This window comes from Camellia sinensis, chromosome 9, assembly GCF_055761805.1.
Source record: "Camellia sinensis isolate YWXY chromosome 9, ASM5576180v1, whole genome shotgun sequence".
Lineage (NCBI taxonomy): Eukaryota > Viridiplantae > Streptophyta > Magnoliopsida > Ericales > Theaceae > Camellia > Camellia sinensis.
Genome location: NC_138969.1, coordinates 110,644,375 through 110,716,463, shown reverse-complemented (window position 1 = coordinate 110,716,463; position 72,089 = coordinate 110,644,375). Strand labels below are relative to the sequence as shown.

General features: G+C 39.9%; 2 protein-coding genes across 2 annotated transcripts; one reads left to right on the top strand and one right to left on the bottom strand.

The window, feature by feature from the left end:
• The first annotated feature begins 19,098 nt into the window (after positions 1–19,098).
• Positions 19,099–57,985, top strand: LOC114277034 (protein SRG1). The gene is made up of 4 exons (XM_028218851.2): positions 19,099–19,674; positions 54,916–55,163; positions 55,923–56,247; positions 57,479–57,985. Exons 1-4 carry the CDS (start codon positions 19,381–19,383, stop codon positions 57,746–57,748), a joined length of 1,137 nt encoding a protein of 378 aa, XP_028074652.2. The 5' UTR covers positions 19,099–19,380; the 3' UTR covers positions 57,749–57,985.
• LOC145798718 (uncharacterized) lies at positions 45,881–48,481 on the bottom strand. Its single transcript, XM_082887447.1, has 2 exons — positions 46,439–48,481; positions 45,881–46,351 (listed from the first exon to the last, which is right to left on the bottom strand). Exons 1-2 carry the CDS (start codon positions 46,916–46,918, stop codon positions 46,130–46,132), a joined length of 702 nt encoding a protein of 233 aa, XP_082743573.1. The 5' UTR covers positions 46,919–48,481; the 3' UTR covers positions 45,881–46,129.
• Positions 57,986–72,089: the final 14,104 nt, after the last annotated feature.

Below are 72,089 nucleotides of genomic sequence, written 5' to 3'. Positions count from 1 at the left end.
AAAACCAGACACAACACGGTCGAGTCGAGAGATCCTGAGGCAAGACGCGCAACCGAGACCTCCGAGAACTCAAGACGAACAAAACAAGGGTAATCACCAAGTGTTCCAATGGTGACGTCCAAGTCTTGAGGACGGTCAAAAATGGGGTGTCTACAGTTGGCCCTCTTTGACAGAACTCGAAAGTCATAACAATGACGGGAGTGAATGTCAAAGCCCAGAGACGACCCATTTTTGACAAGGCCGAAGACTCAGACAAACATGCAAGACAAACAAGATATGCGCCCGAAGGCGGGGGCAAGATGCAAGACAATGCACAGAGCCGGACATAACTTATGATCATGCAAAGAAAGCTGTAATGAAGAACACATGCGACAGTTTTAAGCTAGCATACACCAATGCAACTACATTACAAATGCAGAAAGGATGTAAGAGAATTATGCAATTCTCGATACGTCTCACTCGGAGGATACAATACCTGTGCGGCTCGTCTGGTTGCACCAGCTTCAAACGAACCGTACATACAATATCGTGCCTGCAAAGAAAGCAAACTTAACAGGTACAATGTTATTAGCAACATGCATGACAATGCAAAAATGAATGCAAAATGATATGCAATATATACAAAACTATGTATGAACAATGCAAATGAAAATGCAATGCAATTGAATCATGATCCAATCATGAGCGGTTCGAAACCACACCTATGTCAAATAGATTGATGGAGGTAACAAGTCCGTCTACCATAGAACGGTCAACAAAACTATGAGTAATGTAGACGGACACAAGAACAAGTATTAGGGGGAATGACAAAGGTGGGGAAACGACCTGCTGGGGAAAGGACAACGATCCTAATGCTGGATGCAACAATTACACTACAATGTAATATATAATGAAAATGCTGGGGAAATGGCAATGGATATGGCACGTGGGCCAAACTAAATCTTGCCTAGGCAAAGCATGTACACATACAAGCCACGTCTAACATAGAACGGTCCACTGAACTATGCTTCGACACGAGAAGTATGGGCACATACCGAACCAAGCTCAACATGGAAAGGCGCAAGCCATAAATGGAAGGTGATGCAATGAATGCATGCAAATTACAATGCAATGTGCACTGGGATGGAAAAGATACGATGGATAAGGCACGCAGGCCAAACCAAATCTTGCCTAGGAAGGGCATGTACACGTACAAGCTGCATCTAACATAGAACGGTCATACAGAACTATGAGTGTATAGACGTGAAAAGTGTGGGCACATACCAGACCAAGCTCAACATGGGAAGGCTCAAGCCCTAGATGGAGGTGATGCAATGAATGCATGCAAGCTACAATGCAACATTTACAAATATGCAATGGAATGGAATATTTATAATGGAAATGCATGACATATGCACTATATTACGGTGAAATGCATGACATATGCACTATATACAATGATGCACGACATATGCACTATCTACAATGATGCATGACATATGCATTATTTACAATGTAATGCATGACATATGTAGTATTTACAATGATGCATGACATATGCACTATTTACAATGATGCATGACATATGCACTATCTACAATGATGCATGACATATGCATGTTTTTTTTTTGTTTTGTTTTTATTTTTGAAATGCAAATGCATGATGATGCAAGATTTCGAAGTGCGCGACAGCGCGCGGCTTTTGAGATGCACGTGAACTTGAATATGCGACAACGCGAGTCGCTTGAAATACATGTATAATGCAACTTATCAAAAGTCGTTCGAGCACGACAAACACCGAAGGACTTGCACCTTTAGAGGATTTAGGGTCTCCTAGACCGTCATATGTACAGGACGGTGTGATGCGCAAAATAGCACGATTGAATGCATGCAAAATGCAATGAGATACGCAAAATAGCGCGATTGAATGCATGCAAAATGCAATAAGATACGCAAAGCAGCGCGATGCGTTAGACAACACGAGTGCACAAGACAGTGCGATGCGCAAGATAGCGCGATGGAATGCATGCAAAATGCAATGAGATGCGCGAAACAACGCGATGCGTTAGACAACGCGAGTGCACAAGACAGTGCGATGCGCAAGATAGCGCGATGGAATGCATGCAAAATGCAATGAGATGCGCAAAACAGCGCGATGCGTTAGACAACGCGAGTGTACAAGATAGTGCGATACGCAAGATAGCGCGATGCGTTTAGACAACGCGAGTGCACAAGACAGTGCGATGCGTAAGATAGCGCGATGAAATGCATGTAAAATGCAATGAGATGCGCAAAACAGCGCGATGCGTTAGACAACGCGAGTGCACAAGACAGTGCAATTGATTTGAAATGCACAAGACAGTGCGATTGATTTGAAATGCACAAGACAGTGCGATTGACATGTGATGCACATGGGGCAACTTTTGAGTTTTGTAAAAGCCAAAAGGATACGGAAAAGATACACCTTGCACGAATTCGAGTGCCACGCACAGAAGACACGATCCAAGGTCAAAACGGAGGTCATTTGAGCATCGGAGATGCACGTTTCTTGCACTGTTTTGAGCACTAAAGACCCTGGACCCCACACATAACTCAAACAAGGGTGTAGGAGGCTCCAAAACCACTGTAGGAGACCACCGGATGTCCACCGGCCATCATAATGCATCACCGGCTATCCATCGGCCATCACACAATTTCCATCGGCAAACTATTTTGCCGACCGGCAAAGAGTGTGGCCGACCAGCAAAAAGTCCCTGTATCGGGGGCAATTTTGGCATTTCGCTACGGGCCTTTTAAAATAGGGCTTCTAGCCCTATTTTCTTTACTTCTCCTTGCTCGAAATCTCTCCCCCTCTCTCTCTAGATCATTTTCCTCCTTATTTCCTCGTTTTCCTTGGTTTTTGGCTCCATTTCGTCGTTCAATTCGCGTTCACCCTTGCGTTTCGAACGTTTTGAACTGATTGAAATTTCATTTCGGTGTTGTTTTTTCGATTTCCGCCACTCAGGGCTTGTTTCCCTTGAGTTTTTCTCGATATCTGTGCCTTTTCCGCACTTCGACTTTTCTGGCCTTTTCCAGCCCTCTCGGGGTTGACTTTTTGTAGACTCTTCACATTCTCGCCCGGTTTTTCGTCTTCCGGCCATTTTCACATTCTCTTCGAGATGGCGGACGATCTTCCACGGGGCAGGACCCCTCCAGAGCTCGAGATGGATCCCGAGGCCGACCCCTTGCCACTTCATATTCGGCCGTTCGATTCGGAGACCTACAGGCCTGCGGTTCATGTGATGCTCCCCGATGGACTACGCCAGTTCAGGGGCTTTGAGAGGGGCGTGGCACCCGAGCTATTACTACGTGAGCCTACCTCTCATCTGTCTTTCGGCGCTTTCGAGGTAACATTCTTTCCTCTGCTTTACTTTCCGCAATGTAGAATATAAAACTACTGTGGCTAGTCATATTCTGTAACTGCTTAATTCTGATACACTGATGCACTGTACACTGTAGTTGATTGCAAACAAACTTACAACCGGTATCTATTTGAAACTTACACGTGCACACACACTGCACTGACCCTGAATCACCCAAACACACGGCGCACACTGTATTTCACTGCATACACACTGGTAGCCGGTATCTGCTTGAGCCTGAAAACATGCACACATGCTGTATTTGCCCTGAACCACTCAAACACGCTGACACATCACACGTTGTAGTTCACTGTAAATACACCGGCACCTGATGTCTGTTCGAATTTGAAAACATGCACACATGCTGTATACCTGTATGCTTCTTAAAACTGCGTTTTGAATATTGCCTCGCAATTGTTGTTTTTGATTACAGGGGGATTCCCATACCATCCACGGGTATGGGAATGTTGTTGCTTGGGATTGGTATATAGAGCTGCCAAATGCGGTTCGTCATATCGTCGACGAGGCTGGTTTCGGCATCTTCTGCAGGGGGCTCTCCCGGCTTACGACTTGCAGGCCCTTGCTTGCTGCTCTAGTGGAGAGGTGGTGGGATACCACCAACTCCTTCCACTTCTCTGTTGCGGGGGACATGACGATGACTCCCTATGATTTCTCGATGCTCACCGGCATCGGGGTAGGGGGTGATCCGATCCCCTTCGATACCGATATGGATGAGTGGGACGCCGCCCAGCTGTACCTGCTCGGCACTCAGCCACCCCTTACCCGGGCAGGGTTTGTCAGGTACTCGTGGTTCGAGAGCCACTTCCGGATTTAGCCAGCCTTGGCGGAGGAGGCGCAGATGACCCCGGAGGAGGTGGATCAGTACGCACGGGGTTTCATCATGTTTCTGCTCGGGACGACCCTTTTCGCCGACCGGGCGAACACCGTGCCTCTATGTCTGTTGAGCGCACTGGTGGATGTCAGGCGGATCCACCGTTATGATTGGGGTGGCGCCGGCTTGGCCACTTTGTATGGTTACATGAGCTCTTCTTCCCGCCTCAACGAACAGCTTCTAGGCGGCTACTGGCGAGCTTGGGAGATACATCTTCTTCTCCTTTTACATTTCTGCTTCACGTTTTCTGTATTCTGTACACTGCACACACCATGGTCTGCCTCTCACTAACTATATACTGCACACGCGGCACACATATACTCTGCTTTACTTTGACTGTATACTGCACACACTGTATACTCTGTACAATACACTGCACAACATGCGGCTTTGCTATTTCTGCTTTATTCTGTATTTTGCTTTATCTGATAGTCATAATTATATCTGTTCTGCAGTTGTGGGTGTATGCCTACTTTCCCAAGCTTGCCCCAGTACTTGATGTGGAGACCCCACTCGGCGTCCCCTTTTCTCATCGCTTTGATGTGCGATGCGTGCGGAGACCACGGGAGTCTTTTATTTTCTTCCGCTGCTACTTCGACACCATCACCGCCGCGGAGGTATGTTCAACTTTGGAATTTTCTTAGACTTCACTTAGCACTATATGTTTGATAACAGATAGATAACAAACTGCATATTTACCCGCAGATCACCTGGCAGCCTTGGGCTCCGTTGCAAGCCGTGGTGAGGGATCACTACGAGGGCGCAGAGGAGACTGCCCGTTACCGGATTCTGTTGGAGGGCCTGGTCTGTCGGGCTTGGTACCTAGGCGAGCGTTTCTTGCGTCAGACCCTGGGTTTACCGGAGTAGATAGTTCCGGGTCTGCCTCCTACACATATGAGGCATACAGAGGGGTTCTCCTTTGAACACATGAGGGACTACACCGTCAGCTGGGGTGCAGAGCGTCACAGAGGTGAGGGCGACTACGCAGAGTACGTCCGGACCTACATTATGTGACCCTTGAGCGGTGGTCGCCGAGTTGAGAGAGGGGGACCTGCAGCGCCAGTAGCTGGAGCAAGAGCTGGGACAGGGACGTCGAGGACGGTTCGTGTCCGTGGCAGGAGCGGAGCTCGGAGGGGTCAGGTGGTTAGCTGGCCAGCGCTACCTGCGACGATGACATGCCGAGGGCAGGGTGGGGCGACGTACCAGATTCCCTTTGCTCCTCCTCCGGCTGACCATGAGTTGGACGGGTTCTATGACTTACCTCCGGTATGTACTACTTCATCTTGCATCTTGCAGTGTCATTTTATTTCAGTTTATTTTGATATTCCGCAGAATACTGATGCCTTTGATACTTTTGCAGGCGTCCTCCGAGTACACCCGGTAGTCCCTGGAGTTGAATGCCTCCATGATGGGGATGCTACAGTGGACCTTCGACCTCCTGGCCCTCTATAGTATTCCGGCATGTCCTCCTGACGACGGTCTCAAACCATTCATAAACTGATTCGCGTAATCTAATGCACGACACAACACCTGACACACTGATCTCACAGCATCTGATACACTGCATACACTGCATTTATACACTGCATTCTGCACTTGATAAACTGCTCACGGCGTTCACACACTATACTCATACACTGCATTCTGCACTGATAAACTGCTCACGACATTCACACACTGTACTCATACACTGCATTCTGCACTGATACACTGCTCACAGTATTCTGATGTATTTCCCTTTTGTGCTTTTCAGCCTCCCTTCCAGATTCCTCCGGTGGGTGGCGCTCCGACTGGGCCCTCTATTCCTGCTCGAAGAGGGCGTGGAGACGCTGTACGTCCCCGTACCAGGGCGGGGCGTGTTCATGTCGGGAGTAGCTCTCGAGCCCCGACCCTTGATGATGACGATGATGATGATGATGAGTCCGAGGCAGAGGCAGAGGCCGGGTCATCTGAGGAGGCTGGAGACGACTCAGACTCAGGCTCAAATGGCGATGCTGATGACGATGCCCCTGGACCTTCGTCCAAGAAGAGGGCGAGGACAGATCCCCGGGCCCGAGACTACTGATGATGATCCAGATTGCTGCTTTTCTTCTTTTTTGTACTTTTTTTTTTCTTTTTCTTCATTCTTTTTGCTGGTAGTTAGATTACCTTGTACTGCCGCAGGCAGATTTTTGTTTTCAAAGCTATGTACTTGAAAAAGATAATGAAATGAACAAACTTTTTGTTTAAAAATTGTTACATTTACATATATCATGTATTGCATCGCATCACATCATGTTACACCTCAATGTGAATGGAATTGACCTGTTGTCTGAAAAATCGAGCATTTGTACTGTAATGATCAGATAACCAAACGGCCTCATAGCAAAACAGCCCAAGCAACACACTGCTCAAACTGAACGCACAGCCCATACTCTATTGGGGATTAGTTTGCATACAGCCCCTAACACCACACTCGGTTCATTCTGCACACATCAAATCCTGAACAAACGGCCCAATCTGACAAGACGGAACACAAAGATGGAACCAGTTGAAGTTGAAGCATGCTCAGATGCCCCAATTTTTTTTTCTTCTTTTGCTTCGCACAGATGTAGAGAATCGCACAGCACTCTGAGCATAAACGATTTTCGAAATTAAAAAAAGGATTTTTAACCAGGGTATCGAGCCTACAACTGAACACAGCATACTATGACTCAACAAAAGGTACACGACCTAAACACATCGAGTAACACTTGAAAAAGACTCAAAAAAAAAGTTTAGGTAAACAAAACAAAAGACACGACACACAGAGGTGTTACAAAGACAAGAGACCTCTCAGTTCGCGAGGAGCCAGTTTCTCCGGGTAGTGTTTCCCACCCTTTCTTATTTGTGATCCTCACATCCCTCTGGCACTAAAGCTCGGTTTTTTTTTTTTTTTTTTTTTCACAAAATCCCTTTTGCTCGCTTTTTCTCTCAACTTACACCTCTCTATTCTTTATTCTCTCATTTTTTTATCCCTCCTCGGGGTGTTTAATGAATGAATAGGAAGTTGCGGGTTCATGCCCAACGCCGTTAGCTCACAGCTATTTCTTCTGGTGGCGTTTGGTCGATGCCCCAGGTAAGGGAACGGAGTACCTTGATCCCTTCTGATTCGTGCTTCGCACTTGGTTCGATACCTCGTTGCTCGGATGTTGAGAGAGCTTTCAGCCCTTTAATGACAGCTTGAGTTGTGCCCTTCTTGGCAAGCATGCTGGCGATGGGAGAAAGACAGGAAGCTTGACTCAACCATGCCCATAGTTCATCATTTTGACCATTTTTTGTTTTGGTTTTCTACTAAAACAATTTTGACCAATATGAGAGTTAGATTAACACACTTGTTCGATTTTTGATTTGAAAACCATGCAAGTCAGGCTATGAGCACTGAAAATTTTCCTTTTTGGGTCCAAGAAAATGGTCCAGTTTTGGAAAATGAAATAATTTTCGAGAAAATGGTCAACCTCAGTAAAAATTCTCAAAAACTATTTTTGTAAACGGCCACCGCCCAACGAGCGCGGAATTCATTCTCGAGATGCACAACCTCAGATCAGAGGCAATGGAAAATTGTCCCTTGTTTGGAGGACGTTGCACGGCAACGGAAAGTTGCCCCTGGTTTGAACGGCGACTCATGGCAACGGAAAGTTGCCCCTTGTCTGGATGATGCTGCAGCATATTGTAAACAGGCCTCACTAGTGATGATCACGACCGAACTTTCTCGGATACAGAGAAGACGAAGACGGTCAAAACCAATATATGGACACAGTCACTTTGAAGGTGTTGAGGGTTGGACTTCAGGACGAAGTTGCCTAGGTATCCGATTGTCACAACCGAACTATCGGATTCGGGGAGGGCAAGAATAATCAAAACCATTACATGGACTGAGGCGCTATGAAAGCGTTGGGGGATGGACTTCAGAATGAAGTTGCCTACGTATCCCAAACATGGGAATCAAGCCTTACGTAGTTCCGGTTAAGGTACACTCGGATATTTTAACCTTCACTTTTTAGGCTCTAACTTTTGCCAAGGCGCCCGATGCGGGTTTTCGACCTTGTGAGCTTTTCTGTATATATATATTCTTTGTATTTTTCTTGTATATATTTTTTTCCTTTTTTTATTTATTTTTTCTTCTTTTTTTGTATTTTCTTTTTTTGTATTTTTCTCTTGCTCTAACTTTTGCCTGGGTCGCCCTTCCGGGTTTTCGGCCCAGTGAGCCTCTCAAGGGCAAAAGTGTAACAAGTCCATGCCAAATGGTTTTGAGATCCCAAAATCATCTGAATCCAGGAGAGTGGCTGTTGCATTGATTTGTAGAAAGGTTCATCACGGTTGCTTCACACGCTTCTTCCGGTGAGATCTGATCTTCTTGATCTGATTTTGGTGCCTCTTGTTCGAGGGCTGCTTCTAATTTGGCCACACAGACCTCACAGGGCGGTTGACCGTTGAACTTTCTGAACGGGTTCAAGGTTCGAAAACGAACGGGTTGAATCTTGAGGCTGAGAGCGATCCTAGGCTGCACAATCTCAAGAGCGATTCCACACAGGTCTTCACAGGGCCGCGCAAAACATTTGTTTTTTAAAGTTTTTAAGAAAGCGACAAATCGCTCGCGCCGAAGATAGCGTGGAACCAATCTGGATCAAGCCAGGGTCCTTATCAGTACTCACGCTAACAAGCATGGTTTCATTCATTAAGGGCTTAGCATGACTCTCTTTCTCTCAATTGATCAAATTTTTGCAAAACCGGAGGAATTCCTTCCTCTTCGTTTTTATCACAATGTTTCGAAAAAAGTTTTGAAGAACTTAGGTCAATGCAATGATTTTCAGGGCACAAGAGAACAGGTGGAATGCACGGCCATTCGATTCAAAACCTTTGGCACAACTAGCTCAAAATTAGCAATAAGCATGGAAACATGATAGCCGCAGCTGCTCCATTCAAATTCCCTGATTGTAACTGGCTCCACAATAGAGACAGACTCAAAACAAAAGGGTATTTACAAAACCAAAACGGTGTTCAAGGCAACAACCCTAGAATCACCTGACATCCTATACAACAGGACTGACTCGGTACCACAAGACAGACCCAAAAACAAAAAGACTGACTCAAAGCAAAGAGGCAGACTCAAAAACAAAACAGAGAACTGACTCAAAACCCAAGCCAGAAGCTACAAAACTGCATTTACAAATGCTCAAAAAGTGCGTGCCAGACGCCACATCTGAAATACACCGAGCGCCGCCCGCAGGTGGTCCAACCCCTGATCACATACTCGCAGTATCCTCAAAGTCCAACAGCTCGGTGGTAACAGACTTCGCTGAGGTAGGTGGAAGAATGACCTCATTATCGATCAGATCCTGCACTTCATGGCAAAGGCGGAAACAGTTGTCGGTGGCGTGACCGGTCTGTTGGTGGTACGCACAGTACAAAGCAGCATCATGTGTGAGAGGGAGATTCTTTGGGAGAGGCCGAGGTTCAAGGGGTTTGAGGTGCCACCTTTCGGCAAGAATCTGAAGTGCCTTAGACAGAGGCATGTAGAGAGCACGAAAGATCCTGCGCCCTCGGGGCAGGTACTTTGAAGTTTGAGTATTCTTACTAGACGCACTAGCAAAAGGGTCGGTAGGCACTGCTTGGTTTTCTGATCTTTCCCAGGTGCAAGGTTGGGAATATGAGGAACTGTTCTGGCATGACGGGGCCTATCCCGATTTTCTGACTGACTTGAACTACCCTCAGGTGGAGTGGGGAAAGCATCCTCCACAGTTTTTGCCACAACTGCGGATATCTGTTGCTTGTTCATCCCCCCGTCTTTCAAAGCCTCGACTGCCCGCAGCAGTTGTTCAATGGGATCGGCATCTGCCTTCATTTTGTTCTTGCCTTTGGCCTCAGCCTGATCGGGGGTTTGGGATACTACATCAGAGCGAAGCCCGGTTGTTGCTGACACGTTGTTGCTGTAGCTGGAGGCAACCTCTGGTTGGCTGAGCTCTATCACAATCCGCCCCAGTAACGGGGGCTCCTATGGTATGAAATTTCCGGCATACGGTGCCGCTGGTGGCGAAGCCGACATTCCGTAGGCGAGATCGGCCACGGATCTCTGGAGGTCGCCTATCATTCCCATCAATTCAAATGTGGTGGGCTCATGAGCCTGATACAACTAGGGGGTCCAGATTGGGTGCGCGACAGGCGACCTGGGTGGATGCGATTCATCGACATTGGTTTCATCCCGCAGGGTGATCCCTTGATCTAGCGTAGCTGTCATAACCACAATCTCTTCTGAATTCTACATCATCATAAGTCCTGCCTCAGCAAGGGGGAACACTAGCTATTCTGTATCAATTCTCTGGATACTCTGAACTGAAAGGAAAAACAAATAGCATTTCAGCCCAAACAGATCAATCACAAGTGTAGCCGAACAACTGCACTCTACTATTGATCACTGTTCCCCAGAATTACTGTTCCCAAAACTGAACTTGATATCCGCAGATAACTGATTTCTCAACAACACTGATACTGGCGCCCTTGGGCCTGATACTCAAACTTGCAAACTGATATGTACGTTCCTGTAGAGATGCACTCTAAAAGCACATAGCAAATAAAGAGAGCCAAAACACCCCTAAGTTGGGGTAGGGTTTCCCTGTCCTATTTTTGTCAGGAGCTAGGGTTTCACTATGCACGCAGCAGTTTTCAAACAACCTAACATCGGGTAAGCAACCTGTCCTAATTTGGAATGGTCACTATGGATTTCGATATGCACTAGGTCGAATGGTCAAAAAGGGTGCCCCGGTCAGCCTTATGGCATGCTTTGACAAGACAAGCCTCCGGCAAACCGTTTAGGAATGGCAGATGGCAAACACGATGTCCTAGGCGCACCAATGCACATGCAATGCAAAGAGACACATAAATGAAATCAAAACAGGATATCATGAGTTCGAGTCAAGCTCTCTAAAATCCCCAGCAGAGTCGTCCGAAACTGTAGACGCGCCCGCGTGAGGCCTTCGTGCTACAGTTCGGACACGATTTGTGTCACGATTCTTAATCTGAACCAAAGAGTCCAAATCCAGCAAATCGTTTTGAGAAAACAGATTTTTAGAAAAAAAGTGCCAAACATGGACTGCTTTGCCAGATACAGAGTCGCCACTTAAATATTTTTTAAGGGGGAATTTAGGAAACCCTCACTCAGTGCCAAAGGCCACGTGTCCGTCATCACCAAAGTTGCCTTGGCTCGGGAGCTAGGGTACGATTGGGAAGGTCAACTATGAGCACCCCCTCTCGCCCGATCCGAAGATCGGCCTCTACTAACCATGATATCCAATTTTGAAAGCGTTATGTGTTCTTATTCCGGTTATTAGCCTAGAATTACTATGTTATGCGCACAGTAAACAAGTATAGACTAGATCGCCTAATTTGGAAATAAGCATTGCATATCCGTTTGTTTTGAAAAAAATGTTTTGGAATTTGTTACTCGCAAGTAGGCTAAAACACAGATTTCAATGAGCTATTCCAACTCAGACAATCCAACCTTCACCCACAGGCATTCAAGCAGTTATATCACATAAGCAGCTAGCCACATGGTAAGCATGCTGTCATGTCAATATTCACACTCATGCGAGATGCTAAAGCATAAATACTTACATCGTACTCCGTGCCAAAACAAAGAACTCGTTAGCAATCAATGCATGATCCAAGTCCATGTTTAAATGCCTAATGCAACACATACGGAATGTCACTAGAGTAGGCTCGGCTAGTCTATGAATGACATGTGAAAATGCACAGGTAGCATGTATTCAAGTTAGATTTGAAATACTAATGTTATTAGCATGATGCGCCGAGCCCGGTGCATGCAATACTGATGAATGATGCACGCATGCATAGCATAAGGTATGCTAAATTAAACATGTCCTAATACTAACCATCAAAAGCAGGTAAGTAAAAGGGAGAAAGAAGTGGGGATTGGAAAACATGCACACACTCACCCACACTTATTACAGATCCGTCCTCGCTCGGAGGGACCAAAAGAATAATACAATTCGAATAATGAATTAACTATCCTAGCTAATTAATTATTACAAACCAACTAAATTAATTAAACAAATTAATTAATTTAAGAAAGCAAGAAAAAGGGCCTCGGGAAGAGGGCTCAATGCACGCGTGCTCGGGTCTTGCTCGGAAGTCCACTGCCATGCGTAGGCTGCCTCTGTTTTCCCTGCTCTGCCCTCTGAAAACTGCCAAAGTCTCAGAATTGCTTCCTTGGACATTGGGAGACACCACCGGCTGAGGAGAATGGCCACCGGCAGTAAGATGTGATCATCGGCTGTTGATGAAGCTATCGGCCACGGATTTATGGTCGGTCGGCACTGAACACTGCCGGTCGGCCAAGAATGTCTGCAGAACCTGCAATTGACAGCAGCAGAGGGCAAGGCACAGCATGGCAATGCATTTCAAGCAATGTATGCACCGACCATATCCCTTATCATGTTTATGACTCCAAGGGACATGGTCCTTGGTTCTCGGACCATCAAGCGCGCATTTCAATGCGTGATAGCCCAAGAGACCAAGTTGTGCATTTTTCATTTCAAATGTAGTGCAATGCACATAGTCAAACCAAGGGGCTTCTACCTCTATCATGACTCACTTCAAGAGGTGAGGCAATGCATGCACAATGCAATGCAACCTAGGCATGCGAGCTAAGGATGCAACATGGCAATGCAATGTGTACATGCAAGTATGCGAGCAACCATGCGAGGTGAGCATGCAAACAAGCACAGAGATGGACTTAAACATGATTAGGCAATTCTCAAACAAGCCTAAATTAGTGGCCAAAGTGCTCAAACGTGGAGGCCAACACACGCACACACATGCACATGTTAAAGGGCTAATACTTAAGCACAAAAGGGCAACTCTCAAGCACACTTGAAAGAGGCATAACATGGACAATTAGCATGTAAATTAAGCTTTGAAAATCATGCAAGAACATGATGCCAAACCAACCCAAACAATGCAATCAAGGTATGCAAGCAAAGTCCAAGATTCAAAGCAAGCTAAAGGGGTATTGAACCACACTTAACAAGACCAAACATGGCATGAATTCAATGACCCAAAACAGAGTTTTAGCACATAAAACAAAGCCCAAAAGATTACTTAGATGGCATATAAATGACTTGAATTCAAAAGCATGCACAATGACCAAAACATGGAGCATGCAACACAAGCCTTTGACACATCAAAGGAACCATGAAATGCAAGCATACAAGCATACTAAGTGGACTGAAATGACATGGAAAATGGTCCCAACCCACTAAATCAAAGCAAGTAATGCATGCTATACACTCACACCCTTAAGGCCAACAAGCCAAAAATGCAAAGGGGCTATACAATGCATGCCAAAGTCGATTCAAACAACTAAGGACAGACCTTAATCATGGCAAAATAAACATGAAAGTTTCACAAAGCCAAGCCTAAAACATGCTAGAACAATGGTTTACAACCTAAGGCATGTTAAGGTAACAAAATGGCATTACAAGGCATGTATGCCAAGCAAGCATGGTGTACGAAAACCAACTTAAAACAATACTATTTCATGGAAAAATAAGCATAAATAACAGCTAAGGCATGGTCAACAAGAGCCTAAGCTAGGTGCTCCCTCAAGAGGCAAAAATGGTCCTTTTCAAGGACAACAAGGAGAGGGGGTGGCCCTCTCCTTCTTGGGACCTCAAGGCACCATCCTTACCACTGAAATTCCTCAAGATTTTAGTGGTGAGGAGGCCCAAACACCAAAGTCCCAAAGCTCACACAAAATAGCATAAAACAAGGGCCAAACAAGGCTTAAGAGGGGTCAAACAACCCCAAAGCTTAAAACACTCTTAACAAACTATTTAGAGGCCTTAAAAAAAGAACTTTTATGTATTATATGCAAAGCCAAAAAACAGTTGCAAGATAGGTAAAAGTAGTGTGCAAAAATGGGGTAAAAAGGGACTAGTTTCTTACCGTTGAAGTCCTCCTTCACAAATGATGATCTTGTTGCCTCTTTGAGCTCAAATCCAGTCAAGAACACCAAGAACAACCCTCTGGTCCCTCAACAACCAAGAGAAGGTGTAACACTATGTGTTTGTGTGCAATAGTATGGACAAACACACACTAGACACACACAAGAGAGAGATATAGAGATAGAAAATATGTATCAACCCTAACCTTAATCCAGAGCTCCCTCTGAAATTTTTTGTAACCCTCATGCCAAGAGAGAAGCCCTCTTCTTATAGGCAACTCCCTCTTGTAAGGCTTTCAAAACAAGCCATCTAAGAGGGAAATCCCTCCATACACGTGTATGGAGGGGAACAGAGTGGGTGCCAACTATCACAGCTGGCACAAAATATCTACTAAAAGTGGATGAACAGTGATCGGCCATTCAAAATTGCCATTTTGGCAAAATAAATGGCCGACCGGCAACAAAGAGTGTCGATAGGCAATATACATTGCTGATGGCATAAAATCACTGGCCGATGGCCTCAAGCCATGGCTGGTGATGTATGGGGATGCCTCACAAGGCATTCCCTGCCCCTCCAAGGCAAAACACAAGTGTTTGGTGCAAAACCAGACACAACATGGTCGAGTCGAGAGATCCTGAGGCAAGGCACGCAACCGAGACCTCCGGGAACTCAGGACGAACACAAACAAGGGTAATCACCAAGTGTTCCAATGGTGACGTCCAAGTCTTGAGGACGGTAAAAAATGGGGTGTCTACAGATATAATATATTATTGTTAGTTATGCTCTAATATTGCCTAATTGAAATATTTTGATAGAGGTAACTGTTGTTAACAATCGGTAGAAAATTGTATTGTTGTAGAAATAATTCAATCGATGGTAAATCGAAACTCAATTGTAATTGACTAATGAAATAGAGACTAAGGTGATGATAGATATGCTTAAATTATGAAATTGTGTAATTGAATGAAAATGAATGGAAGTAAATTGCGATGCACTTGTTAGGTAGAATGTAATTATGCTACATAAAGGTAACACATTCCTTCTGACTAGCAACCGATAAAATAGACTGTGCTATATGGAGGTAACGCTTTCCTTCTGGCCAGCTAGCAACCGGTAAAACGGGTTATGCTACATAGAGGTAACGTGTTCCTTCTAGCTAGCAACTAGTCAAGCGGGGTTGTTATGTGGGGTTTGGTAAGACCATAAGATGTATATGTACTTTAGATTCATCGTTGGTGTATGTGTATGCTTAAAAACCCTTATTGATGAATGCATGTGTTGAGAATTATATTGGGCCATTTATGACATTAGAACTAATCAAGAGTTATGCGTGTTGTAGTACATTGTAAGTTGACTATAATATATATAATGTATATATATTAATGTATATATATTAATGTAGTACATTGTTGTGGTACATTGTAAGTTGACTATAAAAACTCTTTGAGGAAATTGTGTCTTTTAATATATAAACGGAAGTTGACATATTATATATGATCATATACATATATAGAGTATATTAATTGGGATTATAGAAATTTCTTACTAGACTATATGTCCATCCCACATACCAACAATGAACCACGACCATGAATTGGTGTGGAAGTTGAATACGAGATAGAGAAGCCTTTTTGTTTGTGGCCACGTGGCCTTTAATTATAGGCGGAATGCCATATATGTATAAAGGGTTATACCATTTTCTTTTATTGATGTAACTCTAAGAGCACTTAAAGCATTATTGTATTCAATGACTATCATGTATTAAATGATCATCGTATGTAGGGGTGTGCGTGGTGCGGTTCAGATGGTTTAAGAGTAAAACTATAAATCGAATGGTGAATTAGCGGATTGGTAGATTAGTAAATTACAGTTTGAGTGATTTTGAGCGGATTGGCAGATTGAAGAATATTTTAGTCAATTATCAAGCCTTTACATAATATATAAAACTAATTTACGTAATATTTTTCATATATATATAACACAAACTAATTTTATATAATATTATATATATAAATATAACAACTAATTTGTAATAAATTTCACATATTAAATTTCTTTCACGCTCATTTTTACTTTGATATTTCATTATTGATTAAAAAATATATATGTATTAATTATAGTGGAGCGAAACAGTTTCGAAGGAGGATTGTAAATTTTGAAGTTTAAACCGCGATAAGTAGAAGAAGCAGTGTAGATTAATGCGAATTGGTGCGATTTTAGTGAATTTGACAATATTTTACACCGCCCTAATAGTATATATGTGTTTATTTGAGAGAGAGACTCCATTTTATTATGTATATCATTCTCTTAACATCATTATTCAAATTTATTTATCTTGAGTCGAATCTTATATTTTGAGGGTATTGCACGCTTCGTCACTAACATCAAACTCTGCGCTTCAACACCCCTGCTCCACCCCTGCTCCGCTAACGTCATTACACTGCACAGCATGACGTCAGCCTAAGATTTAATGAAATAGTAGAAACCTCTCCTAAGGTTTTTGAAATGACAGAAACCTCCATTGAGGTTTACTTTTCAATTACATTGAAACCCCTAAAGTTTAATGAAATTGCAAAAACTTCCCCTAAAGTTTCGAAAATGACAAAAAGCTCCCTTGAGATCTAAGAGGTTATTATAGATTCACTCTTTTGTTACTTTATTGTAATAAAAAGAAAAAAAGAAAAAAAAAATAGAATATGCTGAAATCATTAAATAATTTAATTATGTTTTTGGAAAAAACTATCTTATAACTAAAGAAAAAAAAAAAGGATAGAATTTCATATTTTTTTAGTCATAACTATAAATAAAAAAATCATAATCAAACACCACATAAGACATAACTAAAGATTTGAAGAGTCATAACTAAAGAAGAAAATTGATCGTAATTAAAAAAAAAATTACATAACTAAACTGCATATGATACACCACTTTCAAAGGGTGTTTATATTAAAATTTTCCAATATTTTTAGTTACCCTTTAAAACTGTGTCCAATTACACATAAATGAATACAATTTTTATTTTCTCTTTATTAAGCCTACAATTATTGATCATGTGTGCCTCTTTTATCAAAAACTGCTTAGTATTGTAGAAAAAATAATACTAAATGTTGACATTATTAAAAATTTAATTACATTTCTAATTTTATTATTTAAAATTGTGTCTAATTACCTACTTTTTTAAGCCTACTTTTTTCTTTTTGTTATGTTTATAGTTACCGTTGATTATGTACACTTCTTCTATCCAAAACCCCAATAGAAATTATATATATTTATTTATTTATTTCATTGTAATTGGACACAATTTTAAAGAGTAAAATTAAAAATATAATTAAATTATTAAATGATGTCAATTTTTTTTTGTTATTCATTTTACCATAAAGTAATAAAGATGGAATATGTAATAAAAATTGAGCCTAGGGGGTTTCTGCCATTACAAAAAACGTGAAAGGAAGTTTCTATAATTTTATTAAACTTCAAGGAGATAGTGTATTAAAAACTAAACTTTAAGGGAGTTTTTGTTGTTTTATCAATTTCATTAAATCTCGGAGGTCAGTGTAATTAAAAATTCAACCAGGAGATTTAAGCCATTTTAGAAATTTCAGAAAATATTTCCGATATATCACTAAATTTTTAGAAAGACTAACATAATTTATCTTATAAAGGGAAATTTATTAGAAATTTTTTTTAAGTGTTTGTATCTCAATGAATTTATAAGATATTTTTGTATTTTAATAAGTCTTAAGAAAAATTATTTATAAGTCCTATTAGGGAGACTTATACTACATATGATCCTACTAAAAAACTTATGTTCCCATAAGTCCTGTGAAAAATTTGTTGACACATTACCCACAATATTAGTTGTTAATATCATAAATAATAGTAAAATTATATATAGGAAATTGAATGTTGCCATAGATCATATCTACATAAACGTAACGTAACGTGACACCTACATAAACGTAACGTGACATCTATGGCAACATTCAATTTCCTATATAGAAAATTGAATGTTACCATAGATCATATTTATATGAAACGTAACGTGACACCAATATAAACCAGCAATATTTTTACATTCAATTTAAAAAAAATAAAAACTCATTAAGTTTGCGAAACGTAATGTGTCACGTTACGTTACGTTTATGTAGGTGTCACGTTACGTTACGTTTATATGAGTGTCGCGTAACGTTACGTTTATGTAGGTGTCACGTTACGTTACGTTTATATAAGTGTCACGTCACGTTACGTTTATATAAGTGTCACGTCACGTTACGTTTACGTAGGATTTTGTGAAATGCATTCCTAATACACAGAACTTAGCTTACCATAAGTGTTTAAAAAAGGACTTATAAATAAGTCTCCTAAGTCTTATTATTTGAACATTTGATCTACAAAATCATAATTTTCATATTTAAGGTATTTTATGAATATTTCTACCATAATAAATATTTTTTGAGTGGTTAGCAATTTGATGATGTGAACATTCATATTTTATAATGTGAATATTCACATTGATAGTGTGAACGTTCACATTGACAATATAAATATTCATGGTGTGAACATTCACATTACGGAACATTCGCATTGTAAATGCGAATATTATTAGAGGTGTTTTGATAACTATGTCACTTATATAATTTATTAGAATATAAGAAAATTATATGAATTAAATGAAACATAAGTAAGAAAAAAAAAATTATGAGAAAGTGTCCCTATTTTAAATTATTTTGAGACTGTTCAATGCTTATTTATCCAAAATTTTATGATTGAAAAATTTAAAAAGAGATGAAAAATTAAAAAAGAGATTAAAATAAATAAATAAATAAAATATAAATAAAATACTTTTATAGTTCAATTAATTTTACACACATTTTCTTTTTTTTTTCTTGTCCTTTCATCCAACACGTTTTCTTTTTTTTCTTGTCCTTTCATTCAAATCTTTTCATTCAAATCTCTTCACAAATCCACAAGTTTGCTTTTCTGTTCTAAGACGCAACTATTACATTTCCGGAGGCAGCTATTGCCTAAGGATTGCTTTTCCTTCAAATCACATCACATGGACAAGGAATCAGAGATGTAATAGAAGATTGAATCAGAGATTAATAAAAAGTTTGGAACTTTGAAGAACATGGACAAGGAATCAGTAGGAGAAGAAGAAGTGGTCAACTTTGGGAAATCTCTGATAGTACCCAGTGTTCAAGAACTTGCCAAAGTTGCCATCAACAAAATCCCACCCAGGTATGTGCGCGACGACCAGAAACAGGACCCTCCGGTCATAACATCGTCCGAACAGGTGTTTGTTCCACCGGTGGTGCCGGTGATTGATCTTCAAAGCTTGGTTTCATCATCAGAAGGGGATCACATGGATTCTCATGAATTGGAGAGGCTGCACTCTGCTTGCAAAGACTGGGGTTTCTTCCAGGTCTTTTTTTCCCATTTCCCCACATATTCATTCCCCCAAACACCACCTTACCTCTATTTTCCTCTGTTTCTCTTTATTACATATTAAAAAAAAAAAAAATTATTTAGTTTTTTTTTTTTTTTGAGAAATTGTGTGTACCAGATGCTTATGCTATTTATAAGTTTAATCATCTAATAACTAAAAAATAAAAAAAATTAGGATATAATAAAAAATGATGAGGTATAATTAAACAATGGAAAATTTACCCATAAGTCCTAGTTTCTGAAAAGTTGAACCATTTAGTCCCAAAAGTTTTTTTATGCTTCATTTAGTCCCATTTACACATCAATCTAATGTTTGAAACATTAATCTGATGTTCGAAATCTAATGTTCGAAACATTAATCTGATGTTCGAAATTTAATGCTCAAAACATTAATTTGATGTTTGAAACATTGTAATGGAACCTTTCAGTCTATAAGAAAACTTTTAGGACTAAACAGTGTATAAGTTCTTAATTTGGGATTTATTGGTGCATCTCCCTTAAACAATTATTGAATTATAATAAAAATAATGTTATAATTAATAACATAAATAGTCATAACCAAAAACACAAAAATTGTAACAAATGTGCATATGGTAAAATTTCCCTTTGTATCGATACAAAATTTTCTCGCATATATATAAGAACTAAAATTGTTAATTTTTTACATGTTCTATGAACGAAAGTTATTTTGAAATATTATGTGATAATTTTAATTTGAAAATATTGTATTAGTGAATAATTTCGCTTATAATTTATTTTTCACAATAATTATTATAATATTGTATTTTCTTAACTATTTCATATGATTTGTATAATGGATATAAATCGTAGTTATTGAGATATATTTTAGACATTTTCAATGGATAGCGTTACTAATTTATTCAAACTGTTTTTATTATGTTAGCTGATTGAATATATAATTTGATTAACTTTAGCTTTTAAAATAAAAAAATTCTTAAGAGGCAATTGTAACAGGTACAATTGGCAATATTCTATAAACAATATAAATTTAGCAAATAAATATCCGTTAGTATTAAATAATTCACCACTTTAATTATTTAAAAAAATTAAGTGAAACTTCACTTTTAAACTACTAATACAATAATGTAATGCTTAGAAAATTGGAATGAAATGAAATAGAATGGTCATTCTTTAACTTCTATATAGAATTATTATTCTCTCACAATAGTCAATTATAATTCGGTAGTGCTACGTAGCTTGAAAGGTGGAGCTCGAAATTGGCTCGAATCAGAAGCAGAGAAGGAGAAGAGAAGGAAGGAGGAGGAGGAAGGAGGGAGGAGGAGGAAGGAGGGAGGAGGAGGAGGGACTGGAGGGGGAGGGGGAGGAGAAGGAGGGACTGGAGGGGGCCCAACAAATGGGGCTGGAGGCGGGGGGGCGGGGGCGGAGGCGAGGCAGAGGCGACGAGCAGCGACGGCCGGCGACGAGCAGCGACGATCCTCGACGGCGGCGGCGGTGCTGGCTCTTCTCCTCTTTCTCTTCTCCTCTCTTCTTCCTCTCTTCTCTCCCTCTTTCTCCTCTGTCTCTTTCTCCTCTCTTCTTCCTCTCTTCTCTCCCTCTTTCGAGCCAACCAATTCGAGCTATGGCTCATTTTCGATTATAATTTTATCTGTAATATATTTTTGATCTTTTTTTAATAAACCAACTATGAAATGAATATTATAATATGATTGTTTTATTCTAGTTCTTTTCAATAAACCAAACCTAACCTAAGAATTAAATTATTAGGAGACCCTAAATTTTAGACAAATTTTGGAGACCCTAATCATTATATGAAATTATATATTTCATGCGTGTTCATCACGTGCTGTGTCCTTCATTTTTTGAAAATTAACATGTCAGCATGTCCTTGTTCATGTCGTGTCACGTGTTCGTATCTGTTTTTCTTAGTTTTGGAGATTATGGTGGAGGTCCAAAGAAAAACTGAGTGAAGCAATTTGAGTGGTGGGTTTCTAATAAACTGAGGCGGGTTTGTATGGGGGTGGCAACAGTGCAGAGTGAGGCAGGTTTGTAGTGCCTATCCGTGCCACGTATCATGTCAGAGGTAGGGAAAATCGGACAGGTTATGGAGGCGGGGGCCGGAGCATGTCTTGACGTACTACGGATAATAATTTATAAAAGTTCAAAACTGAATGATTATTTCATTTTTATTGTATTTTGTATTATTTTTTTAATGAATAAATTAGGACTGAACATTATATTTCATTTTTATTCCAATAAATCAAACACTTAAAAGAGTTAATAGGACACTGACAACTAATTAGAGTTGAGCGCACTAAGCCCACTAGTTTAAACATAAACCCGTTTAGCGTGCTTGATTGTTCGAACTGAATATAAGGGGTTAGGAAGGATATGTAACATTTAGAAATATATTATTCGGTGATAGATTATGAAGTATGAATACTTCTAAAAGGGAGTTGTCAGATACCGATACTCCTTAGATACTCGTGGATGGATACATATCATATACTTTTCAAATGTATCCCATACTTGATATTAATTTTCTTTAATTTTGAGAAGTATTAGATACTTTTCAAATACTTTAGGTCACATATCTGCACTATTATGAAAAAGTTAGATTGTAATAATTCTTGTTTAGTATTAGAGTATAATTGTTAAGATAAATACAATAATAACTTCTCAATACTTTGCTTAGTTTTTAGAGAAGAAAACTGTGAAATTAAAATAATACCCTACTTTTATAGGATTTATTGAATTTACGTATCCTTATAATTTACAAATGTGCTATAAGGTCAAGCATCAATATAACTTAGGAGTTGTAGGCATCTTTTGGTTGAATGTAGCTGAGTCAGTTACCAATGTAGCACCTAACAAGGCTTGGCCCCACACTGTGGTTCACCACAATGGCCCAACTATATTCCACATAGAGTCCAATATATGCATTGCCCATTCCACTTTTGTGAGACCACCCAACAAACAAAAATAATGCAGTGCAAGTGCAACATCTCTTCTTATTTTTACATTCTACAATTGGTACAAGTAGAATAAGGGAAAGAGAAAGCTATATCATGTAATGGTGTGGGTGAAAGGGGTGGTTGGAGATAGTTTGGGAAGATAGCGGGCACTTTAATGGACTGAGATCACCGGAGGTGGAGAGGAGGAGGTCAAGGCAAGCTTGGAGAGGGAGAGGTTGGCAGTGATAGACTTTGAATACTAATATAGAATGTGAGAGGGAGTGTTTAAGTGTGAGACTTAGTGTGTTAGAATTATGGAGTATTGTTGTGGTGCAGTAAAGTTTCTTACTACATATATGATGTGTTATATAGGCCGCAAGAGTATTGGAGCCCAAGCAACCTGTTGAACAGGTGGCTCGTTCTCTCTAACTCTACCAGAAGTGATATAAGCCCTTTTGCCGTCTGTGGCTTGAAGGCAGGCGGAAAGTAACGTTTCGTATATGCATCGTGTGACAAGAATGTAAGGTCATTATTGCCTCTTCTCCAAGCGTGGTCGAGATAGAGTTGTCTTAGCAAGAAGATAACCATCTCAACGATCCCATGACCTCAGCCGTCAGTTCAATATCCTTTGATGATCCCGAGCAGTAGTGCCTGGGTCCAGCTCCCAACCTAGGAAACCAAGTAGGTGAATGGGCCAGGGCCCACCTTAGTGTTTCGGAGAGCCAGGGCTTATTAGTCCAAGTCTAAGTGAACCGGGGGCTGATTATATTGTTGTTTGGTCTTGGAGTAGGTATGAAGGACCATGGGCCCTGCAGGGCCATGGTATTGCCTGTTGCAAGGCTATTCATATTTGGACATATTTGAGCTTGTATGTATGCTCCCGTTTAGGCTAAACATATAGTCTTGGTTTTGCCTGGTGCCTTGGCACATGGCGCCCGTAGGCCTCACCATGTATCAAACATGTGATATGCTCACGTGGTGTCTTATTGGTCTGCCATGCAGGTGGAGTTTTTGTGATGTGGCACTTGTAGGGCTTGCCATGTATTGGGCTTGATATAAGTACCCACAATAATGCCCCCTTGTATAGATGGTCTTTTAACTAGTGAGAGTATTTCTGCATGACTAGGCTAAAAAGTTTTGAAAACATTAGCTCATGCGGATAAGTATTCAGATAGAGTTAGAGTCTAAAATTAGGCTTTTGATACAATGTGGGTATTTTAATTGCTCACAGAGAGTTTACATTTTAAGTTTCATCTGGTGCGAGCCGGCCGGACAAAGATGTGGGCTGGTTGGGTGATGGCTCGATTCCACGGGATCTCCACCACTTCATAGGAGATTCAGCTTCGTTCCATAGGCACCAAATTCCCCCTATCACCCTTTCCATGCCGCTAGGAAGGGGGGCCATGGCCTTGGTATTGGGGTAGCCCATGATTTGGCTCATGAACTGGGCCTCGCTTTCCTCTTTTTTCGTGTTTGTGATGATGACGAGGTGGAAGTGTCCGCTAGAATGTAGGTGCATGTAGTGTTGGAGGAAGTTAGGATGGGCGGCACCCTCAATGTTGAAGAAGAGGATGTTGAGCGGGGTGTTGTGAGTGGTGCTTGGCGGGGTCCTGTTAGGAGCGCTACCTTCTTCCAGGTTGAGGCTTGCAAAGTCCTCTATGTCCCATCCAAGTCCCAAATCTTCATTTGGGTCTTCTAACGGGGCTGACATGATGGAAATGTAGTGGTCCAAATCCCTCTCTGTCGGTCTTTGCATGAGGATGTTGATTCGAATTCTCTCAAAATGTGGGATCAGCACTTGCCTTGCTTGGCAGGTGGATTCTGGGGAGACTGAAATTGCCTTCTTGGTTTGGCAAGAACCAAGTGGAAAATAGCGGTATCGTATGGAGGTCTGGTAGTGTTACTGCTTGTACCATCCCCTTATTTTGCTCCGAAGTTCCTTGGGTACCTCCATAACAGTATACAAGGATGTTGGGTGTTGAACCCAAGGGGATTCGAATAACTGCCCTTGGAATTGCCATGGAGGCATGGCAAGCATTCTTCGAAAGAACTCACCGGACGGCGGCGAGTGGAATTGGAGCTCGAAGCTCTAGAGTTGGAGCTCGAAGTTCTATAATTTGAACCTCTGGGGTTTGGAGCCTCGTTTCTCACTGGGTGCCAAACGGTATTATCTCGGTGCCTTTGTCCTCCGGAAGCCATTTTTTAAGAGAATGGTTTGTTCAAATTGAGAGTAGAGTGTTAGCAATTGAGTATGAATTTGCTTCTGTTGTTATCTGTTTTGCGTTGGAGCTCTGTTGCTTATAAAGAACTTGCATCGGGAAGGAGAAGATGAATTCAATAGTTTTGTAGAACGTACATGAATTCAACATGGTTAGCTTTTCTTCAATGTGGAAGAACTTGATATAGAACTTTTTTACTAAGTCCTCCTGCGAAGAGATAGAGCCAACGGCAAGGTTGGCATACCATGATAACGCCCGATCTGTGAGGGATTTGGAGAATTGTCTCATTCGGTGGTTCCGGTCTTCTCAGTGAGTACTAAGAGCGTCAAGAAAGCGCGAAACATGCTCTCTGGCGTTCCTTTTTGCCCATCAAAACGGACAAGCTTGGGTATGGTGTACCCCACCGGATATGGGAGACTTTGTAATGTGAATAGGGTAAGGGGAACGGAGGTCTAATTCTGGAGAGGCAGGAATGTGACCTTTGTTTGTCTGAAGTAGACTCTGTATGTGTTCTTTCACTACGTCTAATGTCAATGGTTAGGCTGAAGGAGACTGGTGTAGTGGAAGACCAGGAGAGCCAGTTGAAGTCACTACAGTGGGAGCTCTGCTGATCGACCAGACTTGTGGTGGAGGTACTTGGCTGGGAGCTGATGGAGGGAACAGGGTGATTGTTTGTCCTCCCGCTTGGGTTTGCAAGTTGTTTTGTGAAGTGGGGTTGACCTCTGAGCCATTCTAAGCTAATGGCGGATCGCCATTCTGTGATGATGAAAGGCGGTTAGTTGATGCTGGGAGTGTAGGTGCCCTTTGTAAGCTTAGTGGGGCATCCATCAAGAGTTGTTGGTTTTGTTGAAGAGAGGTGACACCTATGAAGCATCGACATGTTCCCAGGCTCTGCGTACGAGTGTCGGACACGCGGTAGACACGTGTCCGACACTCTCTCTAACGTGTCTCCTTATTTTTTTTGAAATCTTCCAGTGGGACACGCCATGGATACGGCGGGACACTTTTCGGACACTCGTGAGGTGGATCGAAGAAGCCCTAACTGTTTTCCATGATCGACAGAGAAAGACAGAAAGGGATCGAGGGAGACAGAGAAAGAGAGAGAGATCGAGGGAGGAGAGAAGACAGAGAAAGAGAGAAAGAGATCGAGGGAGAGGAGAAGCTAACTTGTTCAGATCCAAGAAGCTGAAGCTGAGGTATTCTTCTTCTCTGTCTCCATCATCTCTGTTCTTCTTCTCCTCTTCATGTTCTTCCTCTCCTCCTCCCTTTCGTCTCCCCCTTTTCTGACTCTCTTTCCCTCTGCCTTTTTGACTTCACTTTCTCTCTCCTCTATCTTTTCTCTTTTATATTTTTTTCTTCTCTTTTGATTCAACGTTTCTCTCTTCCCCCTTTTTCTTCTTTTTTCTTTTTTCTTTTTTCTTTATCCTTATTTTTATGTTAAACTTAAAATTTATAAAATAAATTATTTTTATTTAAAAAAACTAATTTTTTATTAATTTTAAAAAAAAATATATTTATTAATTTTATTATTATTTTGATTGTATAAGAATTAATGATTTTATTTTTATTTTAGACATATAATAAATAAATAAAATTATATATATTAAACGTGTCCTCAGCGTGTCGTGTTCCTTGTTTTTTGAAAAATTGCGTTTTCGCATCCATGTCCGTACTACATAGGGTGACACTCTCAGTCAATACACGTAGCTGTTCCGCTATGGCCGGTTGAGAGGATTGTTGTAATGCCCCAAAATCTACACTAAGGGTTATAGTTAAGGGAAAGTCACTAATGAGTCCTATGGTTAATGACCAAGTAAGATCCCAGATTACCGGAGGAGTTAAATTAGCCTCTCTTTTAAGTTCAGCTTTCTTAGGTGGCGCACTTCCCTTTTGACAGATCTTAAAAGGTATTGACGCAAGGTCTCATAAGTAACGTAGGGAACTATATTGATTTTTAAAAAGACAAGCATATAATAATAATAAGAGAATAAATACAAAATGTCCTTAGCTACAAAAGTTAGTTCCATCAATATTACATCCAAAAATAAAATTCCATATGGACTTTACAAAACCACAAAAAATTTAGGCCTTGTTTGGTTTGACTTTGAGAGATAAGTTTTCAAAAAATATTTTGAGAAGAGATTTTAGGAATTTTTGTAGTTTGTTTGGTTGTTTATTTTGAAAACAGTTTTGGAGTTTAGGAGTTTGGGATGATTTGATATTTTGTTGTAATTGAGTAGATGTATGTGAGAGAAAAAGCAATTGAAAAGGAGAGAGGAGAGATAAAAAACTGATTGATTGATGTGTAAGAGAGAGTGATTTTGAAAATTTTTTGAGAAAAATTATAAACTAAACAAAATTTTCAAAAAAACTTCCAAGATCTTTTTCCCAAAACCAAACCAAACAAGGCCTTAGCTTCTCTAGGACAACCGATAGTCTTTCAAAGTCTCCGGCTTGTCGTTTTTTGGTGTAAGATCCTCTTTGGCACCTGGAATGATACGTCGTGAGCTTTGAATGCTCAATAAACGCACACACAACCCGTCTCTTTTTCCCAATTTAATACACAATAGCAATTACAACAATAGGGGAAAGGAACGTGACATTCAAGTAAATAACAAAGGTTACAAGTTTAGTTGTTCGTAGTCTAGAAATCCCCCAAAAAGATTTCATCCTCCCAACCACAAGAAACAAACGCGGATTATTCGGTATGCCTCCTCTTTTGTTGCTTTGCAGATTGTACCATAGATGCCTACCAATCGTTACATACCGCGTAGTGCCAACCGAGGACCTCAAAAGAGACTGTAAAATAGGGCCTTGCCCATTCCCTCCTCACACCAAACCACCTAGGGTCCGAATACAACCGCTCCGTTCAAGAGTTTCGAACAACCACTTGCGCAAGACTTTAACTTTCCAAAAGGGAACACGTTCCGCTAACCAATTCAATTTGAACATAACTTTATCTCATAACAATACTCATGTGATTGAAACTCTATTAGCCACCCCATTAATTTATCCGTTTAGATTAATGTTTTAAATTAGTTAGCACAAGCAAATAATAAAAGAATAAATTTGCTAAGTATGAGCATCATCGAAGGACTAAAATAAAAGGTATATAACCATGACATATGTGATATCATACCAAGACATGATCATAAATTAATAAGCATATTCATGAAGACGAACATAAAATACCAATGCAAAACTAAATTTCCAAATTAAGTACCATTTAAAGATTAAAGTCAAAAAGACCGTTTCAGATTTTTCCCGAGCCTGGCCTTCCTATGGTTCGTAGAGAATTTCATCTAGTTTTCAGAACATTTTTCAGAAATGGAATAGCTTTTTTAGATTTTTAGTTAGTTAAGAAACGCTCCAACGCTGTCCAAATTCGTCGACCATTATGAAACTTGATTTTCTTACAAACCGCTCACTTTTTTTCAATGAAATCAATTTTCCTTGAAAGATAACTCTTTAAGTAAGTTTTTGACATAAAACCGAGGTCTAGATGATTTTTCTATATGTTTCTAGAATTTTCGAAAGTTGGCTGTAAAACAGGTTTTTCATGCGCAATGCTCAAAATAAGAAGATTGGTGAGAAAAGAGGCCAATTAAGGGAAAAGTTTCACTTCTTTTGTGATGAAAGCATACTAAATAATGTATCAATAACTTAGATTTTTAGAGTGATGGTATGTCTTTGGAAATAATGTGAGATATGAGAAAAAAAAGGTAATTTTGCGTCTATTAAGAGGAAATATGAGTAAGAGAAGGACCGAAGCCAAATTCATCAACTTTGAACACATGAACATCATTACAACACATCTGAAAATATGATTTTAAATCTCTAATAACATGTATGTGAAAAGGAAATAGAAGGAGAGATGGTGATGTGGCTTACTTGAGGCTTGGTTGGTTAGCTAATAAGACCTTCTCTTTCTTTCCTTTCCTCCACCAAGCTCACTCTCTTGCCCTTTCTTTCTCTCAGCCGAATGTGGTGTTTGTATGTGTTTTCTTGTGTGCAAAATGCTAAGGGAGAGGTCTTAATTATACAATTAATCATGATCTGGTTAGGCTTTGGTTAGGATTGAGCTTAGGGTGGAAGCATGGTTCCATGTTTTGGGGGTACTAGCAAACGTTTTCCATGAATTCATGGATTTTGTTTGAAAAGTTGTATTCATTTCTCTTTCCTAGGGTGGCTAGCCGGTTGGGGGGGGGGGGGGTTTGAGGGAATTATTTTATTTTTTTTCTTGTGTACAATTGTTGGAAATTTCAAAATATGGTGTATAAAATAGGTTTAATGGTGCAAGTATATATATATATTAGTACTAGTTTGGGGTCAATTAGTAATTTAATAAAAGTGTGAGGGTTTTGGGTTTAATTTATGAATTGGAACATTTATTTAAGTGTATAATTAAGCTAAATTAGGGTTAGAGAATCTAATTCGGTTTAGATTTCTTGTTTCGAATAAAAAGGTTATCGACCGATGAGCATGATGAAAACCGAAAAAATCTAGGGTTTTCAAGTAGTAATTCCATATTTAGGGAGTCAATTAGTCAGTATTGGGGTATTAGAAATGATTTCTAAGTTACCGAAATCGATTACGGTTTTTGAGTTTTCAGTTGGCGCATGTATTTTGATCCTAGGGTTAAATTTGCAATTAATTAAGAAATTGAGGGGCTTCAAAGAAATAATTTACAAGTAAGGGACTTTTTAGAAAATAAAATTTTCAAGGGCCTCATAACCTATCCCCCTTAAAACAATTTCGTCCTCAAAATTTAACTACACATCGCTTTCAAACAGTTGGGGGTAGTTTGCTTTCATCCAGTCTTTGCGTTCCCAAGTAGACTCTTCAATCCCTCGATGACGCCAAAGCACTTTTACTAAATGGACCATCTTGCCCCTAAGATTCTTCTCTAGACTATGTTGTATTGCTACCGGTCCTTCTTCAAAGGTAATATCCTTGTCGAGATTGATTCTTTCCCAGTTGATGACGTGCGATGGATCGGCGAGGCATTTCCGCAACATAGATACATGCAAGACGTGTATTCCTGCTAACTGCAGGGGTAGAGCTAGTCATATGCCACTTCGCCCACCTTCTCCAGTATTTCTAATGGTCCGATATATCGTGGTGATAGCTTCCATTTCCTTCCAAAACGTACGATCCCACACCTAGGTTGCATCTTTAGGAACATGTGGTCATCTACTTCGAACATCAGTGGTCTTCTCCTTCTATCCGCGTAATTCTTTTGATGGTCTTGAGCAGTCCTTAACTGTTGTCAGATTAGTTTGACTTTCTCAGTCATCTCTGGGACAAGTTCGAGTCCTATTAGATTTGCTTCACCTACTTCAGTTCAACAAATCGGTGATCTACAAGGTCGCCAATACAATGCTTCAAAATGCGCTATACCAATGCTAGCTTCAAAACTATTGTTATAGGAGAATTAAATTAAAGGTAGGTGTTGCTCCCAACTTCCTTGAAAATCCATTACACAAGCTCTCGGCATATCTTCGAGTGTTTGCATGGTGCGCTCAGATTGTCCATCTATTTGTGGATGAAAAGCGGTGATGAAACATAACTCGGTACCCAAGGCTTCTTGCAGACTTCTCAAAAAACGAGGTGAATCGTGGATCGTGATCCGATACAATGGATATCGAAATTCCGTGTAGTCGAATGATTCCCCAATGTAGATCTTACACATGGACTCTAAAGTGTCAGTTATCTTATAGGGTAAGAGATGTGCAGACTTTGTGAGGCGATCCACTATTACCAATATAAGATCACGCCCTTTGGGTGTCCTGGGCAACCCGGTCACAAAGTCCATTGTCACGTGCTCCCATTTCCATTCAGCCATTGGTAGGGGCTGCGACATTCCTCCTGGTTTTTGATGTTTTGCCTTCACCTGTTGGCACATTAGACATCTTGCTACAAATTTAGCCACATCCTTCTTCATTCCGCTCCATCAATGTTGCCTTTTCAAATGTTGGTACATTGTAGTATGTCCTGGATGTACCGCAAATATAGAGTGATGACATTCCTTTAAGTACTTTTTCTCTAAGCAACTCGTCATTTGGAATAAACAATCTACCTTGATATCTTATACTCCCATTAGGGTGACATGCCTAATCGAGCATTGGTTCTCCTGATTCCAAACGTGTCTTAACATACGCTACTTCTTGATTGTGTTTCTGGGCCTCCATGATCTCTCACTTATTAACTTAGGCATCACATTCTGTGCACGAAGGTAGACCTTCGTGTCTTGAGTCTCTACCTAAATTCCAAATTCATTGAGCGTCTTAATCATATCCCAAACCTTTACGGCTAATTTAGCTATCATTCCCCTACTCTTGCGACTCAGCACGTCTGCCACTACATTGGCATTATCGGAATGATATGAGAGAGTGAACTAGAAATCTTCAACGTACTCCATCCACCGTCTCTGTCTCAAGTTGAGGTCTTTCTATGTATGTAAATAGGTACTTCAAGCTCTTGTGATCTGTGAAAATCTCAAATTGTTCCCCATACAGGTAATGTCACCATCGCTTTAGAGCAAAAACTACGGCTTCCAATTTTCCAAGTCATGCGTTGGGTAGTTTTGCTCATGTGGTTTCAACTGCCTGGAACCATACGCGACTACCTTTCCATTCTGCATGAGCACGCAACCTAACGCTTCCTTAGACACATCGCAATACATAGTGTACCTCACTTCTCGTTCCGGAATGATCAAAATTGGTGCACTAGTTAATTTTTTCTTTAGCTCTTGGAAGGATTTCTCACAACCTTTGTCTCATTCATATTTTACTCGCTTCTGCGTCAAACGAGTCATTGGTCTGGCTAGTTTGGAGAAATCTTGAATGAACCTTTGGTAGTAACTAGCCAATCCCAAGAAATTGCGAATTTCTGACACAGTTTTCGGATGTCTCCAATCTAAGACAGCTTCTACCTTGGTTGGATCCACTGCAATCCCATTCTCAGACACTACGGCCATGTTTGTTTGGGCGGACTGGATTAGCATTCCCATAACTAATAGTCCTAGGACTACGAATCCGTTGGATTATATATCCTATCTTAACTAATAGTCAAGTTTAAAATAATTAGTCCGTACTTCAATTGTTTAACCAAACATCGGATTAATAATTTTATTGGACTATTAGTCCAATCCTAAGCTCATGTCCACCCAAACAAACATGGCCTACATGTCCTAAGAATTTCACATCTTTTAACCAGAACTCACATTTGCTTGCCTTGGCGTACAATTGATTGTCTGTAAGAACTTGAAGAACAATCCTTAAATGCTACTCATGCTCTTCCTCATCCTCAGACCTTGAATAAAATATCAAAAATGAACACCACTACAAATTGGTCAAGATATGGTTTGAAGATCTTGTTCATTAGACTCATAAATACTGCCGGCACGTTGGTTAGTCCGAAGGGCATTACTACAAACTCGTAGGCAGTCTTTGGTATATCCTCATCCTTGACTCATAGTTGATGGTAACCCGACCTGAGATTGATCTTTGAATAATACTTTGAGCCTCTAAGTTGATCAAAAAGATCATCAATCCTTGGGAGCGGGTATTGATTCTTGATCGTGACTCGGTTAGTTTGACGGTAATCGATGCATAGTCTTAACGACCCATCCTTCTTTTTAGCAAACAGAACAGGCGCTCCCCATGGTGAAGTACTTGGCCTAATAAATCCTTTTTCGAGCAACTTCTGTAGTTGTGTCTTTAATTCTTGTAGTTCTGCCGGATGTAGTTCCAGGTTGTAGCTCAATACTAAAGTTTACCTCTCGGGTTGGTGGCAATCCTGGTAATTCCTCAAGAAATATATTTGCATTGTCACGACCCAAACCCGCCTCTATAGGCTTAGCATCATGACAGGCCAGCAATCCTAAGTTTACCTACGACCTCAATAAACAAAATCAATCTCAAAATAATTTACAGGGCTTAGCAGAAGCACTGTGAAACAAAAAGATGAACCATTGAGCTGTGTATACATGAAAACCTCATATAATAGCTGTGAAGCCACTCTTGCATATGTACATTCATACAACAATGTAAGTCTTTAGCACTTAGTACATAATTCAAACATCCATAGTTTTAAATTCAAAACAACCCCCAAATAACAAAATAAAAGTGCATCTCAACAGGGGTTTTGACTTGCTTGGCTCCACACAAGCCAAAGCTTTCTCCAACTAGGGAGCTTTCAAAATGCTGACACAGCGGTAGACTTTGCGACTTCTCTATCCTTGATGCTCAGTTTTCTCACCTACATACATATATATATATATATATAGTGAGTTGGGGCCCATTGAGTAATAACAAAATAACGGAGTTAAATAAATCAAGTTCGATAAGCAAATACACATTAAGGTTCCATTTCAATTTAATGTTTAATCTCAATTCAATTCACTTCTTGTGTGTTTCTACATCAATTCTTATTATTGATGTCTTAATCAATGTCTAAGAATGCTCTTATAAGCATGAGGATGCAATGATGCATTTATGAAAGTTTTTTGAAAGTTGCTGAAAACTGGGTGTTTGCTCAAGCACACACTTCGTCGCTCGAGCCGTCTGCAAAGACTGCAAAAGTACTGGATGCTTGATTTTCATGCTTGACGGTTGCTTGACAGTAGCTCGAGCCAAGTACTGAGTGAAAAGGAGTTTGCGGGAGTGCACAATCGGTCACTCGAGCCACTGTGCAATTGTCTGCAAAACTACTAGGAGCTTGAAATGTATGCTTGAGCGACACTTCCATCGCTCGAGCGAACTGCTTGAATTTTGGAATTTCCAGAATTGTGTTTGAAGTTCAAACTGCCATTCAAGGGCCCAAACCTTGCATGGTTGGTACAAAAACATGGTAAATCATTGTAGAACATGAAAACATAGTCAATTTGAAACCAATTACTCAAAATCATGTTCCAAATTTCAAAATTCAATTTTAAAATATAAAGTTAAAACCATGCATGACATGAATTGAACTCTTCTCTTTTCAAAATAAGATCAAATGAATTGAGGTGTATAATATCATGTAAAACTTCCAAAGATGGTGAATTTAACTTCATGCATGTAGAGAATTTCATGGAATTCAAACTTAAAAGGATGATTCATGCATGCATGTCTCAATTATGCTCTTATTTGACAAATCCAAAGAAATTCTTGCATTCACTACTCAATTACATGAAATTAACCATATGAACCCCATGAACTCAACTCCTAATTAAATTATTTGCAAGAATTATGGTTGAAGATCATACCTAAGGCTTGAATTCAAGTGTATTCTAGCTCAAATTTTCAAATCTCCTTCAATTCATTTACAATTCTCTTCTCCCTCTCTGTCTAGAGTTGATTCTCCGACTCTCTCTCTAAAATCTAAGCCCATATGTGTATATAATAATGAACTCATAAGCTAAAGCCATAAATATAGGTTTAATTAGCTTAAGTTAATTAAGCTTACTTAGGACTAATTAATCCCACTTAATTCTAATTAATTCCAATCAATTATTCTAATTATTTTGATCCGAATCAAATTTCAATTAAAGTTGCAATAAAATTCTAAATATTCTAATTAGCCTATTGGGCTAGCCAATTTCAATTTCTGAAGTTGTTAAGGCTCTCAATTTTTGTCTTTAAGTCGGCAATTCTAATAGGTATTCCATAAACAAATAGATATTCACATTTAAGCACATAATTAAGCAATTTAACTCACACAATAAATATATAAAAATAATGTACGCATTGGGGTCGTCTCATGCATACTCGTGTACTATTTGCGGAAGTTCTAATTCGGTTTGGTCCTCATTTAAAATCAAACTTGCTACCCTACCCGCAAGTTGATCGTGCCACTGTATCCTACGTTTCGTTGAAGTCAAGGAATCGTGCCTATCCCCTTAAACTGGAAGCGTGTTCTGTCAGGCACGTGAGCCATTACCTTCTTTTGACAGCAATCGATCGCCGCTCAATGGGTGGACAACGAATCCATGCCCAAAATATATCTCCATGACTCGAAGGTTGCAAGTCAGGCGTAGGTCTGAGACTCCTATCTTACAATCCTTACAGATCAACCCTTTCCGAACGCATCCTCCTATAGGTGATATCACACTGAAGGCAGTTTCTAAGGGTTCACATACAAGTTCTAATGACTTAACACAAGCAGAAGATATAAAAGAATGCGATGCACTGGTATCAAATAAAAAATGCACCCAAGAATTATATAGTACTAAATTTTCCTCAATTAAGGACAGGTCCCCCTCCTCTTCTTGCAAGGCAAAGACTTTGTAGGTTGCCTTCTGATTGCCATTGGTCCTAGCATTCTGAGTTCCTTCACTCTTCTGGTGTTGCTGTTGGTAGATCCTGTCTTGTTTAACCAAGGCTTTTGTCTACCCACTGCCTAGGCATATGCTCCGAAACCTCCTCCCTGGTATCCTGATGGAGGGAGTTGGGGGCATTCGCTCTTTTTGTGCCCCAACTGTTTACAATCAAAGCGTTGGATTTGTCCTGTCAGTCTTGATTGATGACCTCCTTTCTGGATTTGCTGTAGTGGTTGTTGCCGTTGCCATTGCTGTTGTGGTTGTGGCTGTGGCTGTGGCTGTGGCTGTGGCCTCGAGTAGGGCTTCAGGGCTGTACTTGCCTTCTGGTTCCTCTGAGGTCCTACAGATGTCTGACCCCCTTTCCGCTTGTTCCAAATTTTCCTAGCATTGGCTATTTCCCTTTCAGATTCTAATGTCGTCTCTAATACCTTGGCATATGAGTGGAGCCGTTACGGTAGAACTCTCCCCCTGATTGTAAGGTCCAGCCCCTATTCAAACATCCTTGCTTTCTCTTCATCATTTGCTACATACCTAGTTGCATAGCAGGCTAACTCTTCAAATTTTGCGGCGTATTAGGTTACGGTCATATTCCCCTGCTCCAGGTTTTGGAATTTCCTGACTTGCTCTTGATGAACTGTAGTTGGAAAATATTTATTTAGAAACAATTCCTTAAACTGGTCCCATGACGTGTCTGTAATGTCACAGGTATTCTTGATTAGTTCCCACCAATGATCGGCCTCATCATCTAGCTTGAATATTGCCAAGGCTATTCTATCGGCATCTTCAGTTATCCCTAAAGTGTCCAACATTTTCTCTATCTGCCTTAGCCAATTTTCAGCCACTCTCGGGTCTGGTACTCCTGTGAACTTTGGAGGCCTTTGTTTTCTAAACTCCGAAAAGAGTCGAGTCCTCTCGGTTTGCCAATTGTTCCTTAGTTGTCCTAGTTCTTCCAAAATTTGATGCCCAAGATTATTAGGATATTGGCTCCCGCGAGTACGGGTCCATGCTAATTTCTGGAACGGTTTCGGGTATTGTTGCTAGTCTCTAAGTAGTCATTAGGTCGCGTATCCACCATTCTGTTCATGGTATGGGATAAGTTGGTTTCTAGATTTCTAGCTGGAGGTAATCTTTCTATTAGACTTGAAATTAAGGTTTAGTTTTCTTAGGGTGTGGCGAAATATTAAAGCAAGTAACAATCAACAGATATAGATCAAATCATCACTTCATATATTTATAATAGGCATCAATACAAAAGGCTTCCAGATCAGAGTTTCTTTCAAAAGGCACTACACACAGCATAATCACAAAGTTACTACATATATCTTAAAGATCCTTACCATAAGTGGATCTTACAAAAGCCTAGCTTACTACCCTTAGATTAACTCACTCCCAGACCAGTCGAAATCTTCTTTAGGATCCTCATCTGCCGAGTCGGTTGCCTGGCCAGGGGAGCATGGTGTATACATTGGTGAAGGGGGAACGTGCTCAGATGACACTTCAATTGGAAATGCTAGAGTTGTTCCTGGCTGCACCGATTGTTGCTCCATCTCCATTGGCTAACTATTATCCTGCCCAGGGTAGTGAGACTCGCCACTCTTAGCTTGCACTGGGTGTCGGGGTGGTGCTTCATCTGCCAAGGCTCGACGTATTAGGGTGTCCATCTTCTGGCCATCCTGCTCCTTACGGACTGTGCTCTTTGCGGCACGACTTAGGTGCTGCAGGTGGCGTCGAACCAAGGACCTCTTTTGCTCCTTTGTATAGTAAGAGTAGTTCGTCTCTACTTTTCGTATCTCCTTGATGATCATCTCTTCAGCGGCAAATTCACATCGCCGGCGGCTATAGTAGGTATTGATGGACAGGGCCCTCCTATCGTGCATGCAAAAGGCTCTCCATGTGTCGAGGCTAATGTCGGTTGTTTGACGGCTTTTCGATGACATCCTATGGTGGAGGGGAAAAGTTTTAGTTGTTAGTCTCTTTTACATAGATATAATAGTGTGCTAGTAAAATACACTAGTGTATAGGGGTAAGGGATTCTAGAGTTACGTATCGGGTTACGCGGGCTAAGGGTCGAACCTAAGCTCTGATACCAAATTGTGACGGTCCCAAAATCTACACTAAGGGTTGTAGTCAAGGGAAAGTCACTAATGAGTCCTATGGCCAATGACCAAGTAAGATCCCAGATCGCTGGAGGATTCAAATTAGCCTCCGTTCTAAGTCCAGCTTTCTAAGGTAGCGCATTATCCTTTTGACAAATCTTAAAAGGCATTGACGCAAGGTCTCATAAGCGACATAGGGAACTATATTGGTTTTTAAAAAGACAAGCATATAATAATAATAATAAGAGAATAAATACAAAATGTCCTTAGTTACAAAAGTTGGTTCCATCAATATTACATCCAAAAATAAAATTCCAGATGGACTTTACAAAACCACAAAAAATTTAGCTTCTCTAGGACAACCAATAGTCTTCGAAAGTCTCCGGCTTGTCGTTTTCTCCTGCAAGATCCTCTTTGGCACCTAGCATGATACGCCGTGAGCTTTGAATGCTAAGTAAACGCGCACACACCCCGTCCCTTTTTCCCAATCTAATACACAATAGCAATTACAACAATAGGGGAAAGAAACATGACATTCAAGTAAATAACAAAGGTTACAAAATTAGTTGTTAGTAGTTTAGAAATCCTCTAAAGAGATTTCATCCTCCCAATCACAAGAATTGTACGTGGATTATTCGGTATGCCCCCTCTTTTACTTCTTTGTAGATCTTACCCCAGATACCTACCAATGGTTACATACCGCGTAGTGCCAACCAAGGACCTCAAAAGAGACGGTAAAATAGGGCATTGCCCATTCCCTCTTCACACCAAACCACCTAAGGTTCGAATACAACCGCTCCGTTCAAGGGTTCCAAACAATCACTTGTGCAAGACTTTAACTTTCCAAAAGGGAACACGTCCTGCTAACCAATTCAATTTGAAAATAACTTTATCTCATAACAATACTTATGTCATTGAAATCCCATTAGCCACCCCATTAAGTTTTCCGTTTATATTAATGTTTTAAGTTAGTTTGCATAAGCAAATAACAAAAGAATAAATTTGCATAAGTGTGAGTATCATCGAAGGACTAGAATAAAAGGTATATAACCATGACATATGTGATATCATACCAAGACATGATCATATATTAATAAGCATATTCATGAAGACGAATATAAAACACCAATGCAAAACTAAATTTCCAAATTAAGTACCTGTGGGGATATATTTTCTGAGTACCAACACGTGGCAAGGTGACACCGATGTGTCAGCCGAGGTGCCATGTGTCCTGGTCATTATACCGAGGTTATCTCGGCATTGCCGAGGTTATCTCCGAAGATATCGGAATCCGAGATAAACGGATAAGGAACAAGAGTCTAAGAATGAAGAGGAGACTTAGTCAAGATGAGGATAAAGCTCTTAGGGAGTTTATCTTTGTCTCTTGAGGAATCCAAAGTAAGTACTGAATTGGAGTCCATAGAAGTCAGGCTTCTATTGGGATTAGGATTGAGGTAACTATAAAAAAGAGGCACCTCCGTGAGTCTAAGGTACGCAATTTATGCTTTGAGCAGTGAGTTTAGCACTTGATTATCTTTGAGAGATATACTGACTTGATCGTCGGAGTGCCCCCGGGTGAAAGAACCACCGCAGGAGCCTTCTCTTTCTATTGCAGGTTAGCTGAAGCCATCTATTCTGCCGGTGCTCTCTAGCTGATTACTAAATGGGCAGTGTGATCAGAAAATCACTCACACAATTTGGCGCCGTCTGTGGGAAATTAGAAGAATAGATGGCCAGTAACGGACAGAAGGAAAAGATTGGGGACGACACTCCTGCTAGGAGTGGCAGACCAATCGACCTTGATATCGAAGGAGACAACCACAATGCAGAAACTCGTGACCAAGGCCACGGAGAGAAAGACGTCGGCCAGGAGGGCGACACTTCGAAGAAGACAGACTAAAGCAAGTACTATAACGAAGATAACCTCCAGGTATGGAGGGATAGGTGCCTGAGGGATGAAGAAGTAAAAGAATTGGAAAACAAGTTGGCAGACCTGCAGTCGGTCGTCAACTTCATGATGCAAAACAATGTCATGCAGCCACCGTACCCGCTGCAGGACACACCGATTCCAGCAACTAATACCCAGAAGGGAGGAAGGAAAACAATCCCCGAAGCCCCTCAGCACACCAGGAGCGGAAGGCACTCTCACCGACCTTCCAGGGAAGTCGGACGAGAGGAGCCGAGACGAGAGGAGTCCCGAAGGACGTATCACACGAAGGACTCAGAGCCCAAAGAACATCGGCATGTTCAAGGGCAGGCGCTCTGCTTTGACACAACTCATGGAGAAAGATCAAAACGGGCCCACCATGAGGCCGAAAAGATTAAAGTCCAAAGATAGCCGAGCTCCAGGGAGGAGTAAAGAAGACTTGAGAGATTACCTCAAGAGGAAGCAACAAAATGCTGAAGCCGAGGTAACTTCCCCGGTTAAGCCGAGGACACCATTCTCGGTGGAACTGGACAAATTTGAAGCACCAAAGAGATTCAGTATGCCGAGGTTTCAAATATATGATGGTAAGTCAAATCCTAACTTTCACGTTGGACTATACTTGAATTCAATGGCATTATATAGTGGGAACGAGCCGTTACTCTGCAAAGTATTCCCCTCATCCTTCGGGGAGATTGCATCAGATTGGTTCCATAAACTATCGAAGGGAAGCGTAAAAACTTGAGAAGGCCTGGCCGAGATGTTTGTGGCCAGGTTTGTGACAAACAAACTACAGCCCTTGAGGGTCGACGCACTGATGGCTTTAAAAATCACCAAGGATGAAGGCCTTAGGGCCTACGCAAAAAGGTACTACGAGGTGTTCAATCGAATACCCGAATGGAACCAAGAGGTGGCAGTCGTGTCTTTCAAGAACGGACTGAAAGATGACTGCCCACTACGGAAGTCTTTGGCAAAGGCATTGCCAAAAAGCATGGAAGAACTCATGGCGAGAATTGAGAAGTACGCCGGAGCTGAGGAGGATACGTCGGGAAACAAAGAGACAAAGCAAGAGAAAGGAAACGGCTCGCCAAAGCTAAGCCGAGGTAACAATGGATCGATCAAACAAGAAACAAAATTGAGGGCTAAACAAGCAGTGACGACTGCGTTCCGAATCCCGGTCCACAAAGTCCTGGATCAAATACGAAACCAACCCTATTTCAGAGCACCGACAAGAACACCAGGGGAATTTATGGGAAGAAACGTCGATAGGCGTTGTGCTTACCACAATGAAGAAGGGCACCCAACTCAGGGTTGCAGAGCCCTAAAAGCACACTTAAAAGACTTGGTGAGGCAAGGCCATCTGAGGGACCTTGTCGATGAGGCCAGGACAAGGGAAGAACAAGCAAGATTGCTTCAAGCACCAGCAGCTCCGCCTCCCCCAGCACAGCAACTACAGGCAGGAGGACCACGGGTGGTTAATGTAATTCACTCAAAGGTGAACGCAAACGACATACGAGGGGAGACCCAGAAGGTAAAACACTTACGGCACGTAAACTAGGTTGGACATAAAAAACCTCGGCCTGAAAAATGCCAGGGACCAACGATAGCCTTTACTGAAGCCGACCTAGAGATGGTCCAGCATCCACATAATGATGCCTTGGTAGTATCCCTCCAGGTTGGGGAGTGCCAGGTGAAACGCATCCTGATTGATCAAGGCAGCTCTTGCGACATCATGTATGTTAGATGTTACAAGGAGCTGGGCCTTCATCCTGATGACTTGGAGCAGTCCAATGGCCCGATGGTCGGCTTCAATGTAACGCCGACGTGGCCACTGGACGCAACAAGCTTGGAAGTACAAGCCGGCACTACGAAGATCAAGACAGAATTCATGGTGATTGACACACCCTCGCCATACAACCTCATCTTGGGAGGGCCATTGTTGCATGCAATGGGGGCAGTTTCCTCAACATTGCATCAACTACTACGGTTCCCAACAGAGCATGGGATTGAAGAAGTCAGAGGAGATTAACTGCAGGCAAAGAATTGCTCCATGGCAGCAATGAAACCCACTTGCAACATTCGAGAACTGGAGAAGGCAGAGATTGAAGACGAGGACATGAAGGTCCTACAGGATGTCGGCAAGGAGCCAGCCGAGAAGAGTGAAGAAGCACTGAAGAAAGTCCTCGTCCAGGAGGATGATGAAGAACGCTTCTTTCTTGTCGGCTCGGGCTTAGCCGAAGAAGAAGAAAGAAAACTGGAAACTTTTCTGAGAGCAAACATAGAGGTGTTCGCTTGGACGCCTTATGAAATGCCTGGCATTGACCCCGAGGTCACATGCCACAAATTGAACATTGATAGGACAGCCAAACCAGTAATACAACGAGCCAGAAGACCGACGTTGATACACGTTGAAGCAGTGGAGGAGGAAGTAGACAGACTTCTGGAGGCCAGGGCCATCAGAGAAGTTAATTATCCGACATGGCTATCAAACACTGTGGTAGTAAAGAAAAAGAATGGTAAATGGAGGGTCTGCGTAGATTTTACAAGCCTGAACAAAGCTTGTCCCAAATACAGCTTTCCTCTACCTAAGATTGACCAGTTGGTAGACGCCACATCTGGACATGGAAGGATGAGCTTCCTGGATGCTTACAGGGGATACCACCAAATAGCCATGTACCCCCCAGATGAGGAGAAGACAGCGTTTATCACCCCGAAAAGGGCTGTATTGTTACAAGGTAATGCCTTTTGGGTTGAAAAACGCTGGAGCAATTTACCAAAGGTTGGTAACCAAGATGTTCAAACACCTGATTGGCTAAACAGTAGAGGTCTACATCGATGACATGGTCTTGAAGACTAAGGAACCTAAGGGTCATCTTGCCGACCTAAAAGAGGTCTTTGATATACTCAAAACATACCGGCTCCGACTCAACGCATCAAAGTGCGTGTTTGGAGTTGGATCAGGTAAGTTTTTGGGGTACCTGGTAACAAGAAAGGGCATTGAGGCCAGCCCAGATCAAATCAAGGCCATCCTAGAGCTGAAAAGCCCGACGTCGGCAAAACAGGTTCAAATGCTTACTGGAAGGGCCGCGGCCCTAAACAGGTTCATAAGCCGAAGCTCAGACAAATGTAAACCTTTCTTCAACCTGGTGAAGAAGGCCACGGACTTCCTATGGACTGAGGAATGTGAGGCCGCTTTGGCCGAACTAAATAAATATCTGACCACGGCTCCAGTCCTCTCAACACCTAAACCTGGGAAGAATTGTTTTTGTATTTAGCAGTTTCAGAACACGCTGTAAGTGCAGTGCTAATCCGAGAGGAAAAAGGGGAGCAAAAGGTTGTTTATTATGTAAGCAAAACCTTGGCTGATGCATAAACAAGGTACCTACCACTAGAGAAATTAATGTTGGCCTTAGTAATGGCTTCAAAGAAGCTGAACCATTACTTTCAAGAGCACAAGATTATAGTGCTAACAGAGCACCCACTGAAGTCCTTGTTACAACAAGGAGACTTAACTGGAAGAATAGCAAGATGGGCAGTGGCCTTGGGCCAATACGACTTGGAGTTCAGGCCGAGAACAGCAATTAAGGGCCAAGTTTTGGCCGACTTCGTGGCCGAATTTACGCCAAAATCCATCGAACATCGGGCTCCGTTGAGCCAAGATGAACGATGTCCAAGCAAATAAGGAGAAGCCCAGCCAAAGGCAAAAGAACAAAGAAAAGAAAAACTCAGACCCTGCAGCATTTACATCGGCGACTCCTTTCGCCTGTTTGTCGATGGGAGCTCAAACTGACAAGGAGCAGGGGCAGGAGTAGTGTTAATATCTCCTGATGGGGAGATATTGGAACAGTCCATTCGATTAAGGTTCAAGGCCTCGAACAATGAGGCAGAATACGAAGCATTGATTGCAGGACTAAAGCTGGCAGTGGCAGCAGAAGTAAATAAGGTAATTTTTTGTGATTCACAACTTATAATGAATCAGACAACAGAAGAGTTTGCAACCCGAGATGACAGAATGTCGGCATATGCAAAGGAAGTCATCAGGCTGGCAGCCTTGTTTTGCAACTGTCGACTTCTTCAAGTTAGCCGAGATGATAGCAGCCACGCCGACGCATTGGCCAACTTGGCAAGTTCAATACAAACTGGAAAAACAAGGACAATAATGATTGACTATTTGTCAGGCCCGAGCATAGAACCACCGATCACAGAACAAGAAGCAATGTGTGTGGACTTGGGACCAAGCTAGATGGATGTAATTGTTGCATTCCTAAAAGAGGGAAAGCTGCCAGAAGACCATAAGGAAACACACAAGGGCAGATTGAAGTCGGCAAGATTCAATCTGACAGCGGACGGACATCTCTACAGAAGGTCCTTTACTGGACTCCTTTTAAGGTACGTACACCCTTTGCAGGTTGAAGATTTTCTATATGAAATTCATGAAGGGATTTGTGGAAGCCACGCTGGGGGCAGATCACTAGCTCACAAGGCCATTACCCAGGGGTATTGGTAGCCCTACATGCAAAAAGATGCAGGAGCCTACGTGAAGAAGTGTGAACAATGCCAAAGGTTCGCACCTTTGATACACCAGCCAGCTGCTGACCTGAACCCTGTATCCAGTCCATGGCCATTTGCCCAATGGGGCATGGATCTCGTTGGACAATTGCCCCAAGCAACTGGGCAAAGGAAATACTTGCTAGTAGCAACAGATTACTTTACGAAGTGGATAGAAGCAGACCACTTGCCAAAATCCGAGATGTGGACGTTAAGAACTTCATATGAGAAACATTATCACCAGATTTGGCATTCCAAGAGCAATAGTTGCTGACAACGGAACGCAATTTGACAGCAAACTCATCAAGAACTTCTGTGTGAAATTCAAGATAAAGAATTACTTTTCAACACCAAGTTTTCCCCAAAGCAATGGGCAAGCAGAAGCATCCAACAAAGTAGTTTTGGATGGGATAAAGAAGAGGCTGCAAGCAGCAAAAGGAAAGTGGGTAGACGAGTTGCCCAATGTACTCTGGGCATATCGGACTATGCCGAGAAGATCAACAGGGAAAACCCCCTTTGCCATGGCTTACGGCACAGAAGCAGTCATCCCACTGGAGATCGGTATCCCAGGGATCAGAACCCAGGGAGTAGAGAATGGGACTAATAATATACTTCTAGCCCGAGATCTGGATCTCTTAGAAGAAAGAAGGGAGAAAGCTGCAATTCAGCTCGCAGCATACCATCAGCAGCTTGCTAGAGCCTACAATAAGAAGGTCAATCCAAGGGTTTTTCAAGTTAGCGACCTAGTCCTAAGAAAAGTTGTTGGCAACAAGAAGGATCCCAGAGAGGGCAAGCTTAGCCCAAACTGGGAAGGACCCTACAGAATTACTTCGATATTGGGCAATGGAGCATACCGGCTTGAAGATAATGAGGGCAAAGCATTGCCAAGACCCTGGAACACTTGTAATTTGAAATTTTTTTATCATTAGATGTTCCTTGTTATTTTTTGAGGACGTCATCAATAAAATCTTAGCAAAATTCTCCAAGACTTGTGAATTGATAAAAGATGCATAATGTTGTTTCTGAATAATGAGAACCCAAGTGGAACTCAGGTTCACATTGGGGGCAGAGAAAAGACAAAATTGTTTATCTTCACTTGTTGAAATTTGTAGCAATTTACAAGTTGAAGTTAAGCCGAGATTATTGTTTATCTTCACTTGTTGAAATTTGTAGCAATTTACATGTTGATGTTAAACCGAAGTAATGCTTAATGCTTGTTGAAATTTGTAGCAATTTATAAGTTGAAGTTAAGCCGAGATTATTGTTTATCTTCACTTGTTGAAATTTGTAGCAATTTACAAGTTGAAGTTAAGCCGAGAATATTGTTTATCTTCACTTGTTGAAATTTGTAGCAATTTACAAGTTGAAGTTAAACCAAAGTAATGCTTAACGCTTGTTGAAATTTGTAGTAATTTACAAGTTGAAGCTAAACCAAAATCATTGTTTGGCACTTGTTATGACTTAAGAAATGTTTACAAAATTGAAATTAAAACAGTATATGTTAATCCTTATTGAAATTTGTAAGCAATTTACAGGACAAGTACTTGCCGAGGTATATTGTCAGGTGGCATAACCGAGGTGTGTCACCCCGAGAAGATTGCACAAAGAAGGAAAGGTATGTGAAAAACATGCAGAATATTCTAAGTATAGAATCATGCAGAAGCAATGAAGAGAAGACAAGGGTGCGAACACTTAGAAAAAGAAAAGTTGCATTAGCATTCACCAAGAAAATGGCACATCGGCCATACAAAGGCTTACATTTTTCCAAAAAGATAAAGAAGAAACAAAATACAAGTAAGCAAAAGAAAAACATGACCTCTTCACTAGTTGGTTGAATTTGAAGATCAGATGTTTGTTAAGAAGACATCTCAGCAGCCTTATCCGTCGTGACCTCAGCGTCAATTTCTGCAAGAGTGTCATCAAGGTTCTGATCAGCAAGGGTGGAATCGGTTGATTCCTTCACATAAGCAGCACCTTTGTTAACCTCATCACCTTCTTCATCCTGAGTCAAGTCTAGGACTTGCTCATTCTGAAGAGGGGACTTGGCCCCATCAGCATCTTTGGATTTTCTTACCAAAGCCTCATCCTCTTCCTCATCACCATCCTCAGACTCAAATTCGCTGACATCTTGACTTGGAGGTTGAGCTAGAGGGAATGGAAGAGGAATGGCATCAGCTCTCCTCAATGGTGAGTCCTCTAGGACATTAAGTTCTTTAGAAGGGACATCCAACCAAGGGTGAAACCCTTGTTGCATGCCACCTTCACTTGTTGTTCATAGGCATCTGTAACGTCGGCCATGCCTTGGGCATACGCCTTCTCGTCGGCGTCTTTTATTTCGGCTTCTTTGGTGGCCAGTGCCTCCTGAAGCTCCTTTTCGGCTTGGACCATTTTTTCCTCGGCTTCTCTCTTCTAAGACTCAGCCACTTTCCTGATAGCCTCAGCAGCCTCAGCCTTCTCTTCGGCATTGGTCTGAGCTTTGATTGCAGCCTCGGCTTGGTCCTCTAGTTTTTTCATCTTTGATTGAAGACCTTTGTTGGTCTTTTGGAGGGAAGAGAACTCCTTCTTCATCTCGACAAGCCTCTCCCGATTCTCAAAAGACTGCATTGAGAAAGAGTGGGCATGCTGGATGGCCTGAAAGAAAACAGAGGTATTAGAGAATATTCAAAGTACGAAATGGAGAGAAAGAAAGAAGAAAATTACCAAATAGAAGACATCTACCTGAACGGAGTGCTGAAGCATTAGAGCGTAATTCTCATACTCACTGTACTGGGCGTTTCGCTCCAAATCGCCTGGTAACAGCAGAGCAGTACTGAGTGCAACGTCGACATTAATATCCTTGGCACTGTCACTTGCCATAGCAGGCTTGTCTTCCAGAGTAATTAAGGGGGCCCAGGGGGCATCGGGTTTTTTTGATCCCGAGGTTGTTGCATAAAAAGACCTTGGCTTTTTTGGTTTTTGGGATTCTGGTGGTTGAGACTCAGAGTGCCTCTTCCCAGCAGAAGGCTGAGATTTATCACTCTCAGCCAACTTTGAGATAGGCGAGGTGTCTTCAGATTCAACCTGAGCTATCTTAGCCTTTGGTTGAGCATTTTTTATTCTTTTCGGCTTCGGTGGAGGTTGGGTTTGCGCTGGTTGGTCGTCAACAGATGATGGAATGCTGGCCAGAAGATCTTTTGCAATTGGTTTTAGGCGGCCCATCTCGGCAGTAAGGACAAGTCGTCGCCGACGTTTTCGTTCGGATATTGGGACCAGGTATGGAGCTGAAGTTGATGGCTAATCAGCTGTATCGGATGTTGATCCTCGATCTGTTCGTGATGTGGATACAGTCAATGGAGTTGTAGCAGAGGGTGGAGAAAGGCTTTTCTTCTTCCTTTTGGGAACGTCGGGCAAAGTTGACTTATATGTTGGAATAAAATTGAGAAGCACAGGCGCTTTCCTTTTATGGACTGGCAAGTCCAGAAGTTTCTTCAAATCCTTGCTAGGAACAAAGGATTGGCGAAAATTTTTCGGTGGCTTACGAACAGCTGCAAGAAGAATAGACGTCAGAAACAGACAAAGTATTTAAGACTTTGAAAGAAAACAGGCAAAGCTGAATACTGGGCTCTTACCCTTGCCCTCTAAAATTGATCGAGGAAGAGGGTAGAGATGGATGTCCTCGTCTGGAGCAAACTCCCAATTTCCCGAGATAATGAAATAGTCATCTCCAGCCCCCTTGTTAGAGTCTAGGAGGTCGGCTACGATTTTGAATTCTGTAGACCTCGGCTTAAGGTAATAAATGTAGCCTTTTTCTTTCAAATTAAGGGCACACATAGTATAGCAGTACTGGATATCAGCTAGGGTGATCCTAGCATTTTCTTGTTTAGCTAAGGCTATGATGCCATTGATCACTCGGTAAGAATTGATTGCCAGTTGCATGGGGTTCAACTTATAATAGTAAAGAATCTCACGAAAAAGAATGTTGAGTAGGAGTCGGAGTCCGCACTCAGTGAAAGCTACAATGGGAAAGGGCATCGAATCATCTGTGGGCATGATGGAGTCGTCAACTCCAGCAAGCCTCAGATGGACATCGGCAGGGATAGAGAACTCTTGCCTAAAGTACTCAAGTTTGGTTGAGGTATCTACCCTATGTCTCCACATACCCATGATATCGGCCTGAATTAGAAGGGTTGGATTTCAGAGAAAAGGTGTTTTGAGAGGGTAAATAAGACCTCGGCAAAAATCTAGGTAAAGTACTAGTTTTAGTTTTTTCCTAAATTATGGGTTCTGCACAACAAATCCCAAACCTAGATCTATGAAAGCAAGGGTTGAAGGCACGGATCTGGAAGACAGAAAGGCAAAGACGTGCTTTAGAATCAAGAACAGGGATGGGATATCAGGAGCATAAAGAATACAAGAAATAAAGGGTCAAGAACAATAACAAGAGTGCAAGAAAGTGGTGAACAGTATGTATTCAAGATATGGGCAAGATCAAAACCATTTAATAAATATGTTCAGATATGTGATTCGCAAGATTTGAAACAAAAATGGCAACAAGTAATGAAGAATATCAACAAAATTGAAAACGAAAGGAACAGTAGCTTACCAGAAGAAGTAAGGCCGGAATAAGGTTCGCCGAAGTCAGACGATGGTTATAGGAGTAACAGAGTAGCGAAAGCTTCACCAGAAAGATGAATAAAGACAATTGCAGAACTTGGGACTGGAACAATGGCGTATTCAAGAGCTAGAGAGAGAAAAAGCGAAGAGAAATCGAATGCAAAAGTGAAAAAATGAAGAAAGGGGGAAAGGTTTTGTCAAAAATTTGAAACGGCGGCAAAACGGAGCATTAAATGCGCCTGGAACAACGTATACGTCAGACGACGCCCACAGACGCAAGACGGCTTGCAAGCGCGCCATGGGCACGGTCCAATGAGGTGGAGATGCGTGAATGAAACGGTTGAGTAAATGATACGTGACAGCTCACACACGTGAAAGAGTTCACTGGAATTCTTGTTCTCTGAAGAAAACATGTCGGCCTGAAATGAATGATCTCGGCTGAGGAGTTCTTGAGCCGATGTACAGGAGGAAGTACCGATATAGGTTCCATCACCTCAAAATGCCGAGGTAATAGAACCTAGGGGGCAGTTGTGGGGATATATTTTCTGAGTACCAACACGTGGCAAGGTGACGCCGATGTGTCAGTCGAGGTGCCACGTGTCCTGGTCATTATACCGAGGTTATCTTGGCGTTGCCGAGGTTATCTCCGAAGATACCGGAATCCGAGATAAACGGATAAAGGACAAGAGTCCAAGAATGAAGAGGAGACTTAGTCAAGATGAGGATAAAGCTCTTAGGGAGTTTATCTTTGTCTCTTGAGGAATCCAAAGTAAGTACTGAATTGGAGTCCATAGAAGTCAGGCTTCTATTGGGATTATGATTGAGGTAACTATAAAAAAGAGGCACCTCCGTGGGTCTAAGGTACGCAATTTATACTTTGAGCAGTGAGTTTAGCACTTGATTATCTTTGAGAGATATACTGACTTGATCGTCGGAGTGCTCCCGAGTGGAAGAACCACCGCCAGAGCCTTCTCTTTCTGTTGCAGGTTAGTTGAAGCCATCTATTCTGCCGGTGCTCTCTAGCTGATTACTAAACGGGCAGTGTGATCAGAAAATCACTCACACAGTACCATTTAAAGATTAAAGTCAAAAAGACCATTTCAGATTTTTCCGGAGCCTGGCCTTCCTATGGTTCGTAGAGAATTTCATCTAGTTTTCAGAAATGGAATAGCTTTTTTAGATTTTTAGTTAGTTGAGAAACACTCCAACGCTGTCCAGATTCGTCGACCATTATGAAAACTGGATTTTCTTACAAACCGCTCACTCTTTTTCAATGAAATCGATTTTTCTTGAAAGCTAACTCTTTAAGGAAGTTTTTGACATAAAACCGAGGTCTAGATGATTTTTCTATATGTTTCTAGAATTTTCGAAAGTTGGCTGTAAAACAGGTTTTTCATGCACAATACTCAAAATAAGAAGATTGATGAGAAAAGATGCCAACTAAGGAAAATTTTTCACTTCTTTTGTGATGAAAACATACTAAATAATGTATCAATAACTCAAATTTTTAGGGTGATGGTATGCCTTTGGAAATAATGTGAGATATAGGAAGAAAAATGTAGTTTTGCATCTATTAAGAGTAAATATGAGTAGAAGAAGGACCAAAGCCAAATTCATCAACTTTGAACCTATGAACACCATTACAACAAATCTGAAAATATGATTTTAAATCTCTAATAACATGTATTTGAAAAGGAAATAGAAGGAGAGATGGTGATGTGGCTTACTTGAGGCTTGGTTGGTTAGCTAACAAGACCTTCTCGTTCTATATATACTAAACTTGGTGCAAAAGGTCTACAGTACCAATTGGTTGGAAATAGATTGGATATTTTGGATTTACTTGGAACTTAATGGAATAGTAAATGATTAGAGCTCTTAATTATACAATTAATCATGATCTAGTTAGGCTTTGGTTAGGATTGAGCTTAGGGTGGAAGCATGGTTCCATGTTTTGGGGGTACTAGCAAACGTTTTCCCTAAATTCATGGATTTTGTTTGAAAAGCTGTATTCATTTCCCCTGGGGTAGCCGGCCATGTTGTTTGGAGGAGGGGAGGAGGGGGGGGGGGGGAAGGGGTTTGAGGGAATTATTTTATTTTTTTCTTGTGTACAGTTGTTGGAAATTTCAAAATATGGTGTATAAAATAGGTTTAAAGGTACAAGTATATATATTAGTATTAGTTTGGGGTCAATTACTAATTTAATAAAAGGCTGTGGGCTTTGGGTTTAATTTATGAATTGGAACATTTATTTAAGTGTAGAATTAAACTAAATTAGGTTTAGTGTCACGACCCCATTCCGCCCCTAATAGAATGATGCCGTGATGGCCAGTAATCCGAGATTACCGAAGGCCAACTTACGAAGATTCACACAAAGAGAGTATACATATGGGGCATACATGTGCAGAAGCATAAATTTAAAGCTAATTAGTTCATAAGAGATGTGCATAGATTAAATGGAATGACATACATCTTAACATGATTTTACAACTTGGATACAAACAACTACAACTTGAAATTACATATTGATCAAAAGGCTTCTCAAGCGAAAACATACAAAAGAAATGAACTACGAAGCTAAGAAGCATAATCTTCAAGATGAATACAAAAGCATAAAGCAAAACACATCTTCCAACAAAGCTTAGGCGACACCGCCTTTTTGCTCATCACCTACATATATATAAGGGAGAGTGGTGAGCTGAAAACTCAATGAATGATATGAGTAATAAAGGTTTGAATGAATGATATACGAGATTTTTGCCAAAAACAAAACAAGGGATGAACCAAGTCCTTCAATCAAAGTCTTTCAAAGCTTCAATGGATGTTTACTAGCATCTACATAATACAAGGGATGACATTCATTGACAAAACAAGGGAATAACCGATCCGGAATCGATTAGACAAGCCCGCCCGTCGGTGGCAAGGGAGATATCTCAAACAAGGATACTAGTAGTATTAAAGTCCCCTAGCACACAAGGACCTTTCAAGAGTGTCATCAAAACAAACATAATACTTGATACAAAAGCTAAAGGATAATCATTCATGCTTAATCAAATATTTTTCCAAAACAAAGCAAAGCTTTTATCAAAACGTTATAACATAACTTTATTAAAAATACCACTCACAATAGCTCTTCAGATGTAAGGCAAAGATCCAAGACCTACAATCACATAGTAATTCCATTGAATGCACTTCAAGAAGGTAAGAAGAGATGGTCAAAGATGGTTATGAAAACACTCTCAAAACAAGCTTCAAATGAGTAAAATAGGTCCTGACATTTCTTTCCAAAACCAAGTCAAAACAAAGCAAAACAGGTGCTGGGAGTTAAATCAATGTTTTTCTTCTTGGAAAAGCATGTTGGGTACAAACCAAGTCTCGGAATGGATGCACAAAGATGAGCTGGGCCAAAATGGCCTAGCTGGGTGAACTCAAGAGGTCTTGGCTGAGGTGTGGTCTCCTTGGCCGAGATGTGGGCTGCCCGCCCGAGATGTTACAAGGTGTCGGCAAAGGTGTACAGTGGTCGGCCTAGGTGTGCATGCAAGATAGACCAAGGTACAAGTGATCATGCAAGGTAAGCCAAGGTGAGATGCAATGCTTGGCCTAGGTGTGAGGTTTAGACAAGAGTGGGTCTCAGTGACCACGCTTAGGAAAGTGAAGTCTGGAAATCTGGGTTTCCTCTTGAAGAACATGAAGCACATGAGCATGAAGAACATGAATCATGATTTCTTATTCAAAATCTATGATTTCACTATATGAGTTCAAAAACATGGACTTGGGTACCCATACTGGAAGATTTCAAGAAAACAAACACAAAAATATAGAACTTGATACAAACTTTTGGATCAAAACATGATTTTTCTTCAAGAATACAAGAACATCACTTTCTCTTTCTACAACAAAACTTTATTGATTCTACAACAAAACTTTAAATCAATACATGGCTCATGAATCATGCAAGATTATGCAATGTGATCAGATTAACATAAAGAACAACAAGAGTAGATCAAGAATCTAACCTCAAAACACAAATCCAATGGTTCGAACACTAATAATCAAGTTTGGTAAACCTAGCTCCCTCCAAGAACTTCTTCTCCCTAGAGTTTCTCTCCCTTCTTAAACAAAGATATGGCAAATGATAGGGGTTTCTCAACAGCTAACTGACTAATACCTACTACTGGGACACGTGGCATCACCAGGTCAAGTCTCCTCAAAGGTGCTAGAATGAAAAGACAAGAGTAGGTCAAAGTGTATACAACAAGTAAGATGGCACGGGCATTTTGACAAGGCAAGGATCCTAGATCAAAACTTAGGCTTCGGACAAGTAAGGTTTCCGTGATCTCGGCAAGGAGGAGTAACATTTGGCCTAGGTGTGACGCACCTTGGCCTAGGTTGTATAGGTCAAGAAACAAGATTGCTAGGTGTTGGTTAAGGTGCACAACAAGGATGAAAGGTTCAAGGATCAAATATCTCCAATGCCTAGATGATACACATCTCGGCCAAGATGCCAGGGTGAAGGTGGAGGTCAACCAAGATGGTTCCAAGATGATCCTAGGTATTGACGCTCAACGGCCTAGGTGTAAGAGGTTCAAAGGTGTGACCTAGGTATGAGGTAATAAAGGTAGATAGCCTAGGTTCAACACACAAAGCTAGAAATAGAGCATGAATCTTATCCTTAGACAAAACACAACAACACAAAACAAGACAGGGACCTTTACTTAGGCAAAGCAAATCAAAGTTTGCAGATGCAAGCTTAACAAGACAAAATCATGTAAATTCTCATGAATATGACTAAGGTAAAATAAGGATTGTTGCAGTTAGAGAAACTAATTCGGTTTAGATTTATTGTTTCAAATAAAAAGGCTATCAACTGACGAACATAATGAAAATCGAAAAGTGGTAATTCCATATTTAGGTAGTCAATTAATCAATATTTATAAATGATTTTTAAGTTACCGAAATCGATTAGGGTTTGCGAATTTTCGGTTGGCGCATATATTTTGATCATAGGGTTAAAATTGCAATTAATTAAGAAATTGAGGGACTTCAAAGAAATAATTTAGAAGGGACTTTTCAGAAAAAAAAAATTTCAGGGGCCTCACAATTGTTCCTCTGGCAAAGCCGTCGGGGTTGTGTTCCGAGGTCTCCACTAGAGTCTCCCTATTGCTACCTTGAGATGTCGCTGTCCCAGTTTTGATGTTCTTTTTTGGTGCCATGTGAAGTGAGCACTACTCATCCCCAGTGGAGTATAATGTGGGTCAGAGGGGTGGTTGGAGATAGTTTGGAAAGATGGCGGGCACTTCAATGGATTGAGATCACCGGAGGTGGAGAGGAGGAGGTCAAAGCAAGCTTGGAGAGGGAGAGGTTGGCAGTGATGGACGTTGAACACTAATGTAGAATGTGAGAGGGAGTGTTTAAGCGTGAGACTTAGTGTGTTAGAATTATGGAGTATTGTTGTGGTGAAGTGAAGTTTCTTGCTACATATATGATACGTTATATAGGCCGCAAGAGTATTAGGGCCCAAGCAACCTGTTGAACAGGTGCCTCGTTCTCCCCAACTCTGCCAGAAGTGATATAAGCCCTTTTGTAGTCTGTAACTTGACGGCAGGCGGAGAGCAACATTTCATGGCAGGCAGAAAGTAACGTTTTGTATATGCATCGGGTGACATGAATGTAAAGTTGTTATTGCCTCTTCTCCAAGCTTGGCCGAGATGGAGTTAGCAAGAAGATCACCATCTCGGCGATCCCATGACCTCAACCACTAGTCTAATATCCTCTGATGATCCCAAGCAATAGTGCCTGGGCCCTGCTCCCAGCCTAGGAAACCAAGTAGGTGAATGAGCTAGGGCCCACCTCAGTGTTTGGGAGAGCAAGGGGCTCGCTTCCATGTGACCAAGGAGGAGAATGGGCCACGAGCCTATCTCAATGTTTAGGAGAGCCAGGGCATATCAATTCGGGTCTAAGTGAATCGGGGCTGATTATATTGTTGTTTGGTCTTGGAGTGAGGCATGAAGGACCATGGGCCCTGCGGGGCCATGGTGCTGCTTGTTGCAAAGTTCTTCATATTTGGACATATTTGAGCTTGTATGTATGCTCCCGCTTAGGCTAAGCATATAGTCCTAGTTTTGCATGGTGCTTGGCACACAGCACCTGTAGGGATCGCCATGTATCAAACATGTGATATGCCCACGTGGTGTCTTATTGGTCTGCCACGCGGGTGGAGTTTTGGTGATGTGGCACTTGTAGGCCTTGCCATGTACTTTATATAAGTACCCAAAAATGGTAAGACTTGAATTTGGGTATCACGCGCAGTAAGAGAGGGTTTCGCGTCTCATCAACTTTTTAATTGGGAATTCTAGTCCTTTTTTTTTTCTTTATTTCCTTCTCTCTTCTATGAGCAGTTATTTAGTGTTACTTATTTCACTGATGTGACAATGCCACAATTAGATGCTGACTGTCCATTTGTGTGGCCTTCAAATTGAAATAAGAACATTAATTAGGTAGTGTTGAAGTAATAATTAACTTTTTTTTATAAGATAATCGGAGACCTAGGAGTCTCCACAAGTCTTTGATGGATATAATTTGTGAATATTTCTTTGTTGAATCAGGTTGTAAATCATGGAGTGAGCATTTCATTGTTAGAGGAATTCAAGAGGGAAGTTGTATATTTTTTCAAGCTTTCTTTGGAAGACAAAAAGAAATTATGGCAACAGCCAGACAACCATGAAGGTTTTGGGCAGCTCTTTGTGGTATCAGAGGAGCAAAAGCTCGACTGGAGTGACATGTTCTACATTACCACTCTTCCAACAAGTCTAAGGCGGACTCAATTATTTGACCTTCTACCTCCAAAACTCAGGTTTCTCTCTCTCTCTCTCTCTCTCTCATTGCAAAAGGCCTTGGTCAAATATGTATTTAAATATCACAATGAAGTGAAAAATGTGGAATCAACTGTACCATTTTATGAAAAATTAATAAAAAAAGAAAATCATGGCAACATATTCATCATCACTTTTTACTCTTTGTTTTTTCTTTGTCCATGGTAGAAATATTATATAGGATGAATGACCAGGCAAAACTATCATTTAGATTGTTTCTTTAGTGTTGTACACATTTGCAGTGGTACTTTCATTTATATTGTATATGTATGAAAAATTCTATGCTAAACATCCTTTTAAACGGTGTACCCTATGCTCTAGTTATGAAGATAAGTAATTTTAGTTATAAATCATGTAGTACTTAGTTATGAGACTTTGTGGGGGTTGATTATGAGCTGCAGCATCCTTGGTTAAGAAATTTTATGGTGGTTGTCATTATAAGCAAACTGATCTTGGTTATGAGGCTTTACGGTGTTTGGTTATTAACCAAAATGATTGTTGGTTATGAAACTTTATGATGTTTTATTATAAAAAGAAGTGGTCTTTTGTGATGTTTTGGTTATGAACCAATTTGGTCTTGGTTATGAGTCAAATTGGTGGAAGTTATAAATAATTTTGACTGAAATTTTAAATGCATACCATATGCATCTGTTTTTGAGGTGTGTATAGTATAACTTCCTGTGTATGTGTATATTTATGTGTGGTAGAATGCTATGATTTTAATTCTATATTAATTGCAGGGAAACAATGGAAGCATACTCTGCAGAAGTGAAAAAGCTAGCCATGATCATCCTAAGTCAGATGGCTAAAGCTCTAAAGATGGACAATGAAGAGATGAAAGAACTATTCAGTGATGGGGTACAGTCCATGAGAATGAATTATTATCCTCCATGCCCTGAGCCTGACATGGCCATCGGCTTCACTCCTCACTCCGATGCAGTTGCTTTAACCATTCTGTATCAGCTCAATGACACCCAAGGCCTCCAAATTCGGAAAGAAGGGAAATGGGTACCCGTTAAACCATTGCAAGATGCTTTTGTTGTCAACATTGGGGACATCATGGAGGTAATTTCAAGCTTTAATTTACTCCATTCCATAGTATTGCTTGCAAAATGCTTTTGTTGTCGACATTGGGAACATCATGGAGGTTAAATGGCTTGACAATTGCATGATTGCATCAAGTTCTTCACTCATCATTATATTTGCGACCAATATTAAGAATTTTTTTGTGAGGTGGACTAGCGTAGATCATTAATTTTGAGATTTTGAAAAACTGAATCGATTCATTTGAGAGTATATCGGACGACTCTTTCATTGTCATGATTACACCCAATCAGCGTGTAGTCACTTGGGAAATTATTTTGAGTTTATATTTGCGACCAATATTAAAACATTGGTTCAATGGTAAAATCTTGGCCTAATAACCTTGAGGTTATGGGTTCAACTCACGGGGCAACCACTATGTGCACTATGCCAAAGGTTAGGCGTGTTCCCAATCTTTTCCCTCCCAAACACACATTAATGTGTACTAATTGGGTGTTGTTTTTTTTTTTTATTAGTGACCAATATTAAGAATTTTTTCGTGAGGTGGACTAGCATAGGTTATTAATTTTGAGATTTTGAAAAACAGAATCGGTTGATTTGACAGTAGATGGGATGATTCTTTCATTGTCGTGATTACACCCAATAAGCGTGCAATCACTTGGGAAATTATTTTGAGTTTATAATATGTGTATTCTGTCGACAGGGGATTCTTTGTCAACTGTTTAAGAATTTTTTAGGCTTCCAGTCAAATATCAAAATGAGACTTGTTTTACTGGGCCTTTAAATTATTGGGGTCAATGCCAAGTAAGAAATTTTTTGAGATTTTTTGGAGAGCTGCATTGGCATAGAGGCATAAAGGTTGAGCCACATCTGCAGCTCTTTCTTTCTGTCAATGCTGTCTCTCTCAATTGTATGATTATGTTTTGAGAATTTTATTTCTCGAGATTTCCACTACATTGAGTGCATTAGGACAGAGGAAAAGACAATAGAGGAGAGAGTAGAAGGCTCTCTCTCAAAATCAAGATCAAACTATTCAACTTTAGAAGGGGTTCAAAGGTTTTTTTTGAGACCTCTGACTAAATATCAAAATGATACCTTATTTTCTTATACATCAACAAATTAGGACGTCCAGCAATAATATTTTGAATTTTTTACGAAAGCCATAGGTGTCCGGTTAAATAATTGAGCTACCTCTGCATCAGACATTAGTTCATTAATTTTTTTGATATTTGATGTCAAACATTGTATACAGATTGTGAGCAATGGTGTGTATCGAAGCTTTGAGCACAGAGCAATGGTGAACTCGACAAAAGAAAGGATGTCCATTGCAACATTTTACAGCACCAATTTAGAGTCGGAGTTAGGTCCTGCGCGTAACCTTATTGGACCAAACAAGCCTGCAGTTTTCCGACGAGTCCCCTTTGACAAGTATTTCAAGGACTTCTTCGCCCGAAAACTCAAGGGTAAGTCGAACCTTGATTTCATGAAAATTGAAACTCATGAGGAAGATGGCTCAAGTTAAATTCTGGTGCAATTACCATAAACAGAAGCTCTCTCTTTTCATTCATCAAGAAGTGTAGGCTACTGCATTGTTTTTACATAATGTTTGTGTGTGTGTTTTTTTTTTCTTTTCTTTGAATTTTTTTGGGCGTTGGCATAAGCAAAGCTAATGCAGGCACAACTGCAATGAGCTGTCTATGTAGAATTACAAAAATAATAATGAAATATAATGACTCCTTGTGGTAATTTCATTTTATAATTTCAAAAAGGGTCACTCATATAATTCTCAATGAGATTTTTGTATGAAAATTCTATTTATATGCGACTGGATGGAAAGATGATAAAAGTTTATGTGGTTCGATTATATTGATCAATGTTCTAGAAAAAAAAAAAGTCATCTTCACTATTTTAACAGTGGTTATTACCTTCTATAATATAATCACCTTTTGCAAAAGATATTCGAGCTATTGAAATTTGACATTATTATATTATGTGTTAAATCTGACTCAAAATTTTAGCAAGTGTTTCTACTTTTTTTCTTTTTTCTTTTGAACACGAAAAATGATGCTTTGAGATGTTATCATTGCATCTGTGGGCCTTGGCTCCGGGGAGCAAGTGTTTCTATTTCTCTCTTTACAAATGTCATTTATATTTAATTTTTGTTTTAAAAAAATTGAAGAAACAACATTTCTCCATCTCTATTAGATTGCTAAATATAAATATTTTAAGTACTGTAATATGATAAAATTTGACTTGTGCCATGTAAGCTATTCAACATAAGATTGTTTAATTACCTATTATCTCTTAGACATTGTTACTAGCTAGTCTCTAAAGGTAAGATCACGAATTTATATTTAGGGAGTAACTTCTCGCCAAATGAAGTGTGTTGCTGGGCTTTCGTGGGCCAACTATGCAGCTTACATCGATGATTCGAATCATTAAATACCTAGGGTTTGTCGTGTACTTCATCTTTATATAAAATTATGTTGATTGGATATCAATAGAAACTTGATCCGATCATTTTTGTGTCAACAATTCATTTTTAAAATCATAGTTACCGTTGACACAAATTTAATCTAATCAAGTAGTTATCAATATCTGATTAATGTAATTTTTTGCAAGAATAAAGTGCTCGATGAGATTTACACATTTAACGGTTTGGATTATCGATGTGGGCTCTGTGGTGGGCCCATGAAACCCAACAATATGCTTCAATCCAATTTCAAACAAGAGAGAAGCCTAAGCCAATTTTTACTACTCTCAAGATTGCAAATGAGTCCTACAAAATTGAATTTCTTGGCAGTTTAAATATGATTTTTTTTTTTTTTTTTTTTTTTTGAGAACATGAAAAAATAGTTATATTAAATTAAAAGCAAACAACATACAAATCAAAAAAAGAAAAACAAGAAGACCCTGAAGGGCCAAACAAACACACATACAACAAAACAAGAACTACAAAAAACAACAAATCCGTCAAAAAAAATTAGCTACAATCCAGGAAAAATTATCGATCTTTTCATAGATATGGTTTGGAAAGTTAGATCTGCATTAAACCAAGCATGATCTGTATCAAAACCTGCCGTCGCCACTGCCCAATTTCACCTCTGCCGCGGCCAAAAGTTAGAGTTGAAGAGGTAGAACACCCCCAATGGTATGGAAAAAGGCTTGAGAGAAGAGAACACCATTGTGGGTGTTGAAAATGAAAAAATTCATGCCGAAATTGAGAGAGAAACACTCAAAATCCCTTTTTCGAACATAAAAAGCCTAGATCTTTACTCTAGAAGTGCACATATATACTCTAAGAGTGTAGATATACACTTTAGAAGTGTCAAGGTAGCTGTTGTCCTAAATATAAAAGCTCTCTCTCTCTCTCTCTTTCTCTCTCTCTCTCTAGAACTTGCAATACTCGAAGTTTAAATTTTAAATATTGAACCCAATGGAGCCCAAAACAAGTCACTATAATTTCACATGCTGATTTTCTAAATAATTGTTTACACGCCTCACAAAATCTTATTTACCACTCAAGAAATTTTGGGGCACAAACGCGTAGGCTTGATGATTGAGTTGAATATGGGCGTGCCAAAACCTGTGAACCTAGTTCAAGATGTAGGAATATTTGAACATTTCTGACTTCTAACACAGATAACTGACTGTGTGTGATTTAAAGGAACCGCCATTGGTTCGAATCTTGCCCCAATGAAACGACTTTTACAAATTTCTTAGGTGCTAATGATAACTAGACTAAATTTGTGACTTGCACTGATTCATAAACAAAGTACAATTGCTAATCTAAGATAATTGATCTAAACTACTAATTGCATAGAATTGAATTGCTAAGATAGATAAAGCTATAAAACTAAGATAAATAAAGCTAAGATAAATAAAGCTATGAAGTTAAGATAAATGTTTTGAAAGACTCTTGGTTGAGTTGTTTGGTGATGGGCCTTTGAATGTTTCACTTAGAGCCCTTTGTATAATGTTGGGAAAACTCCTATTTCTACTCAATTGCCAAAAATGTGGAAGCCTTTCCTAGTGACACATGTCATTGACCATTTGCTTGACCTCTAGTAGGAACGGTTTTGACCATCCATGGATAATGTCTATCTTTGTAGCTTTGACTTGGTCCATCAAGCTTCTTGAAGCCACGTGTCTCTTAAGAATAAAATTTGAATTTATTTTCCATGATTTAGGGAAAAGGCTGATTTGTTGTAGTATGGATTGATCCTCAAAAACCTCTTCCTTTGCTATGTATGTTTATCTACAAAAATCCTCAAACTCAACCTTGCACGATTTGGGGAAATTCAGCCCCACCAATTGTAGTATATTGTTGATCCCACATCTCTTCACAGGCATCCCATCAAAAACCCCACTTGACTTGAGCTGGAAAAAATGGTCTCACTTTTCTAGCCTTGTTATTGATTTGCAAAATCTTCAAATCCCATATAATCCTCATCTATAGCAGGCATCTTAGTAAGAAACTAAGAGATAAGGCACCGATTTAGGAGATAAGCCTCAAAATCCTCCTAATTATTGGGAATGGTTGAGGCTTACCTTATCAAATCAAATCAATATTAATTAATTAATTAACCCAATGCCTTGGTTAATTTAATTGATTTAAAATAAATCAATTTCAGCCTCCATTTCATTTAACCTTGGTAGTAGGTTCTATAAATTTTTTGACTCTCCATCTTCCATTGCCACGTGACATCAATAATTTAGGGAATTGGCACATGATAGTTTTTACCAAAAAAGGTACAAACAATAATGAATTCAACAAAAATCTTTATTTTACCCCAAATGAATGTTATGCCTCTAAGAACAACTTCAAGGGAGATGGCAAAAAGGCTATATGAGGTATTTTTACTAGTGAAATTGTTTGGCTCCTCCTCCAAAGGGCTCTGCATCACAAGAGGTATTTTTTCCATTTTTATTTTGAGTCTTCACAAGTAGATATCATCAATTGCTAGGCAAAGTGTAATCTCGCCATTTTGACCGTATCTACTTGCTAGCTCCATCTTTGCTCCATCTCTGCTTGTTTCATATTTGTTGTTTCTTTTTTGCTCTAGCACATTTGATCGTTTGAAAATATTACCATTAAAAAAATATGATCGTTTAAAAATATAACTATGTAAAAATATTATTTAAAATAATAATTTAATAATATATTTAAAGAAAATAAATATTTGTCAATGTCATGTCAATAACCACGCCAACACTAAGTGAATATGCAACATGTTAGAAAAAAAATATTGTATGTTTTATTTATATTGACAATTATTTTTCTTTTAAAAACTAGTTAAGTTAGTTTGGTTGGTTAGCTAAAATAACAATCATGCTATATTCACACTATATTGCTACATGTTGGAGCGTGAACCAACTTTTATGCTTGTCACATCATTCAGGGGAATTTGGTGGAGAGAAATTATGTAAATGAATCATTTTCGTTCTCATATATCAAAGAGCTCAGTGACCAGTAGCCCCTTTTGTTTCAGCGTTCTATGGTATACCAAACCAATTTTGTGCAAATTAAGGGTAAATTACACTGACAACCCCTCTATTTATTTGAAATAACACTGCACCTCTTTTATTAACTGAAATATCACTGACACCCCATATTACATAACACCATTTAATTTAATATTCATTTACGATTACACCCTTCACTTTATTCTTTTCCTTATTCTCTATCATCTCTCTTCACCTTCTCAATGAACAAGGAGTGACCAAACCCTACTAGTCCCTCCACAACACCCCCAACACCCTCTTTTTTTTTTTTTCTTTTTTTTCTTTTTTTGTGACCTGCCCAGCTTACGTGCACCTCGATTAATCTTGAGATCCATGCAAAACACCCCTTCCATGTGAATTGGGTGAATCTTGGATAGAGTTTGCGGGCTTGGCCCTAAGGAGTTGATAGCACCTATGAGAGTTGAACTTGACAACTTCCCCTAGGCCCCAAGCTGCACCCAATAGGCCAACCCCTTGGGGTTCAACACCTTGATACCCTATAAGCAACACTATTAGGTTGTGTTTGATTAGAGGATTTGGTATGAAAAATGGAAAGGGAAAAGGAAATGCAATCTCATTTTTTTGTTTTGTTTTATTATAATGGAAAATGTAAGGGGGAAAATGAGAGGAAAATGTAATCCCACTTTTTGTCTTTTAGGTTCACTTAGTATGTGTTTGGTTCATGGATTTGGGGAACGATTTGGAAAAGGAAAGAGAAAAGGCAGGTGGAATGTGAATGGAATATGAACTACATTTCACACATCTTTTACCTTTCACTTTTCAAATCAGTCTTGTGACACCTAAAAAATCAAGAACATTAACAATAAACACAAGATTTTTCAAAGGTTACAAGTTTAAAAATAAATAATGACACATCATAGTTGAATGTATTATAGACGTCACCCTAATTTTACAAATTATAAGTCAAAATAAAATAAAATTTTAATAGGGAGATGAAAATTCCAACATCGATCCACACCTGCCGCAACTTCTCGAGCTTTTCCATAACATTTTATTCAAGCTGGTCAATTCTTCCAAAATCTAGCATTAATGCCAGGGCAACAAAAATAGCCACAAGTACTTGACGCCCAGTAAGAACACACACACCCTAACTTTCTACACTCCCAAAATATATAAACAAGTATAAACAGTACGAACAAGTAAAAGTACAACATATAATTTACGTAAATAGAAAATTACAGAGAATTACGATCAGTTACATCAATGCACAGTCACAAACAATAGCAATAAGTCACAGTCGGGTAGTAACACTTAACAGTTAGTAGCAACAATGAGATCAAAGCCACTAGAGTCCCCCAAAGAGACCTATCCTCCCAACCACTAGAACTGGACATTGGATTATTCAGAACTCCGTTTTTTGCTGCTTTGCAGACCTTACAACAGATGCTTGCAATGATTATATACCGCGCAGTGCAATCGGTGGACTTCAAAAGGGACGACGAAAGAGAAAGATTTTATCATCCCGATCCTGAACTTATCCCTCTAAAACAAGAAGGTTTTATCCTCCTGAATATTTCATCTGGACCCAACCTTATCTCACCAAATCAAACCATCGCATAGAGTCCGAATATGTTCATTCTATTCTAGGGTTAATGCAACAACCACTTGCGCCAGACTAGACTCAAAGGAAACATGTCCCACCATCAATTCAATACCGAAATCCTTTCATCAATTAATCAAAAATTACAATCATCTTTCCAAAATATAACAAGTGAGCACAAACCCATTACCATCTCATTTAGTTTCCCCTTTCTTAGGTTTATTATGAAATTCGGTTAGAACAACAGTTAATCACAATAGAGGTAACCAAAGCTAAACATGTGCCAATTACGGCATGATAAAATAAGCTCACAAAACAAACATATATGATATCATAAAACTAAAACACAGAAGAGATATAACATAGAGATGATAATCTATAATTAAGAACTCATTTACAAATAATTTCATATACTTTCTATCAACGAATTTGGAGATATTATTTGGACTATTGAAACATACTTTTCTAGACTTATAGACTTTACCAAAAATCACACATGATATATATACACTAAATAATTCCCTTATTTAAGCAAATTTTTATTTCACAAGGATTTATTATTTTAATAATTTCTAAAACAATAAGAACAACTCACCAAACAAGGGAAATCAATGCATTACAAAATTTTACAATCTAACCAATCTATAATATTACATATATCATCATTTATAAATAGAGTAAAAGAACAAAATAAGGTAGATCAAAAAGAGGAGAAATGAAGGGTTTAAGGGAGTTCTTAGGATGGTTAGGTTGTTAATGATTTATTGTTCAACTTCAGTTTATGATTTTGACGTAGGATGTGATTGTCCTAACTTTATGATCATCTTGCTGAAATTCCACGTTGATCAGACAAAATCTCACTATTGATCTTCCATTTGATGTTTCCAAATTTGTCGATTGTAGATCACTGTCTTGGACTCAAAATTTACAAAATCTATACATTGAAAAACCTTAAGGTGGTCACCTCCAAAGTCGTAGGACCACCCGATTAGTTCGGATACACCATAGCACCAAAAGCCGAGAAGCACTGGATAAAATCCATCTTCATCTTCTCCAACCTAGTAGCAGCTAGGGGTGTTGTAGCTCGCATTTTTCATGGCCACTTTCGGAAGTTCGAAATAAGCCCTACAGTTCGGACTCCCGCGGCTCTGAATCTAATCTCACATGTGCAATGTGAAATTGATAAACACTAAAGAGTCCAAATCCAACAAATCTTTTGAAAAATCAATTTTGAATCAAATTGCCAAAAATAGACTGCTTTGCCAGATACAAAGTCGCCACCTAAATATTTTATTTTGGGGAAATTTAGGAAACCCATGACTCGTGCCAAAGGCAATGTGTCCGTCATCACCAAGATTGTTTCAGCTCGGGAACTTAGGTACGAGAGGGGAAGGTCATGAATACATTTGAGCGCCCCCGCTCGCCCGATCAAAGATCGGCCTCTACTAATCATGATATGAATCTTATGTACATTATATGCTCTTGTTCCAGTTTATTAGGCTAGCATTACTATGTGATGCGCGCACACACAAGTATAGACTAACTTACAAGAATTGGAACATCTTGAGTCATGTTTGTGTTTTGAAAATTGTTTCGAAATTTGTATCACTTGAAAAAGTGATCACATATGAACATTTACTCAAATTGTTCCAATTCAAGGAACAAGCCTTCATCCACAGGCATTCAGGAAGTTTATTAATTAAGCACTTAGCCTCATGGCAAGTATGCTAAACATGGCAACAATCACACGTATGCGATATGCTAAAGCAAATAAAAGCTTACCTAGTACTCCAAGCCAAAAAGAGAAACTAATTAGAAAAAAAATGTATGAATCCTAACTATGCAATATGATTAATGCAGTACATGCAATATGCAACTAATAGGCTCGGCTACTAATATGGCATATGAAGCAACTAAATACCATGCGGTCTAAGCATGTATTCAAATAAGTATTGAAACGACAATACAGTTAGAATGATAAACTGAGCCTCGGTGCATGCAATACAAGTGAATGCAAACATGAAGTATACTAAACAAAACATGATGTCCCTAAACTAACCATCATAAGCTAGTAAATAAAAGGGAGAAAAATGTGGGGTTGGAAGACATACACATTATTACAACATTACGCTCTCACGAAGGAGAGTCCGAATAAACTAACTAGCTAATTAACTAACTAATTAAAGCTAAGCTAATTAAGCTAATTATTACAAAACAAATGAATCAACTAACTATTATAGTTAACTAACTAATTACAAAACGAAATTGAATAACTAATTAACTAACTAATTAGTTACAACATTCTACAAAATTAATTAGGTACAACTAATTAATTACAACAACAAAAAAAAAAAACTAAGCTAAGTATTTAAACTTTAAATAAGCTCGGAATGCAAGGGATGCTCTTGCATGTGCTCGGTTTCCATCCGAAAAGCCGCTGTTTTGCTTCTGGAGAGCCTCTGTTGCACAATAGAACACCAACATTGTTGTCTGCTTTGCTCTGCCTTGCAAACATGTAGCTGAAATTTGCATCAGTGGCCGGCCGGCTAGTGATAAAGGCTGTCGGCCACTAGTGATGGCCGGCCGGTCACCAGTGATGGCCGGCCGGTCACCAAAGGTAGTTTGCTGGCCATCTGCCGCCATGGAAAGTGGCCTGCCGGCCACTGCTGCATAGGTTCATCTTGCTGCAACAGAGGACAAATAGAGCATATACAGGGTATTTCAAGGGTTTGTTTGCACAACTCACCCTTCTTTTTCATGAGCAAATCAAAGGAGTAGCAAGTTCGGTTCACAAACCATCAATGGATGCAATTTCATTGCATGATGGCTTGTGAAACCAAGTGTGCAAGCTCAATAAATTCAACAAAATGAGACTCTCAAAAATCACCTACCTATCATGAAAGATCAAGGGAAGTGATGACCTTGGTGACTTGAATCATTTCATCACTAGCAAGTATGAAATGGTCCAGGTTCCATGTGTTCAATTAACGTACGATTGAACACAGCCAAATTATTATCTTGCTCACTTTCAATTCCAAGTTACTCCATTTTAGTTTACCAACCATTCTTTAATTCAATTAAGTGCAATAGTGAATTAAAGTCCTCTAATGGAAAGAGGGCTCAAAACACAAGTTGTTTTGAGTGTGAAAAAAGCATCATACCGTTGGTAATGAACCTCTTAAGGGATTAAACCATTAAGTATGAAACCTCAATTTCATACTTGGGCAAACAAGTGATTTGAAACCACTTTCAAAGAAAAATAAAAAAATCAAGAATGAAGGGAGGTTGCAGAGGTTATTAGTGCTGAAATGAAGTATGAAAAGCCCAAAATAAGTGTTATCAACTCAAATAAGTGATGTTTAAGACCTAAAAATCAAGCTTATGTGGACTATTACACTGGAAGCATGCAAAACAAAGCTCAAATGCAACTAACAGTCCAAAATAGTGCTAAAATAGTCTAAAACAAGCCCTAAAAGATGCTGGAATAGAACCAAAAATAGCTAGATTAAAATGCTAAAAACATGGCACCAACTAGGTTAGTAAGCAAGACACAAGGAGAGGAGGCTAACCCCTCAAAATTTGTACTTCAAAACATGATTTTGGTCACTAAAAAGGCTCTAAAAATTAGTGTGTAAATGCTTGGAAAAAGATAGTAAAAGGGTGGGAAACACAAGGGCAAAGGCCTCCAAAACAAGGTATAAAGAGGGGCTATCAACCCCTTAACCTTTAATGGCCTTAAACCCAAGCTTCAGCCCAAAAAATATAGAGTTTTGATAGCCCAAAACAATGGAAAAATAGTAGGAAAGAAAGCAAATAAAACAAAGCTACAAGCAAAGTATTACCTCTTGTTCCAAGCAACAAAACCAAGTAAACACACCCTCTAGAGCTCAAACCAAGCTCAAGAATACCTTAGCTCAAAGATAAGAAGATTTGATTAAGGGTCTATAGGCAAAGGTTGAAGAATTGTAGGCAAAAAAGTGTAGATATTTGGTAGAGAGAGAGGAAAATTTTTGAGTTCAAAATTTTCTAACCTTAAAACATGAGAGAGGGGCCTCCTATATATAGAAAACATGAAATTTCCTCAAGGAGAACCAGCCCTACACGTGGGAATAGATGCATGCATCTGTGCAACATGCTGGCATAACTGGCATAAAATATCTGCAAAATACACTGGTAGCCGGCAAGCCACATCAGTGGCCGGCAGCCCAAAAGTGATGGTTGGCAACCTCAAAAAGTGGCCGGCAAGCCACCAAAAGCTGCAGGCTTGAAGGACATAGGCTTGGTCCAAAAATGAAGCAACAAGAGTATAGGGTTTGAATGGCTCAAAGTTGTGGCATTCCGCTGAGAACTTCGAGCACCTGATGAGCAAATAAACTCATCATCGGGTGTGCATGTGAGGGCGTCCAAGTCATAAGGGCCATCAAAAATGGGGTGTCTACAGGTGTGCACGGGTTGAACCAACCCGCCAAATTTGACCGTGCCAATAGACCCGACAGTCTACAGACAGTTTCGACTGCATACTCGGTTGGCTGCCGATGTTGAGCAGCAAAAAATTAATTTGCAGTTCGGACATCAAACTCCTAATGCTCTACCTGAATAAAATCTGACCGACCAAAAATACTTATTTAAGTATAGTATTCACATGGCCCAAAATCATTAGTTGGTGAGATTTCAACTTATCATTCTGAAGCATCATATCTCAATTTTTTAAAGATTTTAATTTTGCCAGCTTATGTGGCTTGATCAGTGCCTTCTAATCTCTTTTTTTAATATTATAATTCCTCTCTCCATTAATTAATTCTTTAGCAGCCTTTTCTACTTTCAATAACTCTCTCTGTTTCTTTTCTCTCTCTCATTTGAACTCTTATCTTCCCAATACAAGGCTTGTCCTCTTCCCTAAGACAATTGTTCTCTCTCTCTCTCTCTCTCTTCCCCCAAGACTGTCATACACTACACTCTCATCTCTATCCCACTATCTCACTGATTCATATCCCTTCTCTCTCAACCCTTGCATCTCTTTCTCTCTCGTCTTCTCAACTCCATCTCTCAATCTCTCATCTTCTTCTTTATTTCCTCTCTCTCTCTCTCTCTCTCTCTTACTATTTCATATATTTCTCTCACTATCGATCTCTGATCAACCAAATCAAATCCTAAAGCCCACATTTTAATATCTTAGATTAGATCTACTAAATCTGAAACCCTTGTAGCAGAGGGATGATGATTGAAGATATGAACGACGATGTTGTACAGTAATGAAAAAGGTGGCATTGTACCATGGCGGAAAGATAAATATCCCCTCTCTGTTTTCAAATTTTATCCATTGCTCCTCTTATATATAGTATGTGAGGAAAGTAGATTTGTATAGTATGCCATTGTGATTTTGTGTATGTGCTTGGTTCTGTGATTTTGTAGGAGAGATAAAAGCCATTAAACTAAAATGGTGAAGAAAATCACTAGATCGAAAACCGTCCGCCAAACCGAACAACCAACATGCATGGTTTTGAGCATCATGTGAGTTGAAATCGGATGAACCCTTCTCCACCCCAAATAGATTGGTTCGAGTGATGATTCAGTGGTAAAACTGAGTTAACTCGACCTATGCACACCTCTAGCAGTAGCATACACAAACAAACCTAGACCTATTCAGACCGTTGTATCTTTCCCATTGTCTCGCCTCATTTTTGATTTGTTGGATTCAGATCACGACTTAGTTTTCATAGCACCTTTCATACGTCTCATTCTATCTCTTTTTGCATGCCATCAAAGATTTGAAAGTTAACTAAAAATAAGATTTTTTTCCCGCTTTTGACTTTTCTTTGAACCATCTTTCGGACTTCATAACTTTCTTGATTCTTAATAGTTTTACTCCATTCTTTCGTCAATCGCTTTACCTCACTTCCTACTTTATCTACCCTTTCTCACTTTTTTTGCATAATGAGTGGTTTCGGTATACTGAAAGTTGTTGTAGACACTCCATTTTGGCTGACCCTAAGACTTCAAGCATTTGCAAGTCTCCCGTTGATGAAATGGTACTTACCTCATCTTTATAATGTCTAAAGGATGTTTAGGGTTGCTATGTAAACCCATTTTAGCTAAAAATTAACTTTTTGCAAAAATGATCATTTTACCCCTGAAATCATTTTTAGCTAAAAACTAACTTTTTAACCCCGAAAAAGAGAGAGGAAAGCCCAGTTGTCCTTTGATCAAAAGTAATTTCCAAAATTAGTGGCCAGTTTTATCAAAAACATTGACCAGAAAGCAATTCGGGCTTACTTGTGCCGCAAGCAAGCTAAGGCCATGGGACCACGCACTTGTGCATGCATGCATGGTATGTGTACCAAGACAAAGCATATGTACGCTCGTTATTTGTGGGTACGCACAATTGTTGCACGTGCACACATCGTAGTGTCATAAAGTCAGGTATGAAAACTTAATCTTGGTGCATTTTTAGTGGGAACGGTGGAAGGGGAAGTGATGAAACCCTAGAAGGGTTCTAGAACCTACCCACTTTCCTATAAAAGAGACCCCTCCCCCTCCTTTTCAAAAGGTTAAGGATTTTGAATTTTTGGTAAGCTTTTCAAAGCAAAAACTCCTCTCTTCTCCCTCCTTTGCCTTAGCCATAAAATTCCTCACCCTCACAGCAACTCTAAGCCTCTAAAAACGTCTAAGGACTGAAGCTCTTGAACCCTAACTTGGAACCAAAGCTTGAGGGAGGCTTGCAAGTGAGGAGCTCAACTTTTCTTGCTCTATTTTGTGTGTGCACTTTGGTTTGCATAAATTAGCAAGTAAACCCCCATCTTTTTGTCAATTTTAGTATGTATTCTTTGATTATTTTTAGTATTTATCCATGCTATGACATTAATCCATCTTAACATCATGTAATTTAAGCATCTTTATTCACCTTCTTGCCTCCTCTTCCATGTGTTTTTTATTTTCAATAGAATAGCATGTTTAGGTTCATTTAATCATGTAGAAATCATGTGTTAGGTCCGGTTTGGATTATCATGTAGTTTAGTTCATATTTATGCTTTTTACTTGTTAGTTGTATTTTGTGCATAAGCATCATTAGTAGCCTCAAACTGGGCCTAGGTTCATGTTTTTGTATGTTAGTTGCAGGATGAGGACATATTATTTTATACATGCATGTAAGACACGTAAATGGGCATCCAGGTAACTCCTCTCTATCCTTTTTGCATATGTGTGCTTCTTACATTGTTCATTATGCAATTAAATGCTCTTTCTATGCAAGATTGTGTGTTTTGTTTGATTTTCATAAGTATTTCTTATTTTAGTTTATGTTTAAAGTCACGGATTAATAAAAATCCATTTTCAATGAAAAATTGCTTTTATGAAACATATGACTTTATTCTTTTAATCTAAAATAAATGATGTTAGTTTTATTCAAATCACATAGTTATTAGGTCAGTTAAAGGATCTAGGGTCTAATAATGAACTTGTATGAAATAATTAACCACTAAAATCATATAATAGAAAGTGAGTAGAGGCCAATCTTTGGATTGGGCAAAAGGAGGTGGTTCCATGAAAATGGTCTTCCCTTTGGGTGGCAACAAAGTTAGGTAATGGTAATGGTGGCAGTCCGACAGCGGTGATGAGCTCGTAGTGATGGTGATGGAGTTCGGTGGTGGCTATAGAGGTTTGATGAAGGTGATGTGGTGATGAAGAGGAATGAAAGAATAAGAGATAGTGATGATAAAGCTCACATAGTAGTGGGTTGGTGTTGAAGGGTGGTGGTGATGTTGGTACTCACAGTGGTGGGTGTAAAATGGGTAGTGATGGATGTTTGATGTAGGTAATGAAGAAATGAAGAGGAAGGAAGAATTGAGAGGTCTTGAGAAAGAGAGAGAGAGAAAGGCAGAGGACGAAGAGGTAGCATAAAGAGAGCTTTGAGTGATGAAGGGATAGAGCTTTGAGATATGGAGATCATATGCATGTAGATATGTATGTATATATATAAATATAGATAGATAGCTAGAAATATAGATGACAGGAAGCAGAATAGGTACATGGAAGTAAGGGAGTGAACAGAGAAGGTGCCGGGAGGGGGAATGGTGTGGGGGTCTAGGTATGCGTGCAGAGCAAGCATATGGCGAGAATGGGTTTTGGTACCAAAAATGTAAATTTTCAGTGTAATTCGATCCATGAAAAATGCAATATATATATATATATAAAATAAAAATACCATAATACTTAGAAAATAATATCAAGTAATAATATAAAGTTAAAAGTATTTTTTTTTGAATACTTTTTTAGTATAAAAATATATAGACTATTAAATTTAAACTAATGTAAATAATTATACAAAAAATTCAATAAAAATATACTATTTTTATTTTATAAACATACAGGCTTTCACAACTCCCCAAATCCACGAACCAAATACATCCTTAGGCTCATTTCTTTCTCTATTTTCCAACTCAACCAAATATAGTTTGGAATTCGAATCCTATCGATTCTTTCTCATTTTCTTTCTATTTTCCTTTCCTTTTCAGGTCCCTTATCAAATCTTCCAACCAAATATAGCCTTAAGCCACACAACACACCTACCCCCACCTCACAATTAACCTTTGTAATCCACCCTTTACTGCCATCGCTTTTGTTGACAACCATTACCACCACAATTTCCTCCATCGTTGTAGCCTCCATCATCGTCAGATTCATGAACCACTGTCAGATTCGTGCATTGATGCCACCATCATCAAGCATTGTATAACACAAGCTCTTATGGTCCCTTACAGTTCACCCCTATCTAATCGACCTATCTCTATATGTTCTTCCT

Bases quoted from the DNA above. Each gene is read 5' to 3' on its own strand.
- LOC114277034 (XM_028218851.2), top strand. From the start codon at position 19,381: ATGGACAAGGAATCAGTAGGAGAAGAAGAAGTGGTCAACTTTGGGAAA. The intron at 19,675-54,915 runs GTCTTTTTTTCC...TTGTTGAATCAG, and splicing joins AAGACTGGGGTTTCTTCCAG to GTTGTAAATCATGGAGTGAG. The intron at 55,164-55,922 runs GTTTCTCTCTCT...TATTAATTGCAG, and splicing joins CTTCTACCTCCAAAACTCAG to GGAAACAATGGAAGCATACT.
- LOC145798718 (XM_082887447.1), bottom strand. From the start codon at position 46,918: ATGGGCCGCCTAAAACCAATTGCAAAAGATCTTCTGGCCAGCATTCCA. The intron at 46,352-46,438 runs GTAGATGTCTTC...GTTTTCTTTCAG, and splicing joins TGCTTCAGCACTCCGTTCAG to GCCATCCAGCATGCCCACTC.